General features: G+C 40.4%; 2 protein-coding genes across 2 annotated transcripts; both read left to right on the forward strand.

Moving 5' to 3' along the window:
• The first annotated feature begins 14,476 nt into the window (after positions 1 to 14,476).
• Positions 14,477 to 32,789, forward strand: emx3 (empty spiracles homeobox 3). The gene is made up of 3 exons (XM_034114125.1): positions 14,477 to 14,899; positions 28,633 to 28,817; positions 32,376 to 32,789. Exons 1-3 carry the CDS (start codon positions 14,530 to 14,532, stop codon positions 32,547 to 32,549), a joined length of 729 nt encoding a protein of 242 aa, XP_033970016.1. The 5' UTR covers positions 14,477 to 14,529; the 3' UTR covers positions 32,550 to 32,789.
• Positions 32,790 to 58,965: 26,176 nt separating this feature from the next.
• On the forward strand, positions 58,966 to 60,668 carry LOC117469662 (tripartite motif-containing protein 16-like). Its single transcript, XM_034114123.1, has one exon. It carries the CDS (start codon positions 59,063 to 59,065, stop codon positions 60,560 to 60,562), a length of 1,500 nt encoding a protein of 499 aa, XP_033970014.1. The 5' UTR covers positions 58,966 to 59,062; the 3' UTR covers positions 60,563 to 60,668.
• Positions 60,669 to 66,253: the final 5,585 nt, after the last annotated feature.

The following is a 66,253-nucleotide window of genomic DNA, read 5'->3' on the forward strand; positions in this document are numbered from 1 at the left end:
ACTAGAACAGAGTAGTGGGGTCGCAAGAGGATAAGCTAGTTATTGCTCTTGGACAGCTGCCAGGCACCGATCTAAGACTTGTATACAAGGGTGGGAGCGCGAGTCAAGGTGCACCACTGAGAGATAATTCCCTACCCCCTCTGAAACCTCTTGAATTCGGACTAAATTGAGCTGGATGAACTTTTGCTGACGCACTGGTGTTTATTACGAGTTCATGTTTGTTTGTCTGATTGTTTGTATCAGGGGTCTATATTGGTTTGTCTAACCGCCGTCTTGTGCATGTTTTGTAACAACTAATAATGAATCAGTCCATAGCCAGGGTAAAATAAACTAAGCTTTAGTTAACTCACCAAAAGTAAATGACTTGAGAAAGATAAATAATATATAGTGTTTTGCAAAATTCTGGTAGTATAGATGTGCTGCAAAATGAAAATAAATAGCAAAAGAGTGTTTTATGTCCTGCATCTGAGTGTGCAGAGGAAATGTAAACAAGAAGCACACTGTTCAGGGTGTGCGCTGCATCTGAGTGTGCAGAGGAAATGTAAACAAGAAGCACACTGTTCAGGGTGTGCGCTGCATCTGAGTGTGCAGAGGAAATGTAAACAAGAAGCACACTGTTCAGGGTGTGCGCTGCATCTGAGTGTGCAGAGGAAACGTAAACACGAATCACACTGTTCAGGGTGTGCGCTGTAGGTGTAAGAAGAAAATAAGATTATATTACTTTTAAGAATACATTCTTAAATTGTATTGCTGGTATGTTAAGATATGTTTGTGACCTTTTATAAACCCTATGCCCCGTCCTGCACCCTGAGACCCTCAGAGGCATCACTGCTGGTCGTAAACAACCTGCTTGAGGAGGTCAGGGTTGCAAAATCTGTCTGCTGTTTTAGGTCAATGTTGTATTATTTGTTTCATTTATTCTTAAATCTATGTATTGTATAGTAATAATGAAAAAAACGTAATGTATTGAACACATTCCGAAACAAAGCTGATAAGACAGAACTTGACTCAGACATAATACAAATTATTGTTGAAACCTTTTGCGCTGTTGCTGCAAAATGGAAACTTTGTTGATTATCTATTCCAACTGGCCACTGGATTCAGATAATTAATATAAGTGGAAGTTTTAATTACAGTTTTAGATATAGTTTAACATTCTTTATTAAACTGCTTCAAATGATTTCTCGTATCAACCAATTGGTCTCCAGAGACATTACTACAATTATAATAGTTGTTAAACTACTGACAAGTTTTCTGAAACCGAGTTTATGAACAAAAGAGTAAAGGTCGCTGGTTAAGCCAGGATCAATATATTTGTTGACGTTTTCATTACAGTGTGCATAATAAATGTGTTAAATGAATTGAGCAATTCTTTAAAAAGTATAATGTTGCAATCTCTTTACAATAAGTAATTACAGTTAACAAAGAAGTAGAGGTTGTTTTCCAAGGGCCTCTCCTTCACAGCCCTACACTTTAAATCATGAGACTTTCAAATCATAACAGACAGAGATCAGTATCACTTTGTGTTGCAAGCCAAATCCATGTAAAGGTTCTACTTGAGCCCAATTTAAATACCATAAAGAAAGTATTGAACCCAGCTCAAGCTAAATGTCAAATGTATTTAATTAATGTAAAAGTGTTTTGATTTATTTAAAATGTTCTAATCTCAGCTTCTTTCGAGTTCAGTCTAAGCAACAAATTGTTTCTCATAACATTCTCACTGCTGTCCCAAATGTTTTAACCTTGGGCAGACAAGCTGTTCACACACACACACACACACACACACACACACACACACACACACACACACACACACACACACACACACCCACACACACACACACACACACACACACACACACACACACACACACACACACACACACACACACACACACTTTGGATAAGTAGTCACCTTATTCACATTGTAAATTGTTGCCTTCTTTAAAGTTATTAGTAATTTAAGATTAATTATTAAATTAAATGTGGTAGAATAAGATAAAATAAATAAAATAACTTTGACTTGATCATTTTGTTCACAACATTAGACCTGTCCTCTAATCTCTACTAGAATAAGATACGTGTGCATGTTTGGATGTTTTAACACTCCTGTAATGTACCTAATCTTGATATCCTTTTCATTACAGAGCTGGGAAAATGGTGTATTGATTAGATTCTGATCCGTGCACGTCCAATTTTGACTGACTTTAGTTCTAATGTTAATGTTAATTTGACTTCAACCCATAAGTAATTATTTAAATTAACTCTAAATGTCACATGATGATGGATTAGTGTTCCACATTTCTTCCACTAATTTGTTTTACAATTAGGCCAAAGGTAAAGAGAGACATTGATGACCTTGTGTCCCTTTTGTTAGTACGTGGTTCCATTTTGTCTATGGCCTTGGACGGCTTCACTAAAAGTCACCCAGTTCTGCCCTGCTGCAGTCCGGCTGAGTGCAGTCACAGAGATGCTATGGCTGCTCTACATGACATTAATGGTCTGGTCTGAATGGACACCATTTCCTGCTCCCAGAGAGAATGACACTCCTCAAACTGAACATTACAGCCGTTGATACTGTCTCACATGGGTCTGCTCCCCCCCACTGAGCCATGAACTGAAAGCATGACATCTGCTATGAACACTTGGAAGCCTCCCTGTCACACCAGCACCAACCCTTGGGTCAGTCAGATGAGACTAACGGCTTCACTTAGGGCATTTGGTTCAGATACATGACTCTCGTTACCGCAGAGTGGGTTGTTTTTAAGGCTATTCATACTGCTATGCAGAGGATGCCTGTAAGTGGGCGAGCTGGTAAAAGCCCCTACTATTGTTCAAATAGGCCTAATGTCAGGGGCCGCTTAATGTCTAGTTCTACATGTATTCACATTACATAGACAATGTTTCCACCTGGTAAAACTAAAGGCTGCACAAAACTCAGGCTACAATACAACCATTCTGTTCTGCTCTAACGATTCAATGTATAGATTCTACATCAAAACAATTAGCTTTTATTGTTTCCAATGATAACGTCACCTTCAGTGGAGGAATGCAAACCTGTTTTCAAATGTAAGGTTTTGATTTTGTTTGACATTTCTCAGTAATGACACCCTCAGACACCCAGTATCATTCATGCTATGCCATCAGTAATAACTCAGATGTTAAAGGGATGAAACTTTTCCTCCCAAATCAGATATGCTTTGTTTTTCAACAAATGTTTCCATTTCCTGCATAATATATGTTTATCACAATGGGTTTCTGCACACAGGTGATACTGAGTCTTCTCGATTAATAGATTATAAACTATACCATGTTTAAAGAGACTCCTAAGTTATTATTTCATATGTACCATATGTAAGAAAAGGGAGGGAAGAGTCAATTATATTGAGTAATTGATTTTATATTGGGTAATTTATTTCTCAAACCTATGTTTTATGGAAGAGACTAAATATTTCTGATAAACTAATATTTTATCAAAAGGTAAATGGTGAATTAATATACATTTAGAATCATTGAGAAGGGGTTATATCCACAGGGACAAGCTCACCTTTAACTTACAATAACATGTCTCTGCTATGGACTGATGAGTATATGATTCTTGTTCAATGACTAACACAAACCTTCAAAATGATAATGTGCATGTGTCAGGAAGGCTCCCAAATCATTCTGAGGGGCCTATCCTATTTTTGTAATTAAATGATAATGTGCTAATCCATTACTTTGAGTTGTCTTCACTCAGAAAAACATCCCTATCAGGTGTTAACCCAATAACTAGGACAGCTCTCAAGGCCAAGGGTCAGAGAGAGAGGGTCACACTCTCCGGGTGCAGAGAGCACCCCCAGCCACGTGCAAGGAAGCACCAGGTCGTTCGAGATGAGAGGATGCTTCTCTTCACCTTTATGATAAGAGGGGATGCTTCTCTTCACCTTTCAGATAAGATGGGGTTCTTCTCTTCATCTTTCTGCTCGGTGGGCTCTAGCAGACAACCCTGCAGGACGAGCGAGGGCTTCAGAGGCTTCTATAATACAATGTTCCATGTTTCTTGGAGGAGTTTGATGTCTTCCTAACCTCTCCCATCACGGGGGGGACACCTGGATGCATCAGGAATACGCAGTTGTACTCAAGCAGATAGCAGAAGGAATACAGGCAGATGAGCCTCCGTCTCACTGGGGGGTCAGCTACAGTGCTCACTGAATGAGCCACACAAAAGCAGAGCAATTGGGGGGTTGAAATATGGCGCTCTGATGAAGAAGAGTTTGAGCCAATCAGCACCTCAGTGCTAATCTACAGTATCAGGATGCCTTTACACACCAGACACTCGGTGTCATAAAGGGAGGAGGAGAACGAGTCAGGAAGCCTGGCGGACATGTTCTCCCAGCTCTCGTACAAAGATGAACTTTGAATTGAATGACCAGATGTTTAAAGATGTACAATTAATGATTGTTTTTATATTTCCAATGACCAGACATGTGTTAAATAGTGGTGATTAATATATTTAGTCAGATCAGATTACATTTTCACACTAAACAAAATGAATAAATAAATATTTTCAGATTATAAAGTATTGAATAATAAGGTATTTCTAATATTATAACAGATAATGTTAATATCCTTAATCATCCAGCACTCAGGCTTAACAACACTACTCTGTAATGTATTACCCATGCACAGACAGACAATGATGTTTCAAGTACTGGATTCATTTCAGTTTTGGCCCAAAACAAATATTTATAATAATTCATATAACAATTATGTAGCATATTTGATCCTCAAATTAGAGAAGTATAATTTAAAGAAATTGATATTCTATATTCAACATTAGATAAACACAGAAGAACCCTTTCCAAGTACCATAAGTAGATGTTCAGGTAAGTATGGCTAATAAGAATAATTGATAGACTTCATTTGGTGCAGATCAGTTGTAGCATTTACAAATGTATGAATTAAAGTTTTAAGAATGTTTAATCTTTCCTTTCCAGGTTTTTACAAAAGTCTTTGAATATTTGCCTAACTTTCCTTTTCAGATTTTGAACAATGTACTTGACTAAAATGAATGTATTGATTTTACTAAGACTAAGTGCCTTACTCTTGACTAAAGCGTAATGAAGTAAACGTAAAGTAATCCTAAAATTGAGGACACTGCAACTTTGCAGATTACAGATTGATCAAATCACCTGTGAATGTTATGCCTTAGCTGGATCTCTGATGATCCTAAGTTTGAAATGCTTTTGACTAGTGATTGCCTTAAAGCAAATCTTTAATCTGCAAGCTGGTTTTGATTTTATAGTTTGATAAATGACATTAACTAATGGTTTAAATGATAAAAGATATTATTTTAAAACAAATATTCTGCTATTAGGTATCTGTGTTTTATGTGTGTTCATTATTGTGCTTATTGACAAAAGATGCTCCAAACACTGATGAGAGATAATTGTTCCTATTATGATTGCCTGTATCAATCATTGTGATTGAATGTTTCAATCTTATTCTACTTTGTGATGTAATTGAATGTAAGGTGAGACCACACTCGAATCTGAAGACGCCTATTGATTTAAGTATTGACCAGAATTATTATTAGACTAATGTTTTAAGGTTATCAAAAATGATAAAAAAGAGAGGAACTGTTAAGGAATAATTCTTCTAGATATCTAACCTTTTGTTCTGTGACGTTTTATGATCTACTCTGACGTCTGTTATCTCCTTTAAGGAAAGGCCTTGGTGCTATATGTGTTGTTGTCATCAGTTTGTGACCGGTCAACTTGTCTGGCACGAAGGGTAATTGTTGTGAGAACGCTGAGGCACTTCTTTATCGGTGTTTGTGGACTCTAAGATGTGAAATCTTTGAGGCCATGAGTGTCGGACGCAGGTGGCTCAGTGTTCCCAGCTGTTTAGTCTACTCCTTCAGAGATGTTGATTCTCTGTGAACCAGTTAAAAGGTCTAGCATAGAGAGAGGCTCTTCAGAATTGACGTGGCAACTCTACCGTGTGGTCAGAACCTCTGACTCTTTGACTTGTGATGTGAATCCTCCGGCCGAATACTCTGAATAAACCCATCAGTGTTTGACATCAAAGCTCCAACTCTCACCGTGTCTCCTTCCTGAGTCGGTGACTCCATGCATTGCTACACAGAAGTTTCCTCCACAATAACAATAATCTGATTTTACTGGTAAGAAACAAAACACGTATACAAGTTTTACAGAGTACTCCGGACTTCAGGTTTCTACTGCTGTGCGATACAGGTATCGGGACCAGCCAGTCAGCAAACAAGAAGCATTTTACATGCAAAAACAACAGTATTCATATTCATATTTTGGGGCGGAGATGTGTTGACTTCTTCCTTCCCATTTTACTCAGAAGCGAATCAGAGAGTCCGTGGGGAGGAGCTGTGTGAGCTGCTCACTCCCCCAGGTGTTTTTACTGGTTGGATTCACTTCTGGTCGGGTCCAATACAGCGAATCAGAGTTCTGAGAAAAAGTATGTTTTCTTCTGACCACAGCGTGAGATTCGGAAGTTTCACAAGGACAGAGTCAATCTTATCTCTGCACCGATATTCACTCCCTTACTTTCCCATACAACCAAACATTGTACACAGATATATTGATGCCCAGAAAGAACCTTGAAAAGAATATGTGTGTGTGCTGGTGGGAGGAGGTGTATGTGTGTGTAACAGGATCTCTGGGTCAGTGAGTTGTAAGTGAGAATACAATATGTATATATGTGATTACTTAAAACAGTTCAAACAATACATGTTCACTAAAATACAATTCAAAATAATACATGTTTACTTTAATACAGTTTAGAACCATATCTGTTTACTTCAACGCGTACAGCGAGGACTACAAAAATACACATTGAGGTGACTGGGGATGTGTGTTCAAAACATTGCAAGCTTGAATAAATCATTTAAACCATTTATTTTTGCCAGACTTATTACTGAATATCATTCTTAATGTGATACCAAGTCCATCTGAGACCTGTGTATACCTTCAGACAGCCTACAAGTGAAGCACACGTTGTTTACTCACAGTTTGAAAGCAGCGTGGAGAAGTCTTCAGCTGTGGAGAGCTCCGCCCAGGATAACTTGTGACACGACTTCTGTGGCTTGTTCTTTTTGTCAGTCTTATATTTGTATCATATATCGTTATTAATATGATGTCGAGTTGATTTGAGACCCGTTTATACTTTCATACAGTCTGTTAGTGAAACATACAGTCTGTCTGAGTTGTTTACACCCATCTCCAACGCAGCGTGGAAAGCTGTGGTAAACTGTGATCCGCTCAGATTAAACTGTGATACGACTTCAGTGGCTATCAACCAGTGATCATGTTTAATATTAAAGACTACACACATTTATCGATTATCAAAACGGTTTTCTGCACTTTGCTGCACTGACTGTTTACTCGTTTTGCAGATAGAAGCAGAAATGTCATTGCTACATGTGCAGGGATATTTAGAATTTAAAATGCTGCTTGATCGTTAATTTTGTTCTCGGCAAACAATATTATGAATCCTCTATTCAAAAATATTATTCAGTGTCCATCGACATGAAAATAACAAAAAAGTTCATGCTGGACTCAAACCCGAGTCCCAATAGCAAAAAAGCCACGTGCCATGCGCGTTATGAGTGAGCCACGGATCAATACGATGTAATCTTAGTTTATCACATTAACATTGTGAGTCAAAACAATTCAACCCGACCATCTTTTATAATGTGAGCGAATGTATGTACACTTTAAGCCATATAATAGAAATATTATAGTAGGCATTTGCTTTGAAATAGTATATACTGACTGAGCATAATTAAGACCCACCCACCGAGTGTTCTACACGAAATGCAAAGAAAATGTTTGTCTTATTGCGGTATAATTTGATTATTTTAAACCAAGCAACCACAAGTCACAGTTGCCCTTTTTATCTCATGTCTTATAAAAGCTTATTAATGATTTATAAAGTGTTCACAACCTAATTAATAAATGAATTACAAACTATTCGTAAACCCTTTATACGGGTAGTCTTATTGTAAAGTGGTACCATCTTGTCCATGCTTATTCAATTATACAAATAAAATCTACATTTAAAACTGAAAATACGGCAAAGATGGTCATTTTTTAAGGATTTTCGACATCTACCCTACAGTCCCAAACAACACCTTTTTTTAAACAGGGTTTTTTTTAATATGATTTGTTATGAAAAAGCTCTTGAATCTGTTTGGTATTGTTGCTAACAGTATCCAAGTTAAAATAATACCCTCAAATTCATTGCAGAGTCATGTGTTTCATCTTTATAAATATACCTTTTTTTGAAGTTCGGAGATAATTGTCCAATTTCAATCTTCCCAAAACAAAATCACCAATCAATACTAACAATTATAATAACACACTTTTTATTAGTAAGTAAGTAAGTAAGTCACAGACACTTTACAAAATCAGATTAAAAAGTCAAAACTGTCTTTAAACTTCTATTAAAGGATATGTAATTGTATTAAAAGTGACTTCAGCATCAATATAACCTAAGGATCCGGATACACGTTTAAAAAGAATATAAGTCTGTTGTTTATAAATGAAAATTATAAAAAAGTGTAATTCTCCAGTGAAACCAGTAGAGGACAGCAGAGTACAGTTTGCTGCCACCTGTCAACCTTATATCAACATTTAACTAACCATCAGTGGTTCCCAACCGGGGGTACGGGGACTCCTAGGGGTAGTTGAGGGGATTGCAGAGAGTACATAGAAGGATTAGGGATTGCAATATATTTCCTCACAAAAAACATTTTCAAATCAATTTCATTTTCATTTCGTTAAAGGATGCTGTTTCCTGTGCAGGTTTGAATATAAAGTCAAAGTTGAGCAATACAAAATGATAAACTTTGAAAGGATAAGAACATTATGATGGAAATATTAAGAAGACTAAATACAATATTAAGTTAGTAAATTGAAGAATGTAAAAAAAATTAAGACAAATGAGAAAAAAATGATCAAAAGGGATTCTCGTTTATTTAAAAAATAATATATATATAATATATATTTAATAAAGGTGCAAAAAACCACATTAATAAAAGCACGTCCCAAAAAATTAACTAAAGTATTTCTAATTAAATATATTATATTTGTATTATTATATGTCATGTTTTGTGTATTAATAAATATATATGCAACAAAATGAAAATGCTTAATAATCCCTTTTTTGTCTGTCTGTGTGGTGGTCTCACAGGTAGAAAAGTGTGTGTGTGTGTGTGTGTGTGTGTGTGTGTGTGTGTGTGTGTGTGTGTGTGTGTGTGTGTGTGTGTGTGTGTGTGTGTGTGTGTGTGTGTGCATGCGTGTGTGTGTGTTTGTGTTTGATCTGCAGTTAAAAAGTGAGTGTGAAGCGTTGAGCGGATGTAAAGGGATCAGTATGTCAGAGGCAAGTTTGACAAGCTAGACAATACCTGTGCCTGTGTGTGTGTGTGTGTGTGTGTGTGTGTGTGTGTGTGTGTGTGTGTGAGCGTGCGTGCGTGCGTGCGTGGTGTGCATGTGTGTGTGTGTGTGTGTGTGTGAGCGTGCGTGCGTGCGTGCGTGGTGTGCGTGTGTGTGTGTGTGAGCGTGCGTGCGTGCGTGGTGTGTGTGTGTGTGTGTTAGCCATGGGTCACAGCCTCTGCTGTCATGTCACAGTGTTCCCATGGCACTTCACAGCCACCTGGACACACCTGAAGCTGAGAGGGAGCAGAGGCGGTTTCTAAAGAGAGAGATAAAGAACTGTCAATCAAATGTCAGGCTCAACTCGAGTGGTGCAGGAATGAGTCCTAAAATCTAGAGTGGTGCAGGAATGAGTCCTAAAATCTAGAGTGGTGCAGGAATGAGTCCTACAATCTGGAGTGGTGCAGGAATGAGTCCTAAAATCTGGAGTGGTGCAGGAATGAGTCCTAAAATCTAGAGTGGTGCAGGAATGAGTCCTAAAATCTGGAGTGGTGCAGGAATGAGTCCTAAAATCTAGAGTGGTGCAGGAATGAGTCCTAAAATCTAGAGTGGTGCAGGAATGAGTCTTAGGTGAATTGGCCTTTTACGACTTCCTACCTATTCCCTTCTCAAAGTCAATGGTTCTTTGAACATGTTTTTGGTTGTTATATTCACGGTTTGTTATACGAGAACAAACGCGTCAGTAAAAACCCCACAGGTGAATTTTAGAAGTGCTAACAAGTGTCTAAAGACGCCGAACAATTGCCGCCCTACTAGAAAGATGATGGAGATGTTTAATCATTTTGCAACTCCTTGTTCTCGTGTGTCCATTAGTCATTTGTGATAGAAGTAATCATACGATCATCTTGTTCAAATAAGACGATACAACTTATATTCCAGGTACATGTTCAGGCAGTTGGCCAGCGATATAATAAATGAACGTCAACAAGCGCTCTGGTCCCAGCATCACTTTTTAGTGTCCACGTTTCCATTGCTCTTGCAGCGCTTTTATTTGCAGCATTTAGTCTCTGCATAACTTTCAGTAAACGTGTTGTCAAGTTGACGGAGAGGTTTTTTCATCTGCTTGTGTTTTGGTACATTTGCATCCTTTCTGAAGCTGCAGCCAATTTCTCCTAATGGAAATATCTTGAGCTGTTGTAGCACGATGCACCTGTCGGCCACCGTAGTATTTTCTGAATGCGAATATTTCAAAGTGGGTTCATAAGTTTGAGAAATGCTAAAACTTGAAGTTATTTCTGCTTTGTTTCTGTCGTGTCAGAACCCTCAAAACAATGCAGCCTCCTCGCCTCAATACAATCCACATCTCTTTCTAAGAAACAAAAACAAATCATACGAGTTGATCTTCTGCACTACAGTATCATCGCTGTGGCCGTCACGCTCCACTTTCCCCTCTTTCACATTTTTAAGTGCCCTTTTCACATAAAGGGAAGTTGTTGGGGGAAAAAAAGGTAAAATTTGCAGCTATTTCCTGTTAATATCTTTCCCTTGTTGGGCGCTAATGAGAGGAGTCGCCCCTTCACTTTCAAGAGGGCTTAGCCGCAGTTAGCTGGCTCGGGGCAATAATCACATTTTAACTCAGCCTCACACCCCTCACCAAAACTCACACCACTTAATTCCCTCTTTCAGGCCGGCGGATAAAACGCCAGAGGCTAAATTAATAGATGCTAATGGCCGCCTTCAATCAAAGCTGAGCGGGGTCCAACTCTGCCAGCAAGGCCTATTAATTAACATGAGGGGGGGGCAGGATGGGGCTCATCGGTTCACACGGGCCTCCGCAGGGCAGTCCATTGTGGGGGGAGGCGGGGGGGCTTTGTGCTGAGTCCCGGGGCCACAATTAGAGGCCCCTCAATGAGCTGCCATTTGTCCTACAGGTCCAAAAGCTGCACAGGAAGGCCGAGCGTGACGTCAGAGTGACTTCATTCTAACGATGAAAAGTAAATATGAGCTTGTGTCATGCAGCAGGTGGGAATTCACTTCAGGGCCGACAGAGTGGTGCAGGAATGAGTCCTAAAACCCAGTAGGCATTTTAGCACTTCCTGTTCCCTAGTCTCGAAGGTTGTAATCCTGATATAAGGTCTGCTGTTTACACAAGCTGGAAATATTTGTATTCTACGACATCAAATATGTCAATAAATACCCAACTGGTGAATTTTAAAATGGCGGTTGCTAACGAGTGCCTAAATGAGACGACTAAACGTTATCACGCCCAACATTAGCCTCCTTTAGCTTAGCGGTGGTGACGTGAAGTCATGTGACCGTGCTGTAGTTCCTTTATAGCCCAACATTAGCCGCCTTTAGCTTAGCGGTGGTGACGTGAAGTCATGTGACCGTGCTGTAGTTCCTTTATAGCCCAACATTAGCCACCTTTAGCTTAGCGGTGGTGACGTGAAGTCATGTGACCGTGCTGTAGTTCCTTTATAGCCCAACATTAGCCTCCTTTAGCTTAGCGGTGGTGACGTGAAGTCATGTGACCGTGCTGTAGTTCCTTTATAGCCCAACATTAGCCTCCTTAGCTTAGCGGTGGTGACGTGAAGTCATGTGACCGTGCTGTAGTTCCTTTATAGCCCAACATTAGCCTCCTTTAGCTTAGCGGTGGTGACGTGAAGTCATGTGACCGTGCTCTAGTTCCTTTATAGCCCAACATTAGCCTCCTTTAGCTTAGCGGTGGTGACGTGAAGTCATGTGACCGTGCTCTAGTTCCTTTATAGCCCAACATTAGCCACCTTTAGCTTAGCGGTGGTGACGTGAAGTCATGTGACCATGCTGTAGTTCCTTTATAGCCCAACATTAGCCACCTTTAGCTTAGCGGTGGTGACGTGAAGTCATGTGACCGTGCTGTAGTTCCTTTATAGCCCAACATTAGCCACCTTTAGCTTAGCGGTGGTGACGTGAAGTCATGTGACCGTGCTGTAGTTCCTTTATAGCCCAACATTAGCCACCTTTAGCTTAGCGGTGGTGACGTGAAGTCATGTGACCGTGCTGTAGTTCCTTTAGAGCCCAACATTAGCCACCTTTAGCTTAGCGGTGGTGACGTGAAGTCATGTGACCGTGCTGTAGTTCCTTTATAGCCCAACATTAGCCACCTTTAGCTTAGCGGTGGTGACGTGAAGTCATGTGACCGTGCTGTAGTTCCTTTATAGCCCAACATTAGCCACCTTTAGCTTAGCGGTGGTGACGTGAAGTCATGTGACCGTGCTGTAGTTCCTTTATAGCCCAACATTAGCCACCTTTAGCTTAGCGGTGGTGACGTGAAGTCATGTGACCGTGCTGTAGTTCCTTTATAGCCCAACATTAGCCACCTTTAGCTTAGCGGTGGTGACGTGAAGTCATGTGACCGTGCTGTAGTTCCTTTATAGCCCAACATTAGCCACCTTTAGCTTAGCGGTGGTGACGTGAAGTCATGTGACCGTGCTGTAGTTCCTTTATAGCCCAACATTAGCCTCCTTTAGCTTAGCGGTGGTGACGTGAAGTCATGTGACCGTGCTGTAGTTCCTTTATAGCCCAACATTAGCCTCCTTTAGCTTAGCGGTGGTGACGTGAAGTCATGTGACCGTGCTGTAGTTCCTTTATAGCCCAACATTAGCCACCTTTAGCTTAGCGGTGGTGACGTGAAGTCATGTGACCGTGCTGTAGTTCCTTTATAGCCCAACATTAGCCACCTTTAGCTTAGCGGTGGTGACGTGAAGTCATGTGACCGTGCTGTAGTTCCTTTATAGCCCAACATTAGCCACCTTTAGCTTAGCGGTGGTGACGTGAAGTCATGTGACCGTGCTGTAGTTCCTTTATAGCCCAACGTTATTATCAATAATAAAGTAAACTGAAGTGTTTTTGACCGACAGGTGTTTTGATTTGTTTACTGCCTTTAGGAAACAAGAGCTGAGACTCACACCCTGAGAGAAGAACAGATAACAGAGGGAGGTTTCCTCTGACCTTTGACCCTGGGGTCAATTGTCTTGTTCTGTGTCAATTGACCTGTCGCTCAGGGGAGACACATGCTCACACACTCACACACTCACACACACAGACACTGAGCTAAAGGCATCTTTTCCTGTTCATACTACAAAATGATTTTTAGTAGTATTCAAGCTTTATCATCGTTTAAACACACTTCAAAATGAGAAGTAAATAAAACAAAGAAAATTATAAATAGATGAATTAATGAAGACATAGTATTTGTTTTTTAAAATAATTAAATAAAAATATTATATTGTTATATTTAAAAAAAAAACACAGTACATTAAATATTAAACACTAATAATACATTTTCAATAAATATATAATAATAATACTAAATTAAACAGGACACATAATACATAATACGAAAACTAAAATATTAAACATAATTTAAAAATAAGAATTCAAAAACAATAAAGTACAAATAATAATAATAATAATAATAATATAAACTAATAATAATAATTTAAAAAAATGATAGGTATATATTCAAATATAAGGATATTCTTATTCAGACAACCTTCATTAATATCATCCTTTTCTATCATTTTCTTCATCTTCATCCTCATCATTACTGTCACTCATCATCACTCCCTCCTCCTCCTCCTCCACAAAATGGCTGTTGGAGAGGTCTCCTCTGCGCATGCCCGGCGCACCTCCGGCAGGGAGGGCAGGGCAGGTATCTCCCCCTCCCGGAGCCGAGAGACAGACACACACTCCGGCTTCACTCTGCAGCATGTGAGGAGGAGACACCGACACATCAGAGCCCCGCTGCCCGCCGCCCTGCACCTCAAACCCGGCTGCAGCTCCCAGGATCCCCGGATACACCAACCGGAGACTTCTGGAGGAAGTTTTGGGGGGTTTTATCACCACAGAAACACACAGAGAGAGAGAGAGAGAGAGAGAGAGAGAGAGAGAGAGAGAGAGAGAGAGAGAGAGAGAGAGAGAGAGAGAGAGAGAGAGAGAGAGAGAGAGAGAGAGAGAGAGAGAGAGAGAGAGAGACGCCGCCCGGACACACAGGTGTGGGGAAACTTGAGGATTTGTTTTGGTTAGTTTTTACGCACAGGAGGAGATATGGAGAACCTGGGAATCTGAGAATTGTTCACATCTTCATCTTTTAAAAATGTTCCACCACGGAAACACCAAGAAGTGCTTCACCATAGAGTCCCTGGTGGGGAAGGAGGTGAGCGGAGGAGGAGGAGGAGGAGATGAACCGATCCGACCCACCGCGCTCCGCTTCCCGGACTCTCTGCACCCCGGGGTGTTCGGCTCCTGTTTCCCGGGGAGGACTTCTTCTTCCTCCCTGTACGGATCCTCCGGGCCGGACATGGGGCTTCTTCACCCGGACTCACACACGCAGAGTCCCGGGGGAGGACTGCCTCTTCACCCGCTGCAGATCCCTCCGCAGAGCTTCTTCGGCACCGGGCAGCACCGGGAGCTGGGCTTCTACCCCTGGGTGCTCCGGAGCCGGTACCTGGGCCACCGCTTCCAAGGTGAGCCCTCTTCCTTATCTTTAAGGGCTTGAATTATTTTAAAAATGTGCATTTATGTATGTGCATGCATTCAGGGGTTTATTGTGGTGTTTTAGGAGTTTGATTTGCAATAGTCGTTTTTATTATTTCCGCATCCAAGGTGAGCCCTCTGCATTTCCTTGATATCACCTTATATACTTGCTTTATATTTTTGTTTTTGTTATTATTAATTTGTAAATTCAACATGTATATTTCCAATTTTTTGGTTTATTTCTAGTCTTTTTAATTTGTATTATACAATGCCATGTCTTTAATGCTGCTGTAACACAAACATTTCCCACATTGGGATCACTAAGTGCTTCTTATCTTATCTTTTAGGGCTTTAATTATCTTAAAATGGTTTATTTATGTTCATGCATTCAGGGGTGATTTGTGGTGATTTGCTTTTATTATTTTCAGTTCTTGTTCTTCTTCATCTTCTTCACCTATGATGTTTTCATTATGATGGTTAAATGTGTTTCCATTTGGTGTTTTGTTTAATGAAATGAAGCAGCTTAATGTCAGTCACGTGGTTCCTGATATCTTTTAATACCGTTTCTTTAATCTGCGTATTTCTGTGAGTTTGTGTTGCAATAATAATAATAATAATAATAATAATAGTAATAATAATAGTAATAATAATAGTAATAGTTATCAGATAATAAACTTAAATGCAATTAGTGTTTTTATATTATAATTATACTATACTATATTATATATATATAACTAGTATGATTAAATAACTAACTAGTTAGCTTATATTATTTGCAGTTTTTGATACAATCAGTATGTGTGTGTGTGTGTGTGTGTGTGTGTGTGTGTGTGTGTGTGTGTGTGTGTGTGTGTGTGTGTGTGTGTGTGTGTGTGTGTGTGTGTGTGTGTGTGTGTGTGTGTGTGTGTGTGTGTGTGTGTGTTGAAATAGTTATTATCAAACACGATAGATATATATTTATTATCCTCATTAAACGTGTAATGATCTTATTAGTTCTCTAAATCATTGTGTTTGAATGTTAATGTGATTTATGCTATTCTTGTATTGATTATCAGGAAACACCAAACATACATAATCTATTGTTTGTCCATGTTCATTTTTATTGTTGTTATAATTTTCCTTAATTTTCTGCATTATTATATTTTTATATATTTTTATTTTTATTTTCGTTTCCTTTTGTGATTAACTTACAGAGAAAATGATCTGATAATTATAAATAGACCTATCGTTATAATCTAAATGAGTTAGGGGAAAGTATTGCAGATGTTATAATAATAATAATAATTGGTGTTTTATTGATCTGTTATGAGTCCATGTGCCATCAGCACCAAGTGTTTCTCTGGGTCCATGTGCCATCAGCACCAAGTGTTTCTCTGGGTCCATGTGCCATCAGCACCAAGTGTTTCTCTGGGTCCATGTGCCATCAGCACCAAGTGTTTCTCTGGGTCCATGTGCCATCAGCACCAAGTGTTTCTCTGGGTCCATGTGCCATCAGCACCAAGTGTTTCTCTGGGTCCATGTGCCATCAGCACCAAGTGTTTCTCTGGGTCCATGTGCCATCAGCACCAAGTGTTTCTCTGGGTCCATGTGCCATCAGCACCAAGTGTTTCTCTGGGTCCATGTGCCATCAGCACCAAGTGTTTCTCTGGGTCCATGTGCCATCAGCACCAAGTGTTTCTCTGGGTCCATGTGCCATCAGCACCAAGTGTTTCTCTGGAACATATCAGTTCAGTGTTTTCATTATATTCAGAGTTTGATTTGCTTTTCCTCACAAAATATAACCAATACTAATTTTAAAACATTATTTATTACCTGTTTTCTTCGTGTTTCGCCCCCACGTGCACTCCTCCACACTGTGAGTCATTTTAAAACTATAAATCATCTTATATAAGGATTTCAATAATAATAATAATTATTAGTAGTAGTAGTAGTATTTCCCTCAGGACACTCGCAGCTCTGACTCTTAAAATATTAAAAACATCTCATTAAAAAGCAGCAGAGTGTTCCGTAATGAAGCTAAAAGGTAACTTACATGTTAGACATGGTGAGCATTATTAATGACTTAAAGACACTATTTATAATTGGGCGGGTGAATCAAGACCAAATGTGTAAACTGTAACAACACTGATTCCATTACAACGTGGTTTCCAATACAACAAAACAGTCTCCGGCATTTCCTAAAATACACAATGAGACGTTATTAATGGTGAGTTCAGAAATATTGAAAATGAATACACAACAAAACGATCAAATGTTCTGAGCGACCCACATACAAAGAGGCTACAGCATGCGGTTCATCTGAGAAAGTAAACACCACACTTTCAAGATTATGATTCAAATCACTTTCCATGTCACTTGTTAGACGCTTTTATCCAAAGCGACTCAATACTGAGGGCAACCCCCACAGGAGCACTTTAGGGTGAAGCGTCTCAGGGACACAACGACATGCTGACTGCAGTGGGGTTTGAACCTGTGACCCCCTGATCCGAACACCAACGCACAACCCACTGCACCACACGCCTCCAAATCACAATTTTCCAACTTAATTGTAGACATCGTAAGCATTATTAATGACCTAAAGACACTATTTATAATTGGGCAGGTGAATCAAGAGCAAATGTGTAAACTGTAACCGTACAACGACTTTATTTGGAATAGTGAATCAATACCATAACGCAATAGGATGAGTTAGCCAGTTTAAGGTGTGTTATTATTGCAAGTGGATCTCTTGGATAAATGCCGTCACTGGAGGACACTAAAAGTCATTATAGCTTTTGCCTCACATGGTCACTTATCCTTTATAAATTCACCCTCTATCCCATATTAAAAGCTGATTTCATATAATTTAATGAAAGTCTCTTTCGAAACTCACCATTCAAGGAGAGGGAACTTCAGAGGAGAGGACGAAGTTTCTGATGATTCAAAGATCTTGTTTTGCTCTATTTAATCTAAATGAAATGGATTCTTTCTTGCTTTGAAAGGAGATAGTTAATTTATAACCTAAGGGATGGTTTTTGCGTTTAAAAGGTTTTATAGATAGGAATCGCGCTCAATCGTCGGGTCGTATTTCGATACAATGTTGGTTCATTTGCTTAAACAGCGGTAATAACTGTGTTTAAAACAAACATTACAGACTGTAAGAAAACAAAACACAACTTGATTTTGGTGTTTTCCACAAAATGATAATCGATATTTATCTCGTTTTTAACACCACAGTGGATTTGAACTTTAAGGCCTTTTTATTGTAATTAAAATCCGGCTTTAATATGATCAAATACGCGATATTTTATACAAAGTGAATGTGTTTTAACAGCGTGTTTAACCATATCCTGTGTTTAAAACAAACATAGAAGTATATTTGACTATAAAACAACTTATTTAGATTTTACCGCAAAATGATCACCAATTTTTGACTTGTTTTTAAACTCGTCTTTAGCTCAAAAACACTTGAATAATCTACAAACAATGATATGTTCTTCTTATTTTTATCGAAGTTGTGTTTTAAATCCGAATTTAAAGAGAAACGGTGAGTCATGTTTAATTAAATAAATAATAAACCGGAAGATCTCACGGGAAAAGTTCATTGCGGAAATCAAAATGTCAGGGGGGATGCAAATCCTGGCAGGTGGAAAAGCAGCGTTGCCAAATAATGCATCCATCTATTAAGTTCCTTAAAATAGACCGTAGGATTAAAATATTCTACCAGCTGATATGTTGTCCTGTTTTGAGAGGACAGGGTGAGTTTAATTCATGAGACACTCTTCTTGACTGAAATAACAGAAGGATGCAAATCCTGGCAGCTAAAAAACCAGCGTTGTCAAATAATGCGTCTATAATAAATAATAACCTATTCAGTTCAAAAATGTCATTTTTCGTGTAATTCTCAGCCGTGTTGATTCATTATATTTATTTATATATGTTTTGATAACCTAAATGATAGTCTAATAAATGATGTGTTACTATAATGTGATGAAAGGTGGAGCAGCGGGGTTGTGGTATCAAACCAGCTGCAATAACACAATAGAAAACAACGTAATTAAAATAAAATAAATTATTTAGTGAGATTACGTTTCTTATTTCTGCAGATTAGAAATAATATCATTCCGTAAAAGTAATACATTAAAATAACTCAGTTTCTCAACATGTGGGTCGCGATCCTGCAGAGAGGACGGTCAAACATGGATCATTTAAAACATTAATGTTTAAAAAAATATATAAAAAATAAGGATTTACAAACAATAAAATGTACAGAAAAAGCTCAATTCATACTAACATTGAATAAGAATATCAAACATAACGAAAAGTAATTTAAAACAAATTAAGTAAACTAGTAAACAAGTAAGAAAGATATTAACAGATATAACAAATGGTAAATAAAATAAAATTGAAAACACATCCTTACATTGTATAGAACATAAGGAAATAATGCACAAAATATATATATTCATTTAAACAATTCAAAGTCATTAAAAAAAATTAATAATTAATCAAAAAATATTAATTAAATTATGTTATGTTTGTTTGAATATGCAGAAAGTAAAATAAGGAGGATATGGTAAACATAAAACAAGCTAATATAGAATAACACAGGTACATGAATAAAAGTTACAGTGCAGTTTAAGATGTGAATAGTTCAATTAAAAGCAGCGGCAAAAAGAAAAGTCTTCAGCCTGGATTTAAAAGTAGTCAGAGTTGCAGCGGACCTGCAGGTTTCTGGGAGTTTGTTCCAGATATTTGGAGCATAAGAACTGAACCTCTCCATGTTCAGTTCTGACTAAAGCAGACCAGAAGACCTGAGAGATCTGGATGGTTCATCATTTAGCAGTATAGATCAGACATGTGTTTTGGGCCTAAACCATTCAATGCTTAATAAACCAGCAGCAGTATTTTGAAATCAGTTCTTTGACACACAGGAGGCCAGTGTAAAGACCTCAGAACTGGACTGATCCACTTTCTTAGTGTCAGTGAGGAACCAGTGTAAAGACCTCAGAACAGGATGTGATCCACTTTCTTAGTGTTAGTGAGGACAGCAGCGCTATGAAGTACCAAAAGTAAAAGTATGCAGGAGGGCTCTTTCAAAGTATTTATAAAGGATATTATATTATCCTGTTTTTATCACAAAATACAAACACGTTAATCTTCTAGTTTGTCAACGTTGAGCAGATTTTAGAATTAGGAGGGATGAACCCCTCTTTAATGGTCTCACATGCAGAGCACACAGTGACATGTGTTCTCTGCTTTTAACCCATCCTAGTACCAGGAGTCTAGTACCAGGAGTCTAGTACCAGGAGTCTAGTACCAGGAGTCTAGCACCAGGAGTCTAGTACCAGGAGTCTAGCACCAGGAGTCTAGCTCCAGGAGTCTAGCACCAGGAGTCTAGTACTAGGAGTCTAGCACCAGGAGTCTAGTACCAGGAGTCTAGCACCAGGAGTCTAGCACCAGGAGTCTAGTACCAGGAGTCTAGTACCAGGAGTCTAGTACTAGGAGTCTAGCACCAGGAGTCTAGCACCAGGAGTCTAGTACCAGGAGTCTAGTACTAGGAGTCTAGCACCAGGAGTCTAGCACCAGGAGTCTAGTACCAGGAGTCTAGTACCAGGAGTCTAGCACCAGGAGTCTAGTACCAGGAGTCTAGTACCAGGAGTCTAGCACTAGGAGTCTAGTACCAGGAGTCTAGTACCAGGAGTCTAGCACCAGGAGTCTAGTACTAGGAGTCTAGCACCAGGAGTCTAGTACCAGGAGTCTAGCACCAGGAGTCTAGTACCAGGAGTCTAGTACCAGGAGTCTAGTACCAGGAGTCTAGTACTAGGAGTCTAGCACCAGGAGTCTAGCACCAGGAGTCTAGTACCAGGAGTCTAGCACCAGGAGTCTAGTACCAGGAGTCTAGCACCAGGAGTCTAGTACCAGGAGTCTAGTACCAGGAGTCTAGCACCAGGAGTCTAGTACTAGGAGTCTAGCACCAGGAGTCTAGTACCAGGAGTCTAGCACCAGGAGTCTAGTACCAGGAGTCTAGTACCAGGAGTCTAGTACCAGGAGTCTAGTACTAGGAGTCTAGTACCAGGAGTCTAGTACCAGGAGTCTAGTACTAGGAGTCTAGTACCAGGAGTCTAGCACCAGGAGTCTAGTACTAGGAGTCTAGTACCAGGAGTCTAGCACCAGGAGTCTAGTACCAGGAGTCTAGTACCAGGAGTCTAGCACCAGGAGTCTAGCACCAGGAGTCTAGTACCAGGAGTCTAGCACCAGGAGTCTAGTACCAGGAGTCTAGCACCAGGAGTCTAGTACTAGGAGTCTAGTACCAGGAGTCTAGCACCAGGAGTATAGTACCAGGAGTCTAGCACCAGGAGTCTAGTACCAGGAGTCTAGCACCAGGAGTCTAGTACTAGGAGTCTAGTACCAGGAGTCTAGCACCAGGAGTCTAGTACCAGGAGTCTAGTGCCAGGAGTCTAGCACCAGGAGTCTAGTACTAGGAGTCTAGTACCAGGAGTCTAGCACCAGGAGTCTAGTACCAGGAGTCTAGCACCAGGAGTCTAGTACCAGGAGTCTAGTACTAGGAGTCTAGTACTAGGAGTCTAGCACCAGGAGTCTAGTACTAGGAGTCTAGTACCAGGAGTCTAGCACCAGGAGTCTAGTACCAGGAGTCTAGTGCCAGGAGTCTAGCACCAGGAGTCTAGTACTAGGAGTCTAGTACCAGGAGTCTAGCACCAGGAGTCTAGTACCAGGAGTCTAGTGCCAGGAGTCTAGCACCAGGAGTCTAGTACTAGGAGTCTAGTACCAGGAGTCTAGCACCAGGAGTCTAGTACCAGGAGTCTAGCACCAGGAGTCTAGCACCAGGAGTCTAGTACCAGGAGTCTAGTACCAGGAGTCTAGTACCAGGAGTCTAGTACTAGGAGTCTAGTACCAGGAGTCTAGCACCAGGAGTCTAGAGCCAGGAGTCTAGTACCAGGAGTCTAGTACCAGGAGTCTAGTACTAGGAGCAGTGGGCAGCTATTGTACAGCGCCCGGGGAGCAATGGGAGTGCCTGGGGGGAAGGGGGTTATCCGGTGCCTTGCTCAAGGGCACCACGGCAGGGCAGGAGGTGAACTGGGACCTCTCCAAGTAGCAGTCCACACTCCATATTTTAGGTCTGGTCGGGGAATTGAACCGGCGACCCTACGGCTCACAGTCCAAGCCCCTACAGACTGAGCCACTGCCGGACTTTGTAAAATACATGATTGATAAATACTGCATTATATCAAGAAGAAGGAGAGGATGCAACCTTCTTTATTTGTCATTAAACCCATCCTGTAGTGCACTGGGCAGCTATTGTGAGAGGGGGGGGTTCGGTGCCTTGCTCAAGGGCACCTCAACACTGACCAGGAGGTGAACCTTCCAGCTACCAGTCCACACTGGTCCCATACAGACTGAGCCGCACTGCCGCCCTATATCATGTGTTTTTATATTTAAAAGATATCTATATGAGTGTTGGATACATGTAAGGGAGTGAAGAGGACAATACTGTAGTTGAGTATACGAACATACAAAGGGAAATACTCAAGTAAATGATGTATATTATGTAAAAATAATATTGTATGTGAGTCTGGTTTATGTGCACTTTGCCAAATGCCCACTCCTATTTCATTTATTCTGAAGCACAGCTATATTAGAATATCAGCGTGCATTTGCAAAACTATTAGGTTATGGAAATGAGAATGAAATAAAGCCTATTTTGAAGCCAATCAAAAGCAAAGTCCCGATTATATATAATGACTTAATGACTTTTTACCTGTGAGTCTAAATGACTTTACTGAAACCATCAGACTCCATTCAACCATCGCTATTCAATTAAGAAGAAATGACTTCATCAGAAGTTTGAAAGACACACAACACATTCAGATATATGTAACACGATATAGTTATATGTAATTATGCACAAGTCATTATCCAGACTTCTTCTCAACGAGGGGAATTCAATTGTGGACATTTGCTCAGTATAACCGGCATTTATTTAACAGTAAACAGAGAAATGTATCACCCTTTCCCCCCAAATAGACCCTTAGAGAATCCTAGTGTCCTTGGGGTCATCAGGTAGTTTGTTTGTATAAAGCGTGTTGTTTTATAAGCTTAGATGAGAGGGATGATTGGAGTCTGCAGGATGGTCCTCCTCAGCTCTGTTGAATTGGATCTGAAACAAGTAGTCCCTTTTTTATTTGATCACAAAATACTAACTGGAGGAAGGGAAACAGTCCGGCTCCAATCTTCTCCACACTTTCTCAGTATTTTTGAATCTTTTTGGGATATGAATATTGAATAGCTCCATTAAAATGAATTAAACCCTGAATCAGGAGCTTTAAAGTGACTGAACTGTCACTCCCTGCAGCTTCAGGATTTATAAAGTGTGTCCGTTTTCAATAAATAACTAAATTGTTATCAGTTTACATAGTGGCTCAATTCAAACAAGCTTTTATTGACACAGATAATGTGACAACCCACACACTGATTGGTTCATCTTGCTGTCAATCAAGAGTCGTGTTTCCAACTGCCGATTTGTATTTACTTGGTGCGTCTTCGTGTCCTTCTGTTAAAGTAAAGTCTTCATTTGAATTTAATGCATTAAAACACACACACACACACATACACACACACACACACACATACACACACACACACACACACACATACACACACACACACACACACATACACACACACACACACACACACACACACACACACACACATACATACACACACACACACACACACACACACACACACACACACACATACATACACACACACACACACACACACACACACACACACACCTGCAGGTCTGGACTTGTTGTCAGTACCAGGGGATCGTGATGTGCCATCTGCCTCCTCTTCCTCTCTAAAATATTCCATTACAATGTGTTTTGTGGATGTCTCTCACACTCACACACACACACACACACACACACACACACACACACACACACACACACACACACACACACACACACACACACACACACACACACACACACACAGTAATGAGCTCATGAGCTGTATACACTTAGATTTGGATCTTTTTAGATTTTTGTATCTAAAATTGTAAAATCTCTATCTGACTGGTTGAACTTCTTTAAAGCTCACATAAAACAGTTCAAACATGTGTTAAAAGAAAGTCAAAGGTTTCCAATGATACTAAACTTATTTGCAAGTTTTCATGCAATGTATAAAATGTTGCTTTTTTGAAACATGTTCTCCCCACACAAAGCTCAGGCATTATTCACACATTTTTTGCACCATTTTCTGTCCAATTTTCTAAGTCTCCTAAGATACCAAATCAATCAGATTGATGTTTAATGTAATTTAAACATGTTGTTTTTAAATAATGTTTCAGGGTTAGGTAAGCAGAAAGGGAAACATCAATATAGATATTGAGATGGTCTTGTGTGTTTTAACCCTTGTGTTGTGTTCAAAAGCTGTCACCGTTCATGGTGTTCACGGGTACATTTTGACCCATGATTGATCTCAGTCCAAGAAAAAAAAAAAAGACTATCATCCAATATTGTTTTAACTACATTATAACTAACTTATTATGCATTCATAACCGTACCATCCTGTTGTCATTTAATGTTATGGCCCCAAAACACATTACACCACATATTGCACACGTGCATGTGTGTGTTCAGGTTCAAGTGTTAGTGTCCATATTCTTTGAGAAAGGTCGAGTCCCCGTGGGGGGAGGGGGCCAGAGGGAGGGGAGACCAGGTGCATGTTGTGAACAATTATTGTTACAGTGGATGAAGGGGGGGGGGTGTCTAAAGTCAAAGATGAATTTTGATTGGGCCAAATTTGACCTCGAGTCACCCCCAACAATTCTGCCGGGTCTCCCCAGACCCCAACACCAAATTATACACTTATCTTTTTAGAGACCTTCAGACTTGGCTAAAATGGACAAAATCAGTTTTGTAGTGTTTATATATCTGTTGTGGAGGATATCATGAAGCCTTGTTCTGATACAACAAACTAGAGCGTAGTTATTATATCATTTGAACTTGAAACGGGTCACGGGAGACCCCAACACAACATCAGGGTTAAGTATATGAACACACAAGTGCACTAAATATCAAGAAACCCCAAAACATGATCTCTGCAGCTGCTTTTGCTTCCAAGGAGAAATAGAAAATGTTTCTATCGTGTTGTTGTTGTTGTTGTCGTTGTTGTTATGAAGGAGTCTCTACTGTCATTACTGCTGCATGGTGTCATTACCGGCTGTTAAACCTTCAAACTACAGGTCATTACAGACCGCTCTAAAAGCACCTTAAATCTCAGGCGTTTCCTTCTCTCTCCCCAACAGCTCCGTTTGAATCAGAATCAAGATCATTGCTCTACATTTTCACATCAAACAATGAATAACCTTTATGTGAAATGGTGCATTCATGAACTCAGTAAGATAAATAAAAAGGGAAAAATAAGAGCTAAAACTTGTTATAATTCAATATTTTAATAAAATAATAAATACAATTACAAAAAATATATATATATACAAAAATGTAAAGAAAATATGGCAAGTGACAGTAAAACACTTTAAGAAGTTGTAGTGTTTTGCAGATATGTACGGAATTGTCAGAGTTATGTGCAAAGCAGAGTACAGTGGCAGTGGCTCAGTCTGTAGGGGCGTGGACTGTGAGCCGTAGGGTCGCCGGTTCAATTCCCCGAACAGACCTAAATATGGAGTGTGGACTGCTACTTGGAGAGGTCCCAGTCCACCTCCTGGGCCCTGCCGTGGTGCCCTTGAGCAAGGCACCGGACAACCCCCTTTCCCCCAGCACTCCCATTGCTCCCCGGGCGCTGTACAATAGCTGCCCACTACTCCTAGTGCTAGACTCCTGGTACTAGACTCCTGGTACTAGACTCCTGGTACTAGACTCCTGGTGCTAGACTCCTGGTGCTAGACTCCTGGCGCTAGACTCCTGGTACTAGACTCCTGGTGCTAGACTCCTGGCGCTAGACTCCTGGTACTAGACTCCTGGTGCTAGACTCCTAGTACTAGACTCCTGGTACTAGACTCCTGGTGCTAGACTCCTGGTGCTAGACTCCTAGTACTAGACTCCTGGTGCTAGACTCCTGGTACTAGACTCCTGGTACTAGACTCCTAGTGCTAGACTCCTGGTACTAGACTCCTGGTGCTAGACTCCTAGTGCTAGACTCCTGGTACTAGACTCCTGGTACTAGACTCCTGGTGCTAGACTCCTGGCACTAGACTCCTGGTGCTAGACTCCTGGTACTAGACTCCTGGTACTAGACTCCTGGTACTAGACTCCTAGTGCTAGACTCCTGGTACTAGACTCCTGGTGCTAGACTCCTAGTGCTAGACTCCTGGTACTAGACTCCTGGTGCTAGACTCCTGGTACTAGACTCCTGGTGCTAGACTCCTAGTGCTAGACTCCTGGTACTAGACTCCTGGTGCTAGACTCCTGGTGCTAGACTCCTAGTGCTAGACTCCTGGTACTAGACTCCTGGTGCTAGACTCCTGGTGCTAGACTCCTGGTGCTAGACTCCTAGTGCTAGACTCCTGGTACTAGACTCCTAGTGCTAGACTCCTGGTGCTAGACTCCTGGTGCTAGACTCCTGGTACTAGACTCCTGGTGCTAGACTCCTGGTACTAGACTCCTGGTGCTAGGATGGGTTAAAGCAGAGAACACATGTCACTGTGTGCTGTGTGCTCTGCATGTGAGACCATTACAGAGGGGGTTCATCCCTCCGATTCTATTCTAATAAATTATAAATGGAGAAATAAAGAAAATACAAATAAAAAACTGAGCAAAAGAAACAGCATGTGTTGAGAGACCTGTAGGAAAAAAAGACCCTACAAAAGATACGTAACATTGATAATAGTAGAGTAAATCAAATGGTTAACATAAGATGGAGAATAAATCGACTAAATAATAAATACTTTCTGGGTGCAGCAGGTCATGAATGCTAGTGTTAGCTACTTAAGTCATTTTTTTATATTTACTACAGACGTTTATTTCTCCTTGCGCAGTTTGCCTCTTTTAGTCTAACGCGTAATCTTTTCCACCAACATTTAGTTTATTCCTTTTTTGTTGTATTGCATTAGCTCTTGCAAAACGCTCAGTATCTCGATGCCAATGTTGACATGAAGGCATCGTCTCGTGTTGTTTGGCCTTCAACAGAAATCAACCGTCACATTTGCAAGCCGAGGCTCCCGTCTGCGACTTTGCATATGAATAAAATCCTCCGATGCTAACGTTGGCTAAAAGGCGTGAGCGCGAATCGTTCTTCTTCTCTTGTCGCACGCCATCATTGTTTTCGGCTAACCGACTCTTTTGCGTGCGACGTGACGGCGGCGCCTGCGACTCTTTTCACTCGTGCACACATTTGTTTTTATGTAAAATATTATTGTGAAGGTTTAAGAGAATTAAAAGCAGAGGTTGCATGTGGGTTTGGGTTGAAAGAGAAACTCAACGTTCGTTTTTTACCGACAGATCTACGGCACGGCAACGCGTCCGATAAACAAATTAGCTTCTCGCTCCTGCGATAAAAAAATCAAGTCCCTCAAAGACTTCAGGAAAATGAGACGAACCCACAAAACGTTCTTTTATAAAGACCTGCGGATAATATTTCACTCGGGAAATGTTGCTCTGTGGTATGCAAAGGTGACGAATGAATGCACGCTCTTTGTGTTAGCACAGGTGGAAAACAGCAATACTTTTATTTTACTGTATTTTCGAACAGTCAAATTAAACATAGTAGAGTAATGAATGTATTTCTGTTTTATTTAATAACCAAGAAACGTTTGAATTTTGCCTTATTTTGATCATTTGTTTTCTAACCTAAAGCTAATACAAAATGTCCACCACATGTCAGCACGTCCTTCTTTTGTTTAAAACCAAAGTATATTCAGGTTATAAAGAAACACATTCACGAAACCAGATAATGAGTGAATGACCTACAAAAGTGACAAAAACATATGAATTTATGATAATAATGAACGTTTTATTGGATAATTTACAACGTGATTTCACTCTAATGTATTTTATACAAAAAATGCAGGAAAATATAATAATTAATAATACAAATTGTAACTAACAGAAGAACGAAAAATATGATAAATAATCGTCTTAAAAATCACCAAAGGCTTTGAGCTTCACGACAGAAACTGAAAAAAACTAATGATAAATATTTCTAAAAACATATTTAGATATTTCTGAGTAGAAAACAGGACTGGGCTTTTTTTTTAAATGTTTGCAATTACGTCATCGTGTTTGTGGTAAAATGCTGAGTCAGGCTTTAGTCTGCGGTGTAACTGCAGATCAAAACACACACACACATACACACACACACACACACACACACACACACACACACACACACACACATACACACACACACACACACACACACACACACACACACACACACACACACACACACACACACACACACACACACACACACACACACACACACACACAAAATAAGGAAAAATATGTAACTTAATAAAAACCATGCAGTTATAGAAATCTATAAAGTTAAGTTTTGTGTTTTAAAGAATAGAAGAATATGGCAAATTATAAGCATCGTCATTTATTCATGTATATATTATTCACTTTTTGTTGTTTCTTTATGTATTTATTTGCTTTAAGTCATTTTATTATTCTTTAATGCGAGGTTTTGAATGCTGTTTCTTCCACTGCTTGATATCTCAGAGTGTTAACCCCCGTGTTGTGTTCAGGGGACGACGGCAGTCCGGAGAACATGCTTCTGCACGGCCCGTTCTCCAGGAAACCCAAACGCATCCGGACGGCGTTCTCTCCGTCTCAGCTGCTGCGTCTGGAGCGAGCCTTCGAGAAAAATCACTACGTGGTCGGAGTCGAGAGGAAACAGCTGGCGAGCACACTCTGCCTCACAGAGACTCAGGTGGGTGTCATGGGAAACTGAGGGGGGGGGGGGGGGCATTATGGGCAACTGAGGAGGGCATTATGGGTAACTGAAGATTCAAGATTCAAGGCTTTTATTGTCATTTGTACAAAGCTGCAGTGTAGATATGTCAATGAACATCTGAGGTCACAGGCTCCTCCAACAGAGCAACATAATATAATAAAACATACAACATAGCTAACTGAGGAGAGGGAGGAGGGCATCATGGGTAACTGAGGAGAGGGAGGAGGGCATCATGGGTAACTGACGAGAGGGAGGAGGGCATCATGGGTAACTGAGGAGAGGGAGGAGGGCATCATGGGTAACTGAGGAGAGGGAGGAGGGCATCATGGGTAACTGAGGAGAGGGAGGAGGGCATCATGGGTAACTGAGGAGAGGGAGGAGGGCATCATGGGTAACTGAGGAGAGGGAGGAGGGCATCATGGGTAACTGAGGAGAGGGAGGAGGGCATCATGGGTAACTGAGGAGAGGGAGGAGGGCATCATGGGTAACTGACGAGAGGGAGGAGGGCATCATGGGTAACTGAGGAGAGGGAGGAGGGCATCATGGGTAACTGAGGAGAGGGAGGAGGGCATCATGGGTAACTGAGGAGAGGGAGGAGGGCATCATGGGTAACTGAGGAGAGGGTAGGAGGGCATCATGGGTAACTGAGGAGAGGGAGGAGGGCATCATGGGTAACTGAGGAGAGGGAGGAGGGCATCATGGGTAACTGAGGAGAGGGAGGAGGGCATCATGGGTAACTGAGGAGAGGGAGGAGGGCATCATGGGTAACTGAGGAGAGGGAGGAGGGCATCATGGGTAACTGAGGAGAGGGAGGAGGGCATCATGGGTAACTGAGGAGAGGGAGGAGGGCATCATGGGTAACTGAGGAGAGGGAGGAGGGCATCATGGGTAAAGTCTCAGTATATCTTCATGAGTTCATGGAATAAACTCCTGACTGTATTTGTACTCTCTGAGACACACACACTATACCTTTACTATCAATAGTTCTAATAGTTATCTTGAGTTCATGGGAGTGCAGTTCCTCTGCCGCTGCCTTGCTCAACAGCTGTCAGTCAGACTCATAGTTTTCCACGGTGACGACACAGGCGCCTGGCGGGGCTCCAGCTGACAGGAAGTTGGTTAGTCAGCGCTGATTGGGGTGTTTTTGCTGCGTTGCTTCGGAGACGCCAGTGAATCACCTGGGATCTTTATGATCTCCCTGCAGAGACATCATCCATCAATCAGGAGGGATTAGTCACTGCGTCAGCAAACCTCTGCAATCACTGACGAGCTACTTCAGCCAACAACTGTTTCAAAACTTTTATAAACAGACGTCAACTTTATTTTCACGGCAGAGTGGAAGAAAGAGTATTTAGCTTAATCCGCCGCAGAGAGGAATGAGTGCTCATAGAAGATCTATCAATAATCCTTAATGTTTGAATAACTATTTATGTAATGTTATTAATCCATTTAATGACTATAATGTTAATACTCATGTATTAATGCTTTACACAGTGTAGAACTAATTAACAAAGATTTTCATTTCATGATTTTCACCTTTTTTTTAATCTACAAATTAATCTTTAGTTTTTTTAATGATCCACCACTGGACTCCCTTTCTGTTTGTTTAGATGACGTCATATTTAACATTCAAAACACTTTTTACCCCCCGTCAAGCAATTTACAAAGCCACTACAGTAACACAACAATGTACACATTTAAAAAAGAAAATCATAATTATTGATTTAAACCATGTCAAATGCAAATACCACAAGCTTTACACATTATGAGAATCAAAACCAAAGCTTCCAAAGTAACAAGCAGTCTGACTTCAATTTGATTTCTTTCTCGGTGAGGACTAGGCTGCAGAAACACACATGAACACACATAAACACACACATATACACAATTAAACACACACAGTCATACGGGTTGATTTCAGTCTTTTAATTAACTGCAGATGGTGCGTTCAGGTGTCTTTTTTGCATTAAATGGCTTATTGATCAACAGTTAGAACTTATTTAATCAAAATGTTGCAGCTGATTTGTTGTTATTTACCTGTCCTTTATGAACTATGACTAAATGTGTGTATGATACGAATATCACCAGCTCTACACAGTATGATCATTAAAACCAAAGTTTTTAAAGTAACAAGAAGTCTGACTTCAATGTGTATTTGTTCTCAGAGCCAAACATTGAAACCCCCTAAATCTTTCCTTCTGAGTTTAAACTGTCGTTATTGAATCATAACGTCAGATATTAAGGATTCACCTGAGGGCCGAGCTGTGGTTCAGAAGCGCTGAGTGAGACCTCAGGTTGCACCATGTGTCAGACAGGACGTGTTTTAACAGACAGGACATGTTTTACCAGCTATCAGATATCACATGGAGCTTTATTGCTGTCAGTGGCTGATAGCAGAGCTAAAAGGTGACACACTACACGCTGCGTCCATGGCATGTTTTATTTCAGACTAATGGAACGGAAACATTTAAATCCACTTTCAGGAGTTTATTTTAATAACTTTGTCTATTTGTTGATCTCTCCTAAATTCACTCAAAGTTAGAAAAACATAATGCCTCATTTATAAACTTTTACCTGTATTAACACACACATGTAATGATGATTTTACCTACAGTATATAAACACGCACCTGTAGCAATGATTTTACCTGTAGGGATGATTTTACCTGTAGGGATGATTTTACCTGCATTACCTTACACACACCTGTAATCATCATTTCACTTGTTTAAACACACACCTGTAGTGAGGATTTTACCCACATTAACACACCTGTAGTTACCTGTATAAACACACACCTGTAGTGATGATTTTACCCACATTAACACACCTGTAGTTAACTATTTACCTGTATTAACACACACCAGTAGTGGTTTATTTACCTATATTAACACACATATGTAGTGGTATATTTACCTGTATAAACACACACCTGTAGTGAATATATTACCTGTATAAACACACACCTGTAGTGATGTATTAACACACACCTGTAGTGGTTTATTTACCTATATTAACACACATATGTAGTGATATATTTACCTGTATTTACACACACCCGTAGTGAATATATTACCTGTATAAACACACACCTGTAGTGATGTATTAACACACACCTGTAGTGATGTATTAACACACACCTGTAGTGATGTATTAACACACACCTGTAGTGACATATTTAACTGTATTAACACAGTAATAATTGTACCTGTATTAACACACCTGTAGTGATGTTTTAACACACACCTTAAGTGATGATTTGACCTGTATTAACACATCTGTAGTTAACTATCTACCTGTATTAACACACCTGTAGTTAACTATCTACCTGTATTAACACACCTGTAGTTAACTATCTACCTGTATTAACACACCTGTAGTTAACTATCTACCTGTATTAACACATCTGTAGTTAACTATCTACCTGTATTAACACACCTGTAGTTAACTCTCTACCTGTATTAACACACCTGTAGTTAACTATCTACCTGTATTAACACACCTGTCTCTCTCTCTCTCTCTCTCTCTCTCTCTCAGGTGAAGGTCTGGTTTCAGAACCGCAGGACGAAGCACAAGCGTCAGAAGTTGGAGGAAGAGTCTCCTGAAGCGCTGCAGAAGAGGAAGGGCAGTCAACACATCAATCGCTGGAGGGCGGCCACACACCAGCCGGGGGGCGGGGGGGAGGACGTGGACGTGCTCAGCGAGGACTAGACTGCAGACACACACACATGAACACACACATACACACACATACACACATAAACACACACACACACACACAGTCATACTGGTTAGTGTCAGATATCCAAAAGTGTGTTCAGGCGACTTTTTCAAGTTTCAAAAGCTTTTAGATCCACAGCTAGAACGAATGCAATCAAATTGTTGCAGTTAATTTTTAGTTAGTCCATTAGGTGCATAAAACATGCAGTCATTTGGCCAAAAATGTACTCCTTTAAGCCTTAACTGTTGCAGGAATGTTGGTAGAATATAACTACAACTACTGCAATGAGAAATACATTGAACTACTAACATTTGTATAAATAAAAAACAACACTTGTGGTCTAAATAATGCACCAAAATACAAAGTGTGTCACGCTGTTGATAGAGAAAGAGCGCTAAATCTCCTGACTATTTCAAATTAAATGTTGGAATTAAAGGGACAACATACTTTTGTAAAAGGCGGACCCTGAACACACCACATGCCAACCTTAGTGTGCCAGTAAGGCAAAGCAGGGAGGATGAAGATTCATATTTGATCTTGCCTCGTGAAAAAGTCTGCAGAAGGATTATCCAGGACTCAAAACGTACCTTACACAATTGGAAAGTTACCAAATCTATCTTTGTATAACAGAGGATATGACGTCCGTGTTTCAACACGCTGCTGATTCTGCACATCTGCCAACAACATGCAGGGAAACAATGATGAGTTTTTTAATCTGTATCAAATATTAATTTACAGTTTGATTATGGCTCAGCTAAAAGATGCATACTGTGTCTAAATGTCTCACTAAGACAATGTAAAACAGACAAACTGTTAAACTCTTAATTACAGTAATATTCTGACATTAAATGTACATTTTTGGATACTCTTATCAGATGAATAACACACCCACAACACACATCTACACAGAACATGCATACACATCTCACCTTCCCGAGGACTGATGGATGTCCCTGAAGGCATCACGCTCATGCAAACAGCAGGAGGTCAAAACTCTGCCACAAAGGATGGCTAAAAAAACACAAACACTGAACCTCCCTTTTGGAGATGGACTGAAGAGGATATTCAACGCTTCCGAGAGGCGAAAAATAAAAATAAATGGGAAACCAAACGCAGCTGTTGACTGTCGGTGGATTTTTTTTGGTGCCAAACGAAAAGCCAGAGTTTTCTGGAAAAAAAGAAAGGATTAAAGTGAGAGAGGAAGCTGGTTTCTGAGCGTCTGTCCGCAACAGACGGCCGCCGGCTCGCAGGATGTCTGCTCAGCTGAACAACACGTCTGAAAAGAGGAAAATATGGTTCCTCCGACAGGGAAGAAGGAACTGAAAAAGTTTTCTGTAACATTTATCTGCAACGATTTGAAATAATAATCCACCTTGAACACTGTCATGTGCCAACAAAGCATCTCGGTGTGATGTTCTTCACTTTCTCTTCTTCACAATGCAGGGCTTTCACTTTATTTGCAGCAAAATGTCACGTTTTTACACTCTGAGAATCTGTTTTACGATAAGAGCAAGGTACAACGTGGTCTTTGTCAACTTGTTAAATTGTTAAATAATCATGGAATCAACCACATTTAGCTTCTGATGAACGGGATAATTGGTCACATTTATGATATGATTATAATAACGTACATTTTCACAAAAAAACTACAGTTTTTTAGGATTTAACCAATTGTTTCTGTGTAATTTGACCACACAAAATGACGATTTGTTTTTAAATCACATGTTTTAAGTCACTTGCATGCCTCCACAGTGAACCACAGGCGAGCTGACAAAGCATCATGGGAAGTGTAGTTGCTTTACAAGTTGACAAAGACACGTTTATTCTCTTAAAGGTGGGGTAGGTAAGTTTGAGAAACCGGCTCGAGATACACTTGTTGTTATATTCCATGGAATGCTCTTAACATCCTGATAGCAATGAATATCTGAAGTGCTTTGACAACAAATCCATAAATAAAATATCATCTGTGGAAGCAGTAGTACTGTAAAAAGCACGTCCAATCATCTGAGCCGGCCCGGCTAAAGTAACTGGATGGCCTACCTGCCTGTCAGCCTTCCATCTGTGCACAAACTTATCTGGTGCCCTCATTGGTCATGTGCGCGTTCGTGTGTGTTGGAGGAGGGGCTCTGGAAGGAAGTGGCAGATTTTTTCCGGTTGTGTATTTTCAAATTCTAGCGATCTCGAGCCGGTTTCTCCAAACTTACCTACCCCACCTTTAATTGAAAAAGCAAAACATCACAGACTGAACCTACTTAACAAATGGAGTTTAATTTATGAATTTAAAAGTCACACTTCCTGTTGGAGGAACCTGATATTTCTTGTTTTCACAAAGTATTTTCTGCAGAATCACCCCAAATGGAAAAATATTTACCTCTAACATGTTTGTATAAACCTGACTATATTTAATATTGTTTTTATTGTCAACAAATCTCACGGCTCTCAGCTCCAAGCCCATTGACATCAACATTTAAAAACACTTATATATAGTTCCGTTGTTTAAAAAAAGGCTTAAAAATGTCCTAAAAAGGATGGAAATTGTGCTTTTGGGACTATTTTACGTGGCGTATCAATCCTTTTTTAAATGGGGTTTGTTGACAAGAATACAAATATGAAATCATGCATCCTTCAGGACTTATATTACATTTTTCAGGGAGGGATTTTTCAGGGAGGGATTTTTAATTCAGCGGCGTCAGAAACCAGCTTTTTATTCTACCGGTAGTTTGTTTTGGGTGTTTTTGGAAACACAAGAAAAAGTAGGTATTTATGTAAAAAAAAGTATTCTATGCATCTGATGTGTATATAATGATAATAATATTAATAATAATAATAATGTGTGGATTTTTGTTTTTCACTGTTCATCTGTTTGTTTCTTTTTCATGGACAGATTTACCTCATCATCTCCTTATGTAGCACTTCTTAGTCAAATCTATTTTTTCATCGTTTTAGGATCGAATGCACTAACTGTACGCCTCGTCTCCTTTCCTCGGAACGAAAGGGACGGAAAACGACAGAAGCTTTGTACTTCCTGTGTGGACATTTGGAAAAATATAAATAAAATGAGATTGAAATCAAACGTTATGTCTGTGTGGGTTTGAAGTCTGAAATTGTGAAGATAATATCGTTATTCTTTTATGCGAGAAATGTATATGCCTATGATCTGATGGATTCTTTGTTAAGTGAAAATTAAGACAGATTATTGATGTGAGGGAGTTTCTTTTTAATAATTGTTTTTATAAATAATATCACAGCTTTTAATTGAATTTTAATTTTGAAACGTTTAATACAAAGTTAAGTACAACCAAAAAATTCAGAGTTTATTATCCTTTTACTTATTTAATAGATTTTATTAAAGGGGACCTATCATGCAAAATGCACTTTCTGATGTCTTCTCTACATAAAGATGTGTCCCCGGTGTGTCCCCGGTGTGTCCCCGGTGTGTCCCCGGTGTGTGTGTCCCCGGTGTGTCCCCGGTGTGTCCCCGGTGTGTCCCCGGTGTGTGTGTCCCCGGTGTGTCCCCGGTGTGTCCCCGGTGTGTCCCCGGTGTGTCCCCGGTGTGTCCCCGGTGTGTGTGTGTCCGGTGTGTGTGTCCCCGGTGTGTGTCCGGTGTGTCCCCGGTGTGTCCCCGGTGTGTCCCCGGTGTGTGTGTCCCCGGTGTGTCCCCGGTGTGTCCCCGGTGTGTCCCCGGTGTGTCCCTGGTGTGTCCCCGGTGTGTGTGTCCCCGGTGTGTCCCCGGTGTGTCCCCGGTGTGTCCCCGGCGTGTCAGGGAACTCACGCAGCGTCTGAAAATAAAGCCCTCTCTCTTTTCCTCCGTACCCAAATCTCTAAAAACGGGGAACAACGGAGCTGATCCAGATTTGTGTCCGATATGACGTAATATCTGAAATGTGGACCCACGGCCCTATCAGAAACGTTGCTATCAGAAACAATGCCCGACTGTTTTGGACGTAATATGGTCGGTGTTTACATTAGCATCGCTAACACTCAGAGCTAACCTGTACTGGAGAGCATGTGTGTGAAGAAGCAGGAAATAAAAAGGAACTCACCTTGTGGTATAACCGGCAAGAGAGAAAGCCTTTGAGCTCCATACTGTTTCAGAGAGAATCCTTGATCATCCATGATATGGCGTTTCATCACGGCAGTATTTAGTTTAGACGGTAGCTGCAGGGTCCCGCATGAGCTCAGACCCCTCCTTTTTTATTTTTTATACATTTTTAAATGTTTTAAAGCTTTATAAATCAGCACTTTAGAAACAGGAAGTGAAACAGAGGGATATGAGGCATGGCTAGAATGGGTGATCTGTTTGGTATTTGGAGCAAAACACTTCATAGACATGTTTTTTATATATTTGTATATATCTGAGACCTATGCTGTTGCCTAAAAATACCATGATAGGTGACCTTTAAGTAATTATATTTGTTTAGATGTATTCATTCATTGTGTTTATTTACAATCATAATAGTTAGTAGCCATAACATTGACATTATTTCAATTGTTTGTAATTACAAGTTTTTAACTGGAAGAAACAACGAAAAACTGTTATCAGATTTTATTAATATATTTCTAAAACCAGGTGTAAATTAGTGAAATATCTCTATTAAAGTGAAACATAACTGAACCATAAACCCCCCACTTCTACCTGCTTCATGTTGGTGTTGTTGCCGTGGAAACGTGTTCATATTCACAATGAGGAGTAGCAGATGGCGTGTAGGTGCACGACTGACAGCAACAAATGATCACTCCCATTAATCTGCAGCGAGTCCAAGTGAAGCTACCGTTATTCATTTCAGTTATCAAAGATACTGAAGGAGGTTTGGAGGAGGCTAATGTATTCAGATTTATATTCATATACACTGAATAAACTGAGACGTTGACTTTAATTAAATGTATTATGTCAACAGATTTCACATAACTGCATTAGGTTAGTTGAAAGCAATAATATTAAGATGAAATAAGAAATATTGGGTCCAACTTAATGAAGCTCAGCGCAAGTTCAACCAGGAAGACCGTCTCATACTCATCCATTTACTATTTCTATGTTACTACTCTCTCTCCTCTCAATAAGTGATCGGGGGCGTCACTCCCCAGCTTAACCAATCAATTCGCTCTATTCTCACAAGCCTATCACTTGTGACTCGACGCAACCCTCCTCCACCCCTTTTCACCTCCTGTCCCTCTGAATCCAGGGTCAAGCTAAGCCCCTCCCCTTCAGACCGACCCCAACTATCCATTCACCACCACCAGTGTCTAGACCCCGGGGGGTTTCATCTGATCGGGAGGCGTGTGGCGCAGTGGATAGAGCCTTGGTGTTTGGATCAGGGGGTCACAGGTTCAAACCCCACTGCAGTCGTTGTGTCCCTGAGACACTTCACCCCAAAGTGCTCCTGTGGGGATTGCCCTCAGTATTGAGTATGTAAGTCGCTTTGGATAAAAGCGTCTAACAAGTAACATGTCATGTAAAGGATCGGTTCTCCCCTCCCGAATGATACTCCTGCACAACGGGGCCTAATCGCCAAAACTCCATTACATTCATTTGTGTATTCCTGGCAATACATATGTATTCTTCCATCAACACCGTGTCTCCTGATTGCAATATTATTGCTTTCAACTAACCTAATACAGTTATGTGAAATCTGTTGACATAATACATTTAATTAAAGTAAGTCAGTTTTTTCAGTGTTTTGTACCAAAAAAAAGTATTTGTTTTCAACATGACGAACATGACGAACAGGACGAACATGACGCTGATGACGAACACGACGAACACGACGAACACGACGAACATGACGCTGATGACGAACATGACGAACATGACGAACATGACGCTGATGACGAACACGACGAACACGACGAACACGACGAACACGACGAACATGACGCTGATGACGAACATGACGAACATGACGAACATGACGCTGATGACGAACATGACGAACATGACGCTGATGACGAACATGACGAACATGACGAACATGACGCTGATGACGAACATGACGAACATGACGAACATGACGCTGATGACGAACATGACGAACATGACGCTGATGACGAACATGACGAACATGACGAACATGACGCTGATGACGAACATGAAGAACATGACGCTGATGATGAACATGACGAACATGACGAACATGACGAACATGACGCTGATGACGAACATGACGAACATGACGCTGATGACGAACATGACGAACATGACGCTGATGATGAACATGACGAACATGACGAACATGACGAACATGACGAACATGACGAACATGACGAACATGACGAACATGACGAACATGACGAACATGACGAACATGACGCTGATGACGAACATGACGAACATGACGAACATGACGCTGATGACGAACATGACGAACATGACGCTGATGACGAACATGACGAACATGACGAACATGACGCTGATGACGAACATGACGAACATGACGCTGATGATGAACATGACGAACATGACGAACATGACGAACATGACGCTGATGACGAACATGACGAACATGACGCTGATGACGAACATGACGAACATGACGCTGATGATGAACATGACGAACATGACGAACATGACGAACATGACGAACATGACGAACATGACGAACATGACGAACATGACGAACATGACGCTGATGACGAACATGACGAACATGACGAACATGACGAACATGACGAACATGACGAACATGACGAACATGACGCTGATGACGAACATGACGAACATGACGAACATGACGCTGATGACGAACATGACGAACATGACGAACATGACGCTGATGACGAACATGACGAACATGACGAACATGACGAACATGACGAACATGACGAACATGACGAACATGACGCTAATGACGAACATGACGAACATGACGCTGATGACGAACATGACGAACATGACGAACATGACGAACATGACGAACATGACGAACATGACGCTGATGACGAACATGACGCTGATGACGAACATGACGAACATGACGAACATGACGAACATGACGAACATGACGAACATGACGAACATGACGAACATGACGCTGATGACGAACATGACGAACATGACGCTGATGACGAACATGACGCTGATGACGAACATGACGAACATGACGAACATGACGAACATGACGAACATGACGAACATGACGCTGATGACGAACATGACGAACATGACGCTGATGACGAACATGACGAACATGACGAACATGACGAACATGACGCTGATGACGAACATGAAGAACATGACGCTGATGATGAACATGACGAACATGACGAACATGACGAACATGACGCTGATGACGAACATGACGAACATGACGCTGATGACGAACATGACGAACATGACGCTGATGATGAACATGACGAACATGACGAACATGACGAACATGACGAACATGACGAACATGACGAACATGACGAACATGACGAACATGACGAACATGACGAACATGACGCTGATGACGAACATGACGAACATGACGAACATGACGCTGATGACGAACATGACGAACATGACGCTGATGACGAACATGACGAACATGACGAACATGACGCTGATGACGAACATGACGAACATGACGCTGATGATGAACATGACGAACATGACGAACATGACGAACATGACGCTGATGACGAACATGACGAACATGACGCTGATGACGAACATGACGAACATGACGCTGATGATGAACATGACGAACATGACGAACATGACGAACATGACGAACATGACGAACATGACGAACATGACGAACATGACGAACATGACGCTGATGACGAACATGACGAACATGACGAACATGACGAACATGACGAACATGACGAATGACGAACATGACGCTGATGACGAACATGACGAACATGACGAACATGACGCTGATGACGAACATGAAACATGACGAACAGTGACTGCTGATGCGAACATGACGAACATGACGAACATGCCGAACATGACGAACATGACGAACATGACGCACATGACGATAATGACGAACATGACGAACATGACGCTGATGACGAACATGACGAAAATGACGAACATGACGAACATGACGAACATGACGAACATGACGCTGATGACGAACATGACGCTGATGACGAACATGACGAACATGACGAACATGACGAACATGACGAACATGACGAACATGACGAACATGACGCATGACGAACTGGACGAACATGCACGAACATGACGCTGATGACGAACATGACGCTGATGACGAACATGACGAACATGACGACATGACGAACATGACGAACATGACGAACATGACGATGATGACGAACATGACGAACATGACGAACATGACGCTGATGACGAACATGACGAACATGACGAACATGACGCTGATGACGAACATGACGAACATGACGAACATGACGAACATGAATCTGATGACGAACATGACGAACATGACGAACATGACGAACATGACGAACATGACGCTGATGACGAACATGACGAACATGACGAACATGACGAACATGACGAACATGACGAACATGACGAACATGACGAACATGACGCTGATGACGAACATGACGCTGATGACGAACATGACGCTGATGACGAACATGACGCTGATGACGAACATGACGAACATGACGAACATGACGCTGATGACGAACATGACGCTGATGACGAACATGACGAACATGACGCTGATGACGATGACCTAAGAAGAAAAAAAATGTACGCTAGAGGGGGGGGGACCAGAAACCTTTTTTTAAGCTTCTTCCTGCCCTGTTGAACGTGACAGAGACTATTTGAGCTATATAAATCAAATGTATTATTATTTGAGAATGTATTTATTTTAATATTTTTCTACCTTTTCTTTGTTTGTTTTGTTTTGCATCTCTTTGTTATAATTATTATTATATATATATATACAAAACAAAAAAGGTTTCTGACATGTTCAATAAATTGACTAATAATAATAATAAATGTGTTGCAATCATGATCCTGTTTACCAGTGATATTAATAAGTCCAGTGGCCGCTTGGTGCCAACGCGATACGACACAGAACATTTCCATTAGGAGACACACGCTGTAGCTCTAAAAACGATTTCATTAATAACAACACATGTCATGTAAAGGATCGGTTCTCCCCTCCCGAATGATACTCCTGCACAACGGGGCCTAATCGCCAAAACTCTATTACATTCATTTGTGTATTCCTGGCAATACATATGTATTCTTCCATCAACACCGTGTCTCCTGATTGCAATATTATTGCTTTCAACTAACCTAATACAGTTATGTGAAATCTGTTGACATAATACATTTAATTAAAGTAAACGTTTCAGTTTTTTCAGTGTTTTGTACCAAAAAAAAGTATTTGTTTTCAACATGACGAACATGACGAACATGACGAACATGACGCTGATGACGAACACGACGAACACGACGAACACGACGAACATGACGCTGATGACGAACATGACGAACATGACGAACATGACGAACATGACGCTGATGACGAACACGACGAACACGACGAACACGACGAACACGACGAACACGACGAACACGACGAACACGACGAACATGACGCTGATGACGAACATGACGAACATGACGAACATGACGCTGATGACGAACATGACGAACATGACGCTGATGACGAACATGACGAACATGACGAACATGACGCTGATGACGAACATGACGAACATGACGCTGATGACGAACATGACGAACATGACGAACATGACGCTGATGACGAACATGACGAACATGACGCTGATGATGAACATGACGAACATGACGAACATGACGAACATGACGCTGATGACGAACATGACGAACATGACGCTGATGACGAACATGACGAACATGACGCTGATGACGAACATGACGAACATGACGAACATGACGAACATGACGAACATGACGAACATGACGAACATGACGAACATGACGAACATGACGCTGATGACGAACATGACGAACATGACGAACATGACGAACATGACGAACATGACGAACATGACGCTGATGACGAACATGACGAACATGACGAACATGACGCTGATGACGAACATGACGAACATGACGAACATGACGCTGATGACGAACATGACGAACATGACGAACATGACGAACATGACGAACATGACGAACATGACGCTAATGACGAACATGACGAACATGACGCTGATGACGAACATGACGAACATGACGAACATGACGAACATGACGAACATGACGAACATGACGAACATGACGAACATGACGAACATGACCGCTGATGACGAACATGACGAACATGACGAACATGACGAACATGACGAACATGACGAACATGACGAACATGACGCTGATGACGAACATGACGAACATGACGCTGATGACGAACATGACGCTGATGACGAACATGACGAACATGACGAACATGACGAACATGACGAACATGACGCTGATGACGAACATGACGAACATGATGAACATGACGAACATGACGAACATGACGCTGATGACGAACATGACGAAACATGACGAACATGACGCTGATGACGAACATGACGAACATGACGAACATGACGAACATGACGCTGATGACGAACATGACGAACATGACGAACATGACGAACATGACGAACATGACGCTGATGACGAACATGACGAACATGACGAACATGACGCTGATGACGAACATGACGAACATGACGAACATGACGCTGATGACGAACATGACGAACATGACGAACATGACGAACATGACGCTGATGACGAACATGACGAACATGACGAACATGACGAACATGACGAACATGACGAACATGACGAACATGACGAACATGACGCTGATGACGAACATGACGCTGATGACGAACATGACGCTGATGACGAACATGACGCTGATGACGAACATGACGAACATGACGAACATGACGCTGATGACGAACATGACGAACATGACGAACATGACGAACATGACGCTGATGACGAACATGACGAACATGACGAACATGACGCTGATGACGAACATGACGCTGATGACGAACATGACGCTGATGACGAACATGACGCTGATGACGAACATGACGAACATGACGAACATGACGCTGATGACGAACATGACGCTGATGACGAACATGACGAACATGACGCTGATGACGAACATGACGAACATGACGAACATGACGAACATGACGAACATGACGAACATGACGCTGATGACGAACATGACGAACATGACGCTGATGACGAACATGACGCTGATGACGAACATGACGAACATGACGAACATGACGAACATGACGCTGATGACGAACATGACGCTGATGACGAACATGACGAACATGACGCTGATGACGATGACCTAAGAAGAAAAAAAATGTACGCTAGAGGGGGGGGGGACCAGAAACCTTTTTTTAAGCTTCTTCCTGCCCTGTTGAACGTGACAGAGACTATTTGAGCTATATAAATCAAATGTATTATTATTTGAGAATGTATTTATTTTAATATTTTTGTACCTTTTCTTTGTTTGTTTTGTTTTGCATCTCTTTGTTATAATTATTATTATATATATATATACAAAACAAAAAAGGTTTCTGACATGTTCAATAAATTGACTAATAATAATAATAAATGTGTTGCAATCATGATCCTGTTTACCAGTGATATTAATAAGTCCAGTGGCCGCTTGGTGCCAACGCGATACGACACAGAACATTTCCATTAGGAGACACACGCTGTAGCTCTAAAAACGATTTCATTAATAACAACACGAATGTGCAAAAACACATGCAAATGAAGAAACATCTTCACGAACTTGACAACACATGTACAGCGTTTACTAAAAGCTTTGCATGAACAAAACGCTGCAAATACAAAACGCTGCAAGAATCTCAAAACACGACGGATGTCATTTTAAATATACTGACAAAACAGACTAACTCTGCCAACAATGACAGGTGTCTCAGAGATATCATAAGTATAATAAGTAAGTTCATCAAGTGAAAGAAGGACATTTGTTACCTAAGTGACCTCTTAACGTAATTTTTCAGAAACAAGTCCTGTTTCTCGCTCGAGGCCAGGAAAAGGCTCTGTGACCTTTTGACCTGTGCTGGACTATGGTGATCTGGTCTATATGAATGCACCTGCCCATTACCTGATCAAGTTAGATGCCGCCTATCACAGTGCTCTAAGATTTGTTACTAACTGTAAAGTATTAACTCATCACTGTACCCTGTATGCCAGAGCAGGTTTGCCTTCACTCACTGTACGGAGACTCAGTCACTGGTACATGTTCATCTACAAAGCCATGTTGGGTAAACTACCGACTTACATCTGCTCTCTGATCTCACAGAGTTGAAAGTAGCTATTGCCTGAGATCTCATGCTGTTTTGTTAAATGTGCCAAGTGGACTGTCTTAGGGACGAAAGGGTTTATGTGCGCAGCTCCTCTAACTTGGAACAGTCTGCTAAAGGAATGGAAACTGAACCATTTGGTTCCACTGCATGTTTTTAAAGCTCGGATAGATGCTATGCAATCAGATACTGTTGGTACCTGTACATGTCGATAGGTCTGTACAGGTAGCTCTGTAAACACGATGTCCTTTTGTGTTATCTGTTGGTTTTTTGTGTAGCCTACTTGGAGCAGGTTTCCCTTGAAAAAGAGATCAATGATCTCAATGGGACCTACCTGGTTAAATAACGGTTTGAAATTAAATGAAAATGTCTTTATTTTCTATGTAAAATTAGTATGTTACAAAAAAGACATGAAATAGTTCTGTCTAAAAAAGGTCAAAATGCATATTTACAAATATTGTTTTTTTGCGAGGCAGCTCTATCTGTGTTCACATTAAACTAAAGTAGATTGTGTTGAGCAATCCTAGCATTAATAATAATTCATAATAATAGTTTTGTATAATTTCATAATGTTAAAGTTACTTATTGTTTTCTTTGTTTGTGTAACCCTTGTTGAGTTTACAACCCTCCAATCAGTCGAGTGCTTTAATATAATAATTAAAGTATTTATCCTAAATTAAAAGCAGCCACTCGGTATCAAACCTCTCATCAAACTAATTGCTGCAAATAAAAGCAATTAACATCAGAGCCACTCTTCACAGCTCAGATTCAGGCTGAAGTGTTTGTTATGAGTTGTTACATACAATACAATGTTTTTTTAAAGACAGGGTTATTTCAGACTACAAAAGTCAAGCCTGGTTTAGAAAAAATGACATTACCATACAATAAAACTGAAATGTCAATACATGTCAAGGGAAAACATTATTTCACCTAGTTTGAGTTTGAATTGTTTACGTTTTATTAAAGTCTACTCTTTCAATTATACATGTAATTTAATTTACAAAACATGAATCCCTATTTTAAACTAAATCATTATGTTGTCTTAAACCTTATCAAGTAGCTTTGTTTCTATCACAAAATGAACCACTGGTTTAAAACTAGACTGACTGTAATGCTCAATTCTGATTGGTCAATTTGGGACATTCCATAGGGTTGTTAATCTTTGCTAACAGACTGTTGCTAAGGAGAACAGACTGTTGCTAAGGAGAACAGACTGTTGCTAAGGAGAACAGACTGATTTACCGTCAGCCGTGGACAACAAACATTGGTTTCCACAATCAGAAAACACAACCTGGATCAGCAGGACTTATCTATACTAACTTCTGGTGAACCAAGTTAAATTAAATTAATTAAGGTAAGATTGCACGAATGCCACACATTAACACAGATACCAGAATCCACATGGATCGCTTTAACGGATTAAGTACATCATCAGAACTCAAAACAGCAGTTAATTGGACCTGGTGCTCCAGACGTTAGTAGAGGTAAGACCAGGTGGATCCGAGGCTGGCAGTAAAATAGCTCAATAGCTTCTAAAAGGTCAGAATGGGTCTGATTAATAACCAGAAAATGAATATACTCAACAACGCCATTCAAATAATTAAGGTTACTCTCAGAAATGTAACTGGACACAATCAAGCTTTGTGGCAGCATACTTTTCAACGGTAATGTCTCTGTGTTTATTTACATGTGGTGGTGGATTTGCATGCCTGTGTGTGTGTGGTGTGTGTGTGTGTGTGTGTGTGTGTGTGGTGTGTGTGTGTGTGTGTGTGTGTGTGTGTGTGTGTGTGTGTGTGTGTGTGTGTGTGGAGTGTGTGTGTGTGTGTGTGAGTGTGTGTGTGTTGTGTGTGTGTGTGTGTGTGTGTGTGTGTGTGTGTGAGTGTGTGTTGTGTTGTGTGTGAGTGTGTGTTGTGAGTGTGTGTGTGTGTGTGCGTGTGTGTGAGTGTGTGTGTGTGTGTGTTTAATGGTCCATATGCGTGACAATAACTCATCAAAGAATCTCTGATGGAGGCAAAGTTAGCGTGTTAAAGTAAAAGCAGAAAGAGATGAGGAGCTGCCGGTGTCGAGGGGATTTCCACTCCGATGTGCCTCCACACTCTTTATCTTAAAACACACAGACACACACACACACACACACACACACACACACACACACACACACACACACACACACACACACACACATTAACAACAAGGGTTAATATATACTTATTTCTGAATTATAATAATGGCGATATGCAGTTTGAGAAGTTGTCGTGTGCAAAGGAAGTGAGGAAGCGTTTAGCTTTGATATAAACATTAAGAGATGAAGTCACTAAAATGCATTTAGCTTTGATATAAACATTAAGAGATGAAGTCACTAACATGTGTGTAACGTGGATTAGAAACTACATGTCATTCCTACTTATTGGACTGAGACCTCCATCACAGCAATCACTTCCTACATGTCGCAGCAGCTGCCAGAAAATAACGATATGTCTCTAAAAGCTTCGGTGATTCACGTCGATTATGAGACACCGTTCATGTGACTGCTCCACCCTCGCTAAATGCCGGGTTATAACTCCTGCGTTTATGATTGATGAGTTCCTCCCTAATGTGCTGTTCACGTGAAGGCAAAGACAAACGCTCCACAAACAAAGGCTTGTATTGCACGATGCAAATTAGCATCGCTATCCAGAGCTCGTTAATTTGCATTGCGCCCTTAAACAAAGCTAGCATATACTTTTGACTTAATTTAGGCATATGCATTTCCAGCTACGAAATACTCGGCAAAAGATCATATAAAATGTGCATGCTTAGTAATCACTTAGCATCTCGTAATTTCACTCGTAAAATGTTTAATTTCCATGCAGAACTTGTTATCCCTTACACATTTCACATTACATTAAGCTATCACTTTTAACCAAAGTGAGCAACACGAATCCTCCAAGTAGATTAGCTTGAAGCCAAATAATTGTGCGTTGGATTTGATTGGCCAAGGTGCTGTCGATGAAAAACATTTTTGATGCAGTCTAAAAAATGCTATAACAAATATGTGCAGAATGTGCATAGTAACACCTTTTTCCTAGCATCTCATACTTTCAATTATGTTTTTATTTCCATGCAGAACTTGTTATCAATCATACATTACTTAAAGCTAACACTTTTATCCAAAGCAAGCAGCAAGAATCCTGCAAGTACATTAGCTTCAATTAGGCCTTTAAAGTACGTCACTTTTTGGTTTGATATAATTGACCAAGGTGCAGTCAACCAAAACACATTTGTAATCAGGTCTGATGCAGTCTTGTGTGTGTGCAAATACCAATTATTAAATTACAAATAAGCATCTTTAAAATAAAAGTTGTATTTCGTCTGCCTTGCATGACTTCTCAAAAAGAAGAAAAACTCCCCTTCCAGTGGGCGTTTGATTTACGATGGTGACGGGATAATGACGGGTTTCGAGGCTGCGTTTACAGACTGGAAGATCTGGTTCAGCTCCGGGGTATAAAGGGGCCGTGTGGGAGGAAGAGCTGATCCTGAATCAGCGCCCGCGGGCGACCTCGCCGCCTGCACGGCCCGCTGTGATTGGCCGAGAGGAGCCCCGCGAAGCCGGCAGTAAAAGCGTAAAAGAAATGGCTCTCTATGGATCACATAAAAAGAGCTCTAATTAAGAGTAATGACGGCTGAGGAGTTAAAGAGGAGAGTCTGCACGACGATGATTGATATAATTGCACTTAATCGTGGAGAAAAGAACATTTTAGTTAATGCAGCGACTCAGACTCTCACTGTTCGGGAAATTAGGGCTGCAACGGCGCGTCGGTTAATTTACTGTTCGGGGAGAATAATAAATAAACCAATTAATGTTTCACAAAGATATTTTTTTACAGGAAAGCTCATTCCTGACAAGAAAAACGAAACAATAAAAACAGTAACAGTTAAATAAATTGTCAATAGTACAAGTAAAACAAGTAAGGACCTAAAAAGTAAAACATTTTTGAGAAATTAAGCAACAATATTTAGAGAATAATGTATTCATTTATAGCCATAAATATACAGCTATTTTGTGGATATAAAATAGAGGCAAAGTCATTCAAAAGTCAAGAAAATGTATATTTAATAGAGACAATAAAATACTACTATGCTATATACTTTCATAATTGTTACTACAAAAAACAGGAACAGTAAAATAAAAAAGTTGTGTTTTCAGGTTCATGATTTTAACATAAAACACAAAGTCAAAATCATAGAGGGAGGCGTGTGGCGCAGTGGGTTGTGCGTTGGTGTTCGGATGAGGGGGTCACAGGTTCAAACCCCACTGCAGTCAGCATGTCGTTGTGTCCCTGAGACACTTCACCCCAAAGTGCTCCTGTGGGGATTGTCCACAGTACTGAGTATGTAAGTCGCTTTGGATAAAAGCGTCTAACAAGTGACATGTAATAGAGATAAAAATAACTCCATGCTATTCACCTATAATAAATGTAGCTGGGTTAATATAAAATGCAGGCTGCACAAGTAAAGAATACAAGAAGAATAATGTATTCCTTTTTCTTGTAATTTTTATATTTATCTGTATTCAAATTTTTTGTGAAATGAGTTTATAAGAAATGTATTTTGGTTAAGTGTTTCTAATAAAATAAGAAAAAGGGTAACTCGTTGATTAGAAATGGTCATTCTTTGTTGAATAAAGTTAAAAAGGTTACCCCAAAATGTATTGGATTGGAGTACAAAGAGTAATGTACAGCTATTACACTTTTAAATACTAAAGAAGTGATTCAATTGTGATATTGTATCATGAATTTTTAATTGTACCGCACAGACTCAGGAACATGTGACCCAACCTGTCATACAGGTGAGCAGCAGTCAAATGGTAGACAATATGAAAACAGTAATTACACAAAAGTGTTGTTAATACAAACAGCCGCCCATCACACGCCTTAGCAACAGTTTCTAGTTGGTAACGCGAAAATATCAAAAGTCATCTTTCACCAACCAGCATCTGCTCACAAAACTGCTGATTCGCTCACTTTTACATGTTGTTGTCTGTAGGAAAATAAACGAGTAAATAAACATGGATCCAGACATTGTGTCTGAACTGTTGACTGTATATAAAGGTCTGATCCTGTTGCCTGTAGTTCATCTGATAAACTGCAGACTAATGCAACTAATAACACTGAATACACCCTGATACTGGTGATAAACGTCTCCTTCACAGCTCATTTAAAAAATGTAAAAGCGTTTACATTTATGTACTGAGATTAATTAATTTTGGAGTTGGATTATCTCACTCAGGTTAAGTCAAGACACTGAGAATAATCAATATTTACCAATAACAACTAACACGCAAAAAACACAAGTTGTAGACAAAATGCAGATTCAAATGATTCTTAGATGTTTGATGTCAAACTACCAAATAAAAGCGTCCATCTATCCATATAGCTGGTCCCCCATGCTTCCAGTCTTTATGCTAAGCTAGGCTAACTGAAGTGAAAACAAACCACTATGAGAATAATCAACATCAACCAATAACAGCTTACACACAAACAAATATTTATCACGTAAATTGTAAACAACAAATGCAGATTCAACTAATTCTCAAATAAATATTGGTTGATGTCGAACTACCGAATAAAAGCGTCCATCCATCAAAGCTCGCTGTTCCCCCATGCTTCTAGCGTTTATGCTAAGCTAGGCTAACTGAAGTGAAGTTAAACCTCTGTGAAAACAATCAATAAATGCGCAAAAAATACTTATCACGCAAGTTGTAGACAAAATGTTGATTCAAACAATTTTTATATAAATATTGGTTGATGTCAAACGACTGAATAAAAGCATCCATCTATCCAAGCTAGCTGGTCCCCTATGCTACCAGTCTTTATGCTAAGCTAGGCTAACTACCTCTTGCTCTCACCAGTGGCTTTGCGACCACAATTCAAGACACAGGCAGGGCCGTCCCTGGCCAACATGAGGCCCCACGCAAAGTTATATGATGAGGCCCTCTGTTTTGTGAGCATCGACGGGGGGGGACTAGTGGAGCCTCGCAGCGGCGAAACCGTGCCGCGCCACACTAATTGCGCCGCATAAGCGCATAGGTGCGCTGCATTTTCGGCTCAGTTGAGGCACCCTCCGCGAGGTGAGGCCCCACGCAGTCTGCATGATCGGCCTGTAGGGAGGGACGGCCCTGGACACAGGTACTGGCTTACTGTGTTGTGAAGGGGATTCGGTCATTTCTACATCCAGGACCATACACAGGAAGTACAAAACCACAACCATGTGTTTATTATTGTGTGATGAACAACACCCGCTAACCTTAACAACGTAAACCAAGCCATTAACTAACATTACAAGTTTTTCTTTAATGATTTAAAATGTGTCTGTGTTTTGATTTCACAAAGTACCAGTATAATTGGTCGTTCTTTTTCGTTACGCTCAGCACAAACATCAAACTTGAAATCTTAAATCTTCTGCACTTGTTGGTTTTATTTATGAACTGTGAATGGAAATCCTGATACCTCAAAACTGTAATGATTTCAGGTGCTAAGAATGTTTTACAGCCAACATTTTTCGTTTTAAATAAAGTTATGAGGTTTCTACCCTCATCTTGTTAAATGTCCCATCAGCCCTCTGTCCCGGTGTTGGTGCGATAACCCGAGGCTTCGACTGACTGACAGCTGATGGAGCGCCGCTTTGTCGTCTTTGTTTACATCATTGACAGTTTTGTGTGTTTGATGGAGGATTAGAGCTCATTAAAGAGAGCAAGAGTGCTCGCCAGGAGCTGTTCAGATACCACACATACGTTTAACTGCTCTCTATATCCATGCCTCTACAGGATTAATGTAGATAGTGCCATGTTCATGGTGAGTATTTCTCATTTTGATGTTTATAAAAGGTATTCATGTTTTTACTGCGTATGGGAAGAAGAAACCAAAAGTCTACTGACTTCCTAACCTCATTTATGTAACAAACATACTAGTTTGAACCCAAACCATCCTGTTTCCCTAAACACGATCAGGTAATGATGTATAAATTCAAAACGTTGACTTGTTTAAAGTTGAGTATAGCGATATAGAGAGCTCTGTAGCTTCCTTGTCTACTTACAAACGTAACTTATAGAGAACATATTATGCTCATTTCCAGGATCATACTAGTATTTTATGCTCACGTTTGAAATCTACGTTCAAACTTCCATATGTGACAATAAGCGCCGACTACTTACGTAAGCGACTTCATTTACTTACTTACCCAATGACTTTGTTTAAATGTACAAATGAACCAAATGTTTAGAAACTATCTGCACTTTAGTGACGGTTTATTGACTGCTTCACTTACGTAACTTTATATACTTACAAACATACTTATTTCAACCCAAACCATGATGTATCCCTAAACCTAACCTAAAAAATACTTTTGTCACCGAAATCTAACATATTAATTGTGTCTGTGTTTCCGTAAGTAAGTTTGTTTTATTATTCGGAACATCAATTATGTGAATGATCTTTTTAAGATATACCTATTGCACATCTCTCTTTTGTTGCTTTCCCTGAGTTGAACATAAACACATGTGTCTGTTCATTGTGGTGTTTCTTTGGGAGTTTTAAGGACTGTAGTATTCTGGACACACTTTTAAAAAATCCCTGAGACAAATGTGTAATTTGTGATATTGGGCTATAAAAATACAATTTGATTGATTGATCGAAAAAGATGAATCATACTGGATTCTGTATCCCTCAACTCTGAGCCTGAAGTGTAAAATAAAACAAAGTGATAGCTGATTGCAGCTCCGTAGGAAACGAGGAGGCAACATGAACTAACTGGTGAAACCCTGCAGCGATGGAGGGTGACGTCGTAGCTGCAGATCGGACCTCTGTCATTAATTCACCTCTGATACAAGTCAGCACAGGCGAGCCCACACAGGTACGCAGCTGCAGGCGGAGGATGGCTCTTTATTAGAGAGACAAGGGTTGGTTTCCCAGAAAAGGAAAGTATTTGACTTTTACATAAACAAACATACTTCAAGCATCTCTGAAAATGAACAAGCATTTTTTAAATGCGCCGCAGGAAGTCTAGTTGTAGTGGAGTCTTCTCTTCTCTATTTTCTACTCCTTTTCCTTCATCCTTACTTTCCAGAATTTACCAAGATTGTTGGTGGCTTTGTGTTTGTTTTTGGTCGTTTTGCCTCTCTTTGGTTGTTACGCATTTCTTCAGTTAGAATCTCTATTTAGTGGTTTTGTGTCTTTTCTTTGGGTTGCTCTTTCCACTGTTTTGGGTTTGTTTTTTATCTTCATAGTTAATTTGTGTCTCTGATTGTTTTCAAAGTCTTGCATTCAATCGTCTCTTTGCAGTCATTTTGTGTGCTTTGTGACTTTCTAACAAGATACGTTAGCATTAATAATATGTTATATATAACTTCATGTCATATTTGCACTCCCAGTTTCTCAATTACAAAAAGTAATGAAAGGTTTCATCATTAATAGAAACGGAAGCGACCAATCTCATCAACGTTTACATCGCATGCCAATTATAACCCATCATTTGAAAAAGATGAATTTTCTTTAAATTAGCTCCTTTTTTTTGCTCGTTAGCGCACCTGTGCTCTGCTGCGACTAATTAAAAGCTAAATCCTGCACATTTCTGCATTCGCCGACGGTGGCTCTGTTAACAAATATTGAGCAAGGTAGAACTGTGCTAATTAATGTTATAAAGAGAGGGGGGTGACAGTGGCTCATTAACATAAACCTGTGCAGGTCGCTGTTGTGTTTCTGCAGGTCCTCCAGACTTTTAACACCAAATTAGGTTTTTCCGCTACTTCTTCTTCGTTGGTATGTTTCAACAGGAGGGAGTATCAAAAACTTGTTAGATTAAATATGTAATTTCAACCGCAGAAGCAAAGTGTTAGATTACGGTTGGGTTATTTCAAGGTGAATATGAGGTTTTTAGCCATAAATGAACGTGTAAATAATGTTGGATCCCATTGATGCCAGCTGGGTGCTAATAACACTTACAGACAAATGAAAATGGAATACTGCAACAATTAGCAGGTTTGATGGAGACAGTCACACAAGTTTATTGCACGGCTTATATTTAACTCTAATAAATGACTAAAACAGTGTCGGAGGAATTGCAATTAGGCACCAATAGGAGGTGTCGGGGGAAAGAAACACTGCAGGGAAACAAAGTGAGGCCACAGATGAAAAGAACAAGAACTGAGGAGACATGATGCATCGGGAGTCTGCAGCACAAAGAAGATCAGAGTTCAAAATCTGAGCTCCTCTCACTCCTCAAAATGAGCTTTCATCGTTAAACAAGAAGAGGGAAAGCTTTTTAAATAACTCTTGAAACTCCTCTGTCCGTCTTAAGGCCCAGACAGACCGGGCCGATAGATGTCTGGCCGTCGATGTGCGTCGCGTCGCCCTACTCAGATTGGTGTGTCCCGCACCGTCGTGTCTTTTCGGGCGTGCCGACACCTTTTTGGCCGAAAACCTACCGATTCAACAACTAAATCCCTCTGATTGGCTGTTCAGCGAGCGAATCAGTGCATGAGAAGCGAAGCGGAAGTGAGGGACCCAAACAAATGATTAAGAAGCCACACACAGACGGCTATTGTTTTTCATTTTCATCTCAGCCGGACGCAAGAGTTTATTTTTCTAGCGTTAGCTTTTTGCTGTTAGCAGCTAGGTAGCATTTACTTCACAATCTACATAAACCTCTCTGTCAGTTATGTGCTTTCTTTGTGCGTCGATGCACTGAAAGAGTCCCTAATGTTTAACTTTATGACCGGGTATAGCTTCATTTCACCATACAGGTGTCATTACGTCTTCATTTTTCTTCATTAGGATGCCTCCATCAATCAAGTGTTTTTATTGTCGTAATGTCAGCGTTAGTATGAGTTTGTAATCCACCAGTTGTCACATGTGAGATCATAAAATACATTGTGCCAATCACAACAGCCGTTCTGTGTCATTAAACTGTAAGGTGAGTGATGACGGAGCACTGGCAGCGCGAAGGAGAGATTTATTACCGTGTAAACCTACGGAGATTTATTGATTTATGGCAGCAGATTTATTGATCACTGTATTTAGCATTCCTGTTAAATGTAATAGAAAATAAAGCTACTGCGGATTAGGAAATAAGATGTCAAAGATGATTAGGTGATAAGATTTCTTATTGTACGACTGACCTATTATTTAACTACAGATGTTCTGCTGTGCTCATTCGACTTCAAGCCTTTGGAAGAAAACATGTCAAATATGAACAGAACATTAAAAACTGTGTAAGGTAACGAGAAGCAGACGCAGGAAAGGTTGTGATTATTTTACGTGCTGCAGGTTTTACATGAAGGTACATATACTTTTTTTTTAACGCATACAAAATTGTCAATGTTTAATTTAAATAGATAAAAAAAGGAACATATTTTAAGAAATTGCAAATGATTGTCTGTCAAAACATCTTTATTTATATTTAGACATATTTAATTTTAAAACACATTTTATGGACAAATTCTCACCTTTACTGAAGTATGGTATTTCCATTTACCAAATTCGCCTTAAATTAGGTAAAGATTTACTTTACAATGATTTTAGTGTTAAACTACACAGTATGTAATCAATAAGAAGTTATCCTCATTCAGGAAGATACTAATTAAAAACTAAGATAACATAATGAATAAAAAGGGCAATTCTTTAGATGATATTATCATTAAAAGTGCATATTTGACATTTCTCGAAAATAATTATATCCTTGAACCAGACAAAAGTAGTGAGGTTAAAACTTTAAAATGAAATGAAAAACAGATATTTAATGTAGCTTTGAACCTTAAACTTATTGGTATTCTTTATTAGGATCCCCATTAGCACTATAGCATGAGCATTGGCTATTCTTCCTGGAACTTGCAGCATTAAAAGTGATTCTGTGTTTTCCACCCTCAGGTTTCCCAGTAAAGACATTAGCTCATTTGTTTAAAAAGGTAGCAGCAGGTTAAGATGAGGCCTCGTTAGCCGGCTCTTTTAAAAAACAATGAAAGCTGCTTGTTTAGCTGCAGCCATGCATGATTAAAGCCGGGGTGGAGGACGCCACATCCTGCAAATTAGCGCCTGATTTCCATCTCGGGGTTTGGACAGAGAAGACCCCGCGGCTCATCGCCAGCAGCCAACATAGCCGCCTCCAATTCAAAACCCTGCAGGCGGTGTTTTTACAGGCGAAGATTACCCAAATGTTCACTGCACGGTCTGTTTGTCCTCTGTGCAAAAGATCCACTGAGTTGAGTAAACACTACAATGTTTCTCAAGCTATACGGATTCAAGAAGTGCTATTTATAAGATGCATCACTTTGCTCAGATACTTTTTTTTACTGCTACTTATGATGATCTTAGAGAATATGGAAATACAGAGAAAGAGAATAAAATGAATTCAATCAGGAGACACGGTTTTGATGAAAGAATACATATTTATTGTAGAGATACACGAATGAATGTAATGGTGATTTTGGCGATAAGGTACCCGTTGTGCAGGAGTATCATTCGGGAGGGGAGAACCGATCCAATGAAACCCCCCGGGGTCTAGACCCTGGTGGTGGTGAATGGATAGTTGGGGTCGGTCTGAAGGGGAGGGGCTTAGCTTGACCCTGGTGGTGGTGAATGGATAGTTGGGGTCGGTCTGAAGGGGAGGGGCTTAGCTTGACCCTGGATCCAGAGGGACAGGAGGTGAAAAGGGGTGGAGGAGGGTTGCGTCGAGTCACCTGAAATGACAGCTGTCAGAAGGGAGAGCAGATTTAAAAGGTTTAGCGGAGTGCTATGATAGGCTTGTGAGTTGTGAGAATAGAGCGAAGTGATTGGTTAAGCTGGAGAGTGACGCCCCCGATCACTTATTGAGAGGAGAGAGAGTCGTAACATGGAAATAGCAAATGAATGAGAAAAGACGGCCTTCCTGGTTGAACTTGCGCTGAGCTTCATTTCTGTAATATCAATATAGTGAGGAATACAAAATAAATAAGTCAAAATGTGGAATATGAAGAGAAATAACAAATTGATATAAAAGTAAACAATATAATGTGGAAATCTAAAGAGAAATACAAATAATAAATAAGTTAAAAGTAAAAATTGTGGAAATGTAAAAAAAAAAAGGTAAATGAGGAAATATGAGAACGAATTAAAACAATTGCCAATTTAACTTTTTGTTTGTTAAAAACATTAAATAATTCAATATCAGAATCCAGTTATCAGAGTTGTTCTCCCTTTCCTTTTCCATTATTTATTTACATAAAAATGGAACTTTTTCTGCTCAGCTAGATCTGGTTAGATCTTATTTGGGGTGTTTTCTTCGATATTTTAACATTACAGTAATTTAAGACGTAGGCCTATGGTTCTTCCAGAAACAAGCTGAGTCAGCGTTAGCATTTAGCTTGTAGCCACTCTGAGCCACAAACTGCTATATTTAGCATTTTTTGTCTGTTTTATTCATCATGTCCGTTCGAAGAGAAGACCCTCTGTGGATAATTATGATTCCATAACAAACCTCCTGAACGATGATGTATCATAAGTTATTAAGAGAAAGAAGCATAGCAAACATTAGCATTAGCTCGTAGCTACTCTAACCTTTGTACACTAAAACTGCTTTATTTTTTATCAGTTTAACTCAGCACTTCCATCACTTTTGTGTTGTAGAGGAGGGAACCTGTGTGGGTAATTTCGCTCGTAAATATAATGAGTGTCTGGATCTTAAGTTAAGAAAGAAATAAGCTGAGCTAACGTTAGCCTTTAGCTTGTAGCAGCTTTCCATTGAGCTAACTGCAGCGAAGAAACACTGTCTTTAACCTAAAACTGCTTTATTTAGTAGGGTTTTTTTTCGTGTAAAAAGTCGGGTACATTTGTTTTGGGAAGTAGGAGACCTCTGTGGATAATTTGGCACAGGGTTAAAACTTCCTGAACAACTGCATCTTAAAAAGTAGGGGAAACAAGCTAAGAACATTTTAGGGAAAAACATCGATTTTTATTGGAACACTGGTTTATTCAGTGTTTTACCAGATTTAATCAGAGGAGAGGAGGAGACATCTTATATATACATATGTTTTATATGCATGATAATAATAGGAGAAGATGAATGCAATGATTTCTATGGTGGCAAAGACAACAAGGAAAAGATGGATTCCTAAACAAAACGCAGAGAGTCATTTTAACTTGGATATGAGCACCCTCACCGCTAATGGAGGCATTAACAGCGTTTACCATGCCGGCTGATTTACCCTTCATGTAAATGTGAAGAGCTGATTGGAACAGGCAGGGTAATAATGGCATACGTGTTTTACATGAAGTGCAATGAGGCAGTAAACTGCTTTGGGTTTGTCTCTCTGCTGCAGAGACAAAACATTTCTAATGATCACTCTGTGTTCGCTTCCTTCTCTGCCAGAACAAATGCTCCCACACAGATTATCACATATTAAAATGTGCAACAAGCTCTTTTTATTCTTCTTCTTCTGTCATTTTGTCAGGGACATAATGAGCAAATTCTTCTTCTGACTCTCAAGCTGCTCTCCTGCTGTGTGCTACTTCAATACAAATCCCAGTTTAATATAACCCGGGTTCTATTATCTTGAAACATGCCAATTTACTGCAATACAGTGCACACTTTCCATGCCTAATAAGGATTATAAGCATGCTATCTTGTACTTTGACATAAAAATAAGGGGGAATAGATAGTTGTTACAAATGCCTCGAAGTAAATCATTGAATATATGAGAGAATTATTAAACTGCGGTTAAAGTATTTTATGGCAGTTTAGTGTGACAACCGTCTGATGTCAGTCATCAGATTTTCCCCAAGAACAGCAGTTTAGTTTAATAACTTCCTGTTGCAAGTCAGCTGATTTTAATCATAAAACAACATTGAACACACATTGAAGAAGACATGGATAAAACCTGTGGACGTGTTTTACAAATGAAACTGAATTGTTTTCAGACAAGCAGCAGGTTCAAACTTAGAGAAAACTAAGTTTGGAAACATGTAAAAACACTAAATGACTGTCAGCTGAATGTCGAATCTGCATGTTGTAAAAGGGAAGTTAGCACATCCTGCCCCTAACATCATGTGACTCTAAGCTGACTCCTCATTCACTGCAGGAAGTGAACAAGAGCAGACGTAGCAGGGATTTGTTGTCCTTCGGAGCTTAAAGACTATCTGTTCAGAGATAGAAAAAGTAGTTGACAGTCGCTAACTCACTGAGAGAGGAAATGGCGCAACAAGAAATAATCAGCTGTTCGATCTGTCTGGATCTACTGAAAGAACCGGTGACTATTCCCTGTGGACACAACTACTGCATGAACTGTATTCAACGCCACTGGGATGAGAATCTAACCTACAGCTGCCCTGTGTGTAGACAGACCTTTGCACCAAGGCCTGTCCTGGTGAAAAACACTATGCTAGCAGACTTAGTGGAGGAGCTGAAGGAGACTGGTTCTGCTGATCACTGCTATGCTGGAGCTGAAGATGTGGGATGTGATTTCTGCACTGGGAGAAAACTGAAAGCTTTGAAGTCCTGTCTGCAGTGTGTGGCCTCTTACTGTGAGAAACACCTCCAGCCTCATTATGAATCTCCTGCCTTTAAGAAACACAAGCTGGTGGAGCCCTCCAAGAAGCTCCAGGAGAACATCTGCTCTCGTCACCACGAGGTGATGAAGATGTTCTGCCGTACTGATCAGAAGTGTATCTGTTATCTCTGCACTCAGGGTGAACATAAAGGTCACGACACGGTGTCAGCTGCAGCAGAAAGGACAGAGAGGCAGAGACAGATGAAGGGGAGTCAACAAAACATCCAGCAGGGAATCCAGGACAGAGAGAAGGAGGTGAAACTGCTTCGGCAGGAAGCAAAGGCCATCAATGGCTCTGCTGATAAAGCAGTGGATGAGAGTAAGAAGATGTTCACTGAGCTGAAGCAGCAGGTCAGATCCCAGCAGAAGAGTGAAGTGAGTCGAGTCAAAGAGCTTCAGGAGAAGCTGGAGCAGGAGATCTCTGAGCTGAAGAGGAGAGACGCTGAGCTGAAGAAGCTCTCTCACACAGAGGATAACAACCAGTTTCTGCTCAACTACCCCTCTCTGTTACCTCTCAGTGTTTCCAAACACTCATCCAGCATCAACATCCATCCTCTGCGCTACTTTGAGGACGTGACAGATGCTGTGTCAGAAATCAGAGATAGACAACAGGACGTCCTGAGGAAGACGTTGAACGACACCTCACTGATGGTGAGTGAAGTGGAAGTTGTACTGCCACCACCAGAGCCAAAGACCAGGGCTGAATTCCTAACATTTTCCTGTGAACTCGAATTTGATCAAATCACAAACATACAGGAATACACAGACGAATTCACTTTTTATAGACAGGCCCTGAGTACAGAGAGTCTGACTGGTCCTTGTTACTGGGAAGCGGAGTGGGACGGGAGGGGAATTTGTATAGGAGTTACATACAAGAACAGCAGCAGAGCAGGGGGTTGGGAGGAATGTTTGTTTGGATTCAATGATAGTTCATGGGGGTTATATTGTTTAAATGACAGTTATACCTTTTGGTACAACAACATCAAAACTCCCGTCGCAGTTCCTCAGTCCAACAAAGTAGGACTGTATCTGGATCACAGCGCAGGCGTTCTGTCCTTCTACAGCGTCACTGAAACCATGACTCTCCTCCACAGAGTCCAGACCGCATTCACTCAGCCTCTCTATGCTGGAGCTATGTTTTAATTACAGTTCTATTGGAGACACTGCTGATTTCTGCAAACTCAAATAATCATTTAAAAGGGCCATATGTTGTTCATTTTCAGGTTCATATTAGTATTTGTTTCCTTTACTGGGACATGTCTCCATGCTTTAATGTTCAAAAAGCTCTTTATTTTTCTCAGACTGCCTGTGCTGCAGCACCACCTCTGTCTGAAACCCAGTGGCGGCACCAGAGTATTTTTGTTGGGTAATCTATGGTAGGTCTAACCCATACAGTGGTGGGGTTCAAGTCAGTATTTGCAATGTAATTACATACACACTAGATCGCCCCCTTGACAGTGAAACGCCACGCGTGAGGTTTAGATTATTTCCCTGTCTCAATCAGAATGGAACTGTATGAAATAAAACGGCACATTTGTCTTGTAGTAAATAAAAAGGGATCACTGTGAACGTGACGTATGATAGTACACGTTGAAGATCCAATAGGGATACTGAATGGCGGTTCCGACTGATCTCAATCAGTAATGCATGACGCAGACCCAACGTTTCGTTGCTCTGATTGGCTGACTCTATTCAAATTGCATTCGGAGGCATTTTGATCCGTCCGCGGCCACGCTGATATTATAAGTAAGGGATAATGTGCAGCGAGGCGGTCATTATGGGGAAAAGAACACCCGACAGGCAGATCAGGATCCCGACGCGTAGCGGAGGGATCTTGATCTGCATGAAGGGTGTTATTTTCCCCATAATGACCAAGTCGCTGCACATTATCCCGCTTATTACATGACCACATTCTCAACAAAGTAACGACATGACTCCCAATATTAATTGAAATGCTTTTATGGATTTAGAAAATGTTTTTATTGATTTAAAAAATAGTTGTAAAAACGTAGCAACGGCAGGAAGGCGGAGCTTTTTGATTACAGATTTGAAAACATCGTTGCTTGCTTTAAAAGTAGCACAATTCATGATGTCAGACCTTGCAAAGTATCTAGATATCCCTGCCCTAATGCCAAAGTAACTGCACACTGAATATGTTTTGCCGTTTGATGTCTATGTCTGGACCGCTGCGTAAAAAGGAGGGTTTCTGCCCGTTACTTCTCCGCTGTTTTCTTGTCGCTCTTGTCTTGTCAGTTCGAAAAGCCAAACTGTATACACAGTTAAATCGAACAGACTTGTTTGTGCATATGTGAGCGTCCTTAACAACGGTCAATAAATCCTTGACAGCGGTCTGTCTGTTCTGGATTAACAACGTGTCACGTGTTCTGAATTGACAAATTAGAATCAAGTATTCAACTAAGCCATGTAATAACGGCAGATAATTTACACACCTTTAGTGTATAAAACTCCCCCACTACTTAGACTATTTCTTGCACCCCTCTTCTAGCATAAGCCTGAATGGTCTAATGAATCCATATTGCATCAGTAACGTGCACTTGTTGTTACAGCAGGATCAGTTTGTGTGTTGTGGACACGACCCGTATATTTTCGCAAGCCGTGTTCTCAACATTTAGCATTTTGCTTATTATTTAATTGAATTTGCTTACTTTAACATCACTTTTCATGGTGGGGCTAAGCCATTTCTTGGTATGGCTGTAGCCTACCCCAGCCATACCCTGGCGCCGCCACTGCTGAAACCAGAGTCCAGTCTGCTCTGATTGGTTAGCTGGCCGGCTCTGTTGTGATTGGTCAACCGCTCAGAGATGTCCCGCCCCTTAGCCTATCACGTACAATCTGTTGGAGTGCTAGCCAATAGAAGCGCAAACTAAAGAAACTCCCTGCAGACCATTGACATGCACACAAACCTATATGACACACTGGAGGAAAGAGAAACACCAAAAAGCATAATAAGGCCTCATTAACCCTTGAACTCATTTATCTCAATGTTTGCCGCTGACAGCTGATTGTTGTGGCATTTCTTCAGATATCAATCAAACATTATGGGCTGTACTTTGACATATTGTCTTAAATTGGTATGTTGTAAATGTTAGACTTTATTTAGTGTCAGCTATCACTGCTCATGATTATGTTTGTTTCTCTGCATGAATATCTACATTTCTTTATGCTCTAAAATATTGATAAAAATGGGTTTTCATGTATTTCTATGTTGCTGACCCTCTTCCACTGCATGGGTCTTAAGAGAAGAACTAGCAGAACTACTTCCTGGACACTTTGCTCTGTTTGTGTGCATTTTTTAAAGACATATTCAATTACAATAGGCGCTTTCACACTGGAGTAATTTTCCCAGTATGGTTCCGATAAAGTTCAGAAAATGTGCGTTCACACCAAAAAAATCCGGAACTAGAACTTAGTTCATGAACCTTTTCACCCCCTTTTCAGTCCCTGCTGGAGAGCAGGTACTGTCATGGGAGAAAAAGGTTCCCATTTCTGATTGGCTGGGTGGATTGCAAACCGCGCCCCGTAAAACTCCCAAAACGTTTTGTGAAGCCGCCATTTGATTTGCTTGCATTAGCATTATTAGCATTAGCATTAGCCCAGCGCACCAACGCAGAGAGACTAACTTATGGCAACACAAAAAAAACATGGGAGCGGTGGAGATGAGGAGGTGTCGGCGTTCTGGCGATTTACTCTGAAGGCTTCAGTAGAAGCTGTTGGGAGTCCCAGCAGCTTCTACTGAAGCCTTCCCCAACTCCGGGGACTTCCGGCCGGGGACTGCGGGTGGCAGTATACACCGTGAAGTGGTTTGCGGCCTGCCAGTAAACCCAAAGCAGAAGAAGAAGAAGTGACGTCAGCGGCTTCATTTGCCTAATCCTCCCTCAGGGACTTTTTCCGGTGTGAACGCGATCTGTACTTAGTTCATGAGAACTATAGAGTTCTCATGAACTAAGTACGGCAAAGTACTTGGTGTGAAAGCGCCTAATGTGTTGTTGTTGTTGTTGTTGTGAAATATCATAGATCTGTAAATATCATGATTATATTAATCAGTAATGAATGATTCATTATGTTATTTTACATAGCGGAGATTCTGCTGTAACAAAGTGATTGTGTTGATGAAATCATTAAACCAGTGATAAGAAATAAAAACATTTAACAAAGTTGAGTTTCTCCTTCCTGATTACAATTTGCAATTCTTCTGTATATCTGTAAATTATATACTATCATATGTATATACAGTATATTATAAGCATATATTCCTGCTACTGCAACATTTTTTTACATTTTTAACCCTCTTGTTGTGTTCGTTTCCCCCCCCTTACTTTGTCAAATTTGACCGGTCCTGTTTTAACTGCTATTACATTAACACAAAAACCATTAATCATCACCACATGTCATTGAACACCCTTTCAAACTGTACATATTGTATCAGACTACTGGTATACATGAACAACTGCAGTAACTATACAAAGAATAGACACTGAACATGTATTGTGTGTGCCAGGTGTGATCCATGTGGGGGGATGGGCACATAAGGGGGGACACACATCTAATGTGTGTGTGTGTGTGTGTGTGTGTGTGTGTGTGTGTGTGTGTGTGTGTGTGTGTGTGTGTGTGTGTGTGTGTGTGTGTGTGTGTGTGTGTGTGTGTGTGTGTGTGTGTGTGTGTGTGTGTGTGTGTTTTATCTGATCCGGATGGTTACTAATTCCTTTTCTTTATGGCGGTCATGTGACCAGGAACACCATGGTGTTTCAAAGTTGACTAAATCATCCTAAACTCAATGAAAGTGGTGATCAGTAATGTTATATGTTCAAATGTCTCTGTGAAGGATATCATAAAGCTTTGATGCAGTCGAATGTAAAACTAAAAAGTTATGATTGATGAAAGCAGTAAATCGGTCAGATGTAACCCGAAGACAACAGGAGGGTTAAAGAACATTTTAATTATCCAGAATTGTGTATATTGTTTATATTTGATATACTATTTTTCATTTTCATTTTACATTTAATTGTTGACTATTTTCCACTTTTTAAGTATTTGTTTTTTAATGTTGAGCACACTGGTCCTGTAACAAAATAATTTCCCAATTTGGGATGAATAAAGTATATTATATAATCTAACCTTTATCCAATGTTGATATTTCTGTTCTGCAAATGGATGCAAATAGGCACATATTTAGTCAAATAATCCCTCATTTGCATATTCAAACACAACATTACAGCAAACTTGTAATACAAAAAAGAATTGTCTTAATGTTAGTAATCAACTAGGAAAGTTTCATGATGATATCTAAAAGTTAAAGATGTTATCCTATTCCCCTGTAGTGTTTTTAAGAGGCACTGAACCTCAAATCCATCTCCATGTGCAGCGTTCTCTCAGCTTGCATCTCTCTGCTCACACGGTATAATAATAGTTCACATTTGGTGAGAATTGCACGGAGAGCCTCTGAAGGAAGCTGACTGTGGCTGTGAGTACAGAAACCTCTTGCCAGCACAAGACAGTCGGTGTTAGTTTTAAAGCGTTGGTTTAAAAGTTGTAATCGTAAGCATATGCACGGCAATCTGTTGTGTTATTTATTGGTGCGCTAATCACCGAGCACACCAACATTTTCTCTCCCTTTGCCCGTCTACGAGGCACTCGCATGAATCTGGAAGGATTTCACAAGTAATACTTCATAGGCTAATCTCACTCCATGACTCTAATTAACGCATCATTAAAAGCATAATTCAGATAATTATAATTTCTCACTTTTTAAATGAGGAGACGGGGAAGGGTGTCTGAGGAGCCAATTTAGTGAGTGAAACAGATTCTGAGGCGAGCGGGTGGGTGGAGAGAGAGGCAGGAAACAAACAGCGGCACACAAAAACACGGCAGCCGTTAACGTTTGTGTGAGGGGAAGTGAGACATGTTCAATCACATCAAAACACGTGACCTGGATATATGCCCACCTGAGGAAAACACAAGACACACAAGCAGGGTTCATCCTGGAGAGGCCAGGATGAACCGTAACGGGTAGTTTTGGTGGGAATTTGAGGTCAAAATGTACAGAATTAGTCATTTTGACTCCGCTTGATATTTTGTTAGGCATTTAGAGGTTATATTTACCTTGTGTAGCCCCCCGCCTACACAACACGTAACCTGGATATATGCCCACCTGAGGAAAAGCAAGGTGTATTCTGGAGAGGCCGGGTATTGTGATGGTAATTTGAGGTCAAACTTTTACAGAAATAGGTATTTTGACGGTATTTTGACCTTGTGTGGCCCCGCCCCTTTTCACACTTCCAGTTGAATCGCAATTGTCTTAGTTCTTCTGGTTTAGCACTAATAGCGTTGTAGACAATGGGATCATTTGCGTGTACAGCATCCATCCTCTGTTAGTGACTGGCAGGTTGACTTATGAAAATGTCCTGAAATCTCAAATGAGGAAATGTTCAATAAATCTGTAGTGTCTATTGTTGTAGATGAGGAATTACGAATAATAATATCTTCAAAACACGTGACCTGGATTTATGCCCACCTGAGGACTTGAGGTCTAATTTGAGGTCCACATTGTACAGAATTAGGCATTTTGAAGGTATTGTTACCTTGTGTAGCCCCGCCCCTTTTCCCACTTCCTGTTCAAACTCAATTGTCTGTTTTCTTCCGGTTTAGCCCCAGCAGCGTTGTAAACAATTAATTATATTTGGGATCACTTACCTATACATTGTTTAATGGCATCAGGAGGTGCTGCTTTCTGGCAAATGTCCTAATCAATTATCTCACTTTTACACACACATACACACACACACACACACACACACACACACGCACACACACACA

This window comes from Trematomus bernacchii, unplaced genomic scaffold, assembly GCF_902827165.1.
Source record: "Trematomus bernacchii unplaced genomic scaffold, fTreBer1.1, whole genome shotgun sequence".
Taxonomy (NCBI): Eukaryota; Metazoa; Chordata; class Actinopteri; order Perciformes; family Nototheniidae; genus Trematomus; species Trematomus bernacchii.

Coding starts and splice junctions, on each gene's coding strand:
- emx3 (XM_034114125.1), top strand. CDS start 14,530: ATGTTCCACCACGGAAACACCAAGAAGTGCTTCACCATAGAGTCCCTG. Junction 14,900..28,632: donor CCTGGGCCACCGCTTCCAAG/GTGAGCCCTCTT, acceptor TGTTGTGTTCAG/GGGACGACGGCAGTCCGGAG. Junction 28,818..32,375: donor TCTGCCTCACAGAGACTCAG/GTGGGTGTCATG, acceptor TCTCTCTCTCAG/GTGAAGGTCTGGTTTCAGAA.
- LOC117469662 (XM_034114123.1), top strand. CDS start 59,063: ATGGCGCAACAAGAAATAATCAGCTGTTCGATCTGTCTGGATCTACTG.